This window comes from Strongylocentrotus purpuratus, unplaced genomic scaffold, assembly GCF_000002235.5.
Source record: "Strongylocentrotus purpuratus isolate Spur 01 unplaced genomic scaffold, Spur_5.0 spur5_scaffold_4, whole genome shotgun sequence".
Classification (NCBI taxonomy): domain Eukaryota; kingdom Metazoa; phylum Echinodermata; class Echinoidea; order Camarodonta; family Strongylocentrotidae; genus Strongylocentrotus; species Strongylocentrotus purpuratus.
This window is the reverse complement of record NW_022145610.1, coordinates 21,296,963-21,369,051: the sequence shown is the minus strand read 5'-3', so window position 1 is coordinate 21,369,051 and position 72,089 is coordinate 21,296,963. Positions and strand designations below refer to the sequence as shown.

General features: G+C 35.8%; 2 protein-coding genes across 2 annotated transcripts in view; one reads left to right on the top strand and one right to left on the bottom strand.

Moving 5' to 3' along the window:
• Positions 1-13,109, top strand: part of LOC115929324 — a 16,196-nt gene extending 3,087 nt beyond the window's left edge. The window contains exons 2-10 of the mRNA XM_030998073.1: positions 3,683-3,905; positions 5,084-5,330; positions 5,885-6,134; positions 6,886-7,005; positions 7,850-8,078; positions 9,232-9,365; positions 10,217-10,388; positions 11,403-11,555; positions 12,847-13,109. Of these exons, the coding sequence (XP_030853933.1) occupies positions 3,683-3,905; positions 5,084-5,330; positions 5,885-6,134; positions 6,886-7,005; positions 7,850-8,078; positions 9,232-9,365; positions 10,217-10,388; positions 11,403-11,555; positions 12,847-12,965 (1,647 nt within the window). The 3' untranslated portion in view covers positions 12,966-13,109. The remainder of the gene's footprint in view (positions 1-3,682; positions 3,906-5,083; positions 5,331-5,884; positions 6,135-6,885; positions 7,006-7,849; positions 8,079-9,231; positions 9,366-10,216; positions 10,389-11,402; positions 11,556-12,846) is intronic.
• Positions 13,110-36,514: 23,405 nt separating this feature from the next.
• Positions 36,515-45,930, bottom strand: LOC115919054 (carbohydrate sulfotransferase 9-like). The gene is made up of 4 exons (XM_030998200.1): positions 45,648-45,930; positions 40,782-40,900; positions 38,831-38,907; positions 36,515-37,669 (listed from the first exon to the last, which is right to left on the bottom strand). The coding sequence occupies exons 2-4, from the start codon at positions 40,882-40,884 to the stop codon at positions 36,815-36,817; spliced, it is 1,035 nt and encodes a 344-aa protein (XP_030854060.1). The 5' UTR covers positions 40,885-40,900; positions 45,648-45,930; the 3' UTR covers positions 36,515-36,814.
• Positions 45,931-72,089: the final 26,159 nt, after the last annotated feature.

Sequence of the window (72,089 nt, the reverse complement as noted above, 5' to 3'; positions counted from 1 at the left end):
TTGTTACGAAATTCCGTAAACAATTTGCTGTTCAGGGATACCTCATGCACATAAAGCAACATTGAAAAATTTTCATTAAGCTATGGGAGGTCAAACTAGGTCCATGCTACAAGAAAAAGTTGTAACTGATTTCTAATTCGTTATCTTTGTAAAGTTTCAGGCTCTCAAAGGGCCATTTAGCTATTTGGTCATAGTTTAAAAGAACAGTGCCATATTCATAATTTCTGTTGTCGCTTTCAGAGGTATATAATTTTTTCAAATTAAAACACTGGTAACGTAATTTCACGGTAACAGAATTACAAGGGGCAGCAGCACTAGTAATGAGTGGTATGTTTTGCAAGAGATGGACCTGCTGCTTCATGTAAATATACTGTATCATGTGTTACAACATTTTTGTCTCGCCTGCGTAGCAAAAAGCGAGACATAGGCGCCGCTTTACCGGTTACGATTTTGAAAATATAAGTTCTTTTTCAATGAAACTTGGACTAAATGATTATCAAGTATCATGTGTACATGTATAAATAATGTCCCAACCCCAATTTTTCATCATATCAAATTGCGTAATGCAGGCGAGACCGCAGAGAGTGTTTCCCTTGTTTGAAGTATTGGCTTATTATATTAATTGTCCAATTAAAGACTAGTAATCTGGCTTTGATAAAAAGAAAAATTCAATTTATGTTTCTTTAACTTTTTTCAAATTTGCATTAAGACTACAAACAAGGCTGGGAATTCTAAATGAGTTTATTTTCCATTCACTCTGAACTTAAAATTAAAATTGTACCAACATCTCTTATGATAATTTTGATTTAAGCATATACTTTATATTATTTCACCTGAGGCAATTTTAAACTGCCCTTTTTTATATTTTTATTCTTCACTGATCTCATCTTATCTATGCACAAAAAAAAAATGTCCATTAGAAGTTAGATACATGTACATGTAGGTAAGACCATCGCAGTCTAAAGCCCTCTTGCAGACGGCGAATTTACATACTCTACATACACTGTATTATACATGGGACTTTTAAAGGGAAGGGTGAGGCAGGGTGACTTTGACGATGTCCGCTAGCACTCAGAGAAAATACCCTCAAAAACGACTAGGTGGAGGTTGAAGAGCAAGGTCTAATCTACCAACCAAATGATATTTTATTCAAAGAACTGTACACCCTGTAAGATGGCTAAGACCGTAGCACGGACTAGTCTTCTTGCAGACAGACACTATCCATACCCTGCGCGTAATACAAATGGTGCCATGGGGGGGGGGGGGGTTGACTTTGAATCGGTTTGCTAGCGCTCAGAGAAAATACACTAAAAACGACAAGGTGGAGGTTGAAGTTGGAAGTTAGATGACTAGGACCATATATAGCAGACTAATTTATATTAACCCTCTTGCAGAAGGTCTATTTCCATACTCTTCGTATTATACTGTACATATGGGACTAAGGGAAGGGGAGGGGGGGGGGGGTGTGACAGCTAGGGCACCTTTGACTAGATCTGCTAGCACTTAGAGAAAATATGTCAGGATGAAATTTTGTTAAAGCTTCAAATGTTTGGAATGAAAAATGATGACAAAGGTCAAGTTTGTAATGTGTTCTAATAAATTCAAGGATACTGATGAGGGGTGTAATCAATTTTAATAAAAAGAATGATAACTAATGTTCTCTAAGAATGATGACAACTTAGTGATTTGGCGTACCGTAATGATTTACAAATTTTGACATTTTATTGCAGCTCTGTTGATGACATGATCTTAATTAGTTTCAAATCCGGTGCTAGGTTTTGTGGATTGATATTGTAGTATGGAATTATCTTAAAGTAGATATTCATTGAGTTTAAAAACTAATTTCATTTCATTATTGCAAAGTTTAAACTTTGATTTGACAAGGTTATCAAAATTCAATGCTTGGAAACATTCGAAGTAATGATTATTACATGTATATATTATAAAACGCTAAAATACAGCCCCGGCATAGCACCTGAAGAGCTCTCCGAACGCTGCTGAGATGTGTGAGATCACAGTATGGACACGATTTGCACAAGCAGACGATGTCCCATGACATCTCACACATTTTCAGTGCCTGTGTTTTCATCTTCTCTTGAGATTTTTCTCTTACTTCACTACCCTCAGGCTAAATGTATAATCTATTGCCTCACTCTAAACCTCGCGCATGGGTTTATTTTGATGACAAATGCAGCGATACAAAAATAAAGGAATCTGTCGCTTGTAAACAAAATAAGACGCCATTGAATATTCAGCTGCACACACCGCGGTATGTTTGGCGTTTCAAGAGGGAACAAATGCCGTCCTTAATATCATTCCAGGGGGTTTTCAATTCGAAAGTCTGGTTTCTTCGATTGTTAATTAACCCCTATCCTGTGTATTTACAAGCAAAAGATTTTAGTTATCGGAATCGGATCATATCCCCTTTGAATGGTTTGACATGCCATCACATTTATATACACTAAACTCATTATAATTTGACAAATAAAAGCTTTGCAATTATGTTCATTCTTTATGGGATGTCGTCTGCTTGGGCAGTATTGGTCCATTAAAACATCATTATTTTTCTGGCGAATCTCTCGTATATCCCAGCTGCTATGCAGGTGGTTGTATTTGTATTTTTTATAAATCACCGGATATGTAGTTGACCTAAAACTTGTACGATGGACAAATAAAAGCTTTGCAATTATGTTCATTCTTTATGGGATGTCGTCTGCTTGGGCTGTATATTGGTCCATATAGTGACGTCATTAAAACATCATTATTTTTCTGGCAAATCTCTTGTATATCCCAGCTGCTATGCAGGTGGTTGTATTTGTATTTTTTATAAATCACTCGATATGTAATTGACCTAAAACTTGTACGATGCCATCTGTTAGCTTACCAGTTTCTAGTCATTCATTAGTTGACATATTTTTGATTTTCTTTGAATTTCACCTTTAAGTCAATTTGACAACTTCCTACTAATTTTCCAACTAAAAGCCATTTTCAAACCCTTTCGTTTTGAGGGAAGTTCTAAATTAGTATTGTCTTTTAAATGCTGTTGAAATTTAACCTTTTCATTTTTTTTTGGCCTGCAAATGGGACATACTGTACATGTAGTACCTTTAAATGACAAAATATTTAAACTTGCGAAAATGGTTGGAATATCCTAAAATATTGAATATTTGTCAGGATGTAATTTTCCTATAACAAACGCTGCCACACAAATTATAGGAAGAGCGGAGTAATGAATTTGTAAAATTGTTCACTGCACTATTCCAAACACATTACCGGTATTTCATAATATGAAGTTCTGCCGGTAATGTAATAAATGCGAAACTGGTGCCTAGTCTCCAAATTTCCCCGCCGTAGAAGAGCAGCTCGGCACGTGGAACTGCAAAGCCATGTTGAATGTTAACCGTCCCATTGTTACGCTTTAGAACTTATATACATTTGCATAAATTAAAAGATTTTTTACTCCTTCAATTTAACAGCTCCCTGGTTCAAGGTCTTTATGGTTATGGTAATGATATAGGGCCTTACAGACTACTGGAAGCTGAACAGATATCAATATGATTCATAGCAGACATATATGTTTTTGAATTTGTGTTTCAGTGAAAAAAAATCAGTTTGACTGAGCTCCTTCTCAATCCGAATGTTTATCACGATGAATGAATTTTGTTATCCATATACATTGTAGATCACATTGGAGGATGGAAAAAAAATAAGTCTTCGTGCAGAAGATGCTGATTTGGATTCCTTAAGCCAATTATTCCCGGATAGTGAGAATTTTACTGTTGACGACTTAGCCTTCCAGCCCCAATTCCAATCTACACCAGTACCCCGAATGCAACCAAGGAGGAAGAAACAGAAGCTGACAATAGGAACTACACAAGACAGTGATTCTCAAGGAAATTTCAAAGGTGAGATTATCTTTTTGATCAATAATAAATCAACTTGCTCTAGATTAAAAACAAAGGACAAGATGATGGAGAAAAAATTAGTATATATGTCTAGTATATATGTCTAACAAAGGGGAAATTGTCCTTTGGGCAAAATTTTAAATTCCCCTTAGCATCTTTATGCATGTTCTTGCGCTCCTACCCTCCCAATAATGTGCGCAATTCACTGTAGATCCTAAGGTCTATAAGTGAAACATATTTTTACCCACATCAACTTGTATAAATTCCACTTAGCACTTAAATAATAGTTAACTTTTATTACTTAATATTAGATAATAGTTAATAATAATAATTTTAAAAAGCACTTGCCATGAATGAGCGATGACTTTATACATGTACATATACAATGTACATGTATATTGCCCTCATTAGATTCATATCACCCTCTGCTGAAGCCTTGGACGATATGATCTAATTTGGGCAATGTCAGATCTCTATCAAGGCCAGTCAATATTTAATTACATTTAATAATTTTCAGGCAAATAATAAACCTAATTAAATCTAAAAGGCAGTTCATCCCTTTTAATAACATAATTTGTAGGGAAAAGAGTAGTTTTCTCTCTTGCCTATTAGGTTGGATTTCCCTTCAAGGGACATATGTGAAACTAGTCACATCCAATGGTGAAGATTTTCCCACTTCACAGGATGATGAATTAAAAAAAAAAAGTTTGGTTCTTGATAATGGGTATTTCAGTGTCCAAAGTGTGTTGCCAATTTTACACTTAGTTGTTGCTCTCTCTATGTGTATGTTTCATTTGCAAAAGAAAATACTTGGATGCTCTAGGGGAAAGAGTACATGTACATGTAAACTGGTGAAGATGTTTTGAAAGGAAAAAGAGATTTATGAATAAAATTATATAAAATATTCTCATCGAAGTGTAACCAATGTTTCTGTTTTTGAATTTTTTTATTTTTTTATTCTCACAAATTTATGTTTATAAACAAGAATTAAGAGTAAACTCTTCCAATTGCACTTTCAGTCAGTCAATTTACCATTTAGTATTGCCATTCAAAATGTAATATTTATTGTTAATTACATGTAGGGTTCATTACATTTCTCCAGGGTCTTAAATAATGGCAACTACATTTCTGTATTTATTTTCATGTTTTTGTTCTTATACAATTTTTAAAATTACTAGGAGTTGTTGAGGTTCCCCTAAGGACTTTAAAGAGAGCATCTAGAGAGTTCACGCTTGTCCAATCGTCTCACTGTAGGGTGGAAGCCTTCAAGGCGGCCTTAAAAGCCAACGAGGGGATTCAACTACCGCTACTACCAGTACTTGTAGAAGGGTCATGGGATCAGGAAAATGCTGAGGAATCCTCATACATTCTTCTTGGTGGATATAGTTTGTTTGAAGCTTTGCTGGACTTGTCTAACGATGACAGGTATGTGTGTTTAAATTTGATTCATTTCTTCTTCTGCCTTGGGGAGGGTAAAGTAGAAGCTTTGATTACAAATTATTTTTTCAGGTGATTGGTACACTTGAAATATCAATTCTGTATTGGAACTTTATATTTTGTAATTAACTTGTCATGCAAAATTCTTCTTTAAAAAAAAAGCATCTATTGCTGTGGACTTAGTTTTAATGTGTTTGTTTGATCTGGCATGATAAGCTCAGGGTTTTGAGGTAGGAGCTTCAAAACATCAACAGATGTTTGCAATCATGATTTACATCCCGTTGTAAAAGTCAGAATCATGCACGCACAAAAAAAGTTTCCTTTAAAAAGATACAAATAATACTGACATTTTGCTTAATGAAATTTAGGTGAAATACTATAATAAACTTCTTGCCTACAACAAGAAAAAAAAATGTTTTGTAATGCAAAATAACTGTTTGTACATGTACAACCTGTACATACAGACATAAATGTACATTTTATCATTGACTCTGCTAAAAATCGGCAATGTATAATGTTCTCTCTTTATATTCCTGCTACAGACGTGTCCTTGTTCATGTACATGAAGGGCTCACACCAACAGAGGCACTGCAAGTTGGAGCACTATTCCAACAAGAACAGAGCCTCTTAGTAGACGACATCCCAACACTTGAAGCGAAAGTGAATGTATGCAGAAGACTGCTTTATGCCATGCATGACATCGATGAGACCGAGGAGCCCCCCAATAATGTAAAATTGGAATGGCGGACTCAATCTGCGGCGTCACTAGGGATTGTAACTTCTTCAAGAAAGGTAAAAATATTTAATTTAGTTTCCAGTCTATTTTGCAAAACCACTGCAATGCATGTGATTCTCCCTAAAGGTTTTATTAAGTTTTTTTCTTCTGAATTACAATTTGCGGTATATTGGTCATTTCAGGGTATAACTATTGGCAACGTCTGAGCAGCACCAGCCAGTTTTCTTACATCAGTATTAAAATAGGATACTGAAGAAAAAAATTATATTTTAGTTACTTTATGATTTTTTTTTACAGTAAATTAAATGCTTGGAGTAAAAAATAAAGAATTGTGTGATACAATTAATCGTCATTTTTTAAACATTTTTTCAAGGGGGGTGTAACTGACCCCCCCCCCCCCCCCCAATACAGTAGAGAGCCAGCATTAACCACCTTTGTTATGATTTAGCATAAATTAACAGAAGCCATTAGGGCTCTCAGTAGCTTAAAACCACTCCCACCAATCTCCCCCCCCCCCCAAAAAAAAAAAATGAAGAAAAATGAAAGATGGCACTGGGGCTAATTTGCGCAAACATGTTATTTGTTATATCTTAGCCTCTGAAAAGAAAAAAAAGATAAAAATAAAATAAATGTAAAACTTAAAAAAATAAAAAATATAAACAAAAATTAAACACTGCAACAATTTGTGTCATTGACCTGTGTAGGGTTTAGTAAAATGCAGTAGTTCACTCACATGTGATGTTATTATAGGCAAATAATTATGTCCATTTGGCTGATTCTTATGTTTATTACACTCTTTTAATGCAGGAGCTGAAACCCTTGGAAACGACATTCCAGTTGGCATTGTACTCAAAACGGTGTCATGAAAAGTTGATACGGCTCTTCAGATGGTATGAAGAACAACATGGCAAGGCTATGAAAACTTCTGTAAGTATGTCCCCAGTCGTAATAGAAAGTTGCATCATGTTTGTAGGTTTCAGTAGAAATTCGAAACGTAAATGCATATGGAAAGTTTAGAAGTTTCTTTGAAAAATAATTAGAGCATTTGTAAATGTCATAATAATATTAATAATAATAATGGTGGCTTATTATATAGCGCACATGTTCTTCACAACGTGATGCTCCTTACGCTGCCCTGATTATTACCCTGGCTTTAGCAAGGCCATGAAGGCGCTCTAGCATTTCAAGGAATTATTTCCTGCCAGGTACCCATTTACATCACCTGGGTTGAGTGTGACAAATGTAGATCACTGTCGTGCCAAAGGACATTAGGGCCACGGCGGGACTCGAACCGCGGACCTTGTGGTCGACAGTCCGGCGACATAACCGCTCTACCACGACACCTCTACGCAATAATCATAAAAAAGGAACCCAGTGCACCATTTGCACTCCTTCTGTACTACATGAATGTTCTATGCCTGTGCTATGCACTATATGAAATCGAATAGTAAATTTTGTACTATTATTATTAATGTTGATATTATTGTCTCACCTGCATAGCAGTAGCAAGACATAGGCGCCGCTTTTCCGACAGCAGTTACAGAATAGTGCAATCATAAAATCTTAGGTTCATCGTTTACGATGAACCTAAGATTTTATGATTGTATTCCGTAACTTAAAAAAAACATTCATGGGTAAGACAGTAGTTGTTGATGATGATGATGATGATGATTCACAGCATTTGTATGGAGCCATATATTGTTTCAAAAACATTCAAAGGCGCAGACTCCTCCAACAAAGTTAGCATTTGAATTGTTTCCTTGTCTTTCAGATGTTTTTATACTTGCAAGGTCTCACTGAAGTTGACAAATTTGATGTGCTATGCAAGTTGGTCAATGGCACGTTAAAAGTGGAAGAGGTGAAGGTAGAAGCTACGCGTCTGAAGCAACTGAGTACCATCAAGCATATCTTCAAAGAGCTGACAAAGAAGGCAACATGGGAGGAATGCTGTGAAGAGTTTCCAGCACATACACAGACTGCAGCTCTTGATTATTTCATGAGTGAGTACAACACAAACAAGTGACTGAAAGAAATGTGATTATTTTCCTTTTCTAAGGGATTAATACATATAAAGCCCACCGCACGCTATACGATCCGACTGCAACCAGATTTTTGAAATAATCGTATTTTACATTAACATTGAAAGTTAAAACGAGGAAAATTATCTTATTTAAGGTTCGAAATGAATATAGGAATACTGAAATCAAAATAGCCATGAATTTCAACATTGGTCTTGATACGACTATTTAGAACTTAGGTCAGTATGATTTTCCATGTTTGAATGTTGACATAAAGTATTTTAACATTTTGTCTAAAGTCGGATAGCAGACAGGTTGTGTAGTGTGCGGTTGGCAGTGTTGTCACTATGGTGGTCGGCGGTGGTCGGAGCCTTCCACCACTCAAAAATTCCAATAGCAGTAGCATAGCATGTCACGCCATTAAATTTCCACCAGTAGAAAATGGCTGGTGACAACACTGGCGGTGGGCTAAAGATATTTTACTTTTTGTTAAAGAACTGGTTTGATAATTCTCCTTGATTTAAGATTAAAGCTCTTGATTTTTTTTTCTTCAACTGTACATACAGCTCAATGTAAATACTATTTGGATCATTTTTCACATAGACTGTGATCATTTTTTGCTTCTGCTCAAAATTGAAAGTTTATCATAAATTGAACTACAGTAATCTTTCAGATCAAGTTCTCTTTCACCAAGAATCAGCAGTGTTTCTTTCAATTATGTGGTATTACCATGAAAGATAACAAGAATTGGTTTATTAAGATGAAATGGCATCCAATATGATAGCTAGATTTGTTAATTTCAAAAGTAAAATGTACGTATAATAAAAGAACTTCGGTAATCATATAGAAAATTTGAAAACATGATATAGAATCAAGTTTTTCATAGTTAACAAAATCTTGTAATTCTATATTATTTGTAATACTTTCGTACATACGGTATATAAAGCTGACGTATTATCTTCTCAATCATGAGGATTTACCTGGAAACGCCCCTCCAAAAAAAAAAAACTTGAAAGAATAATTATATCAAACTACTTATGTTGTTTTGGGGCAAGTGTAGTTCTATTTTAAACAGTTGGTCATGAAATATTTTTTATATCATTAAGTAACCAATTTTAATTCAATATTTGAACAGGTATGAACTTCAAAAAGGCAGTCCCCATGGAGTTTATCGACTATGTAAGGGAAGCAGAAAAGAGTGCAGAAAATGGATCTTCCTCATATGAGCATCTTAGAATGGCTCCGGTTTCTCTAATAGTTCTAGAAGTGGTAAGTGATACATGCTATTGGATGTAATCTATTTGCATACATGTATATAGATAGGATGAAGACTGTTCGCTGTTTGAAAATAAGATGTATGATATTTAGATATGACTAGCATTTTGAACATATTCATGCAAGTACTTGGATATGAAATAATTTCAGTCCATAGCTTTTACACCCATTCAGCATTTCGTTATCATTACAGAGTAAATTGATGAGGGAATGCTTGAATGAAGCTCTCAGATTCTGAAAGAAATATGCATACATACACATTTCAGATCAGAGTTTACCTTTTATAATGCAGCTAATGCAGAAGTAGAGCCTGTTATACTATATATTTCTCATCACTCCAAAGAGCCTATGATACTCTCCTCATTTTGAACATTACTATATGGATATATTGAAGAGACCATAGTCGTATAGGAAAGGAAAATAGGGGTGGTGTCAATCTAGCTCACAAACATGGATGATTTAGAGTTAGAGGGGCAAAGAATATTTACATGTTTGTCCATTACTATAACTAAGAATCAAAGTGGAGATGGGCTGGGTATGTAGCAAGACTTCAGAACAATAGATGGACAAATCGTTTAACAGAATGGCAACCAAGGACGGGAAAGAGAAGAAGAGGAAGGCAGAAGAGAAGATGGAGAGATGACCTAACATCATACATGTACATGGGAACGGTCGCTTGGACAAGGATAGCTAGAGACAGAAGAGAATGGAAATGTTATGAGGAGGGCTTTGTCCAACGTCCTGGATGAACTTTAGCCTGATTGATTGATTGATTAATAACTAAGATAATTCTTAAACTATTAGATATGAAATAATGAAGGTTTTTTCCCCCCTCTACAAAACAGAAATCTAAAGAATCAGAGAAACTGAAGAGAGTGCTGGACAACTTGAAGAAGGGGAGTACACATGTAGCAGTGTTGGCCAAAGGAGTACAGGTAGCTGCTAAATGGCAGACCGAGATGCGGAGACAGGGTTTCAGCCTCCTGCATGAAGCTGCCATCATCAAAGAAACTCAGGGTTCGTAGAATAGTTTCATTGAGTAATTTAAACATTCACATTAAGTTAGTTTATTGACATGCCATTAGTCTTTTTTTTTAAATTCAGAGCGATGACACAAATGACTTGGTACATATCTCTTTGAATATTTTCTATATAAGCTGGGTTGCAAGGAAAAATTTGATGTCCAAACTTGAAATATCAGTATATAAAAAAAAAGGGGGGTAGTCTTTACAATCTTAAAGAACCGTATTAATGATATGACTTGAGAGCAATATTTTAAATAGTAAAACAAAGTATTATGTAGCACATGAATTTCAAAAATACAAAAGAAAATATGGTGGAAGTGGATGATTCATCAAGCTTTACAATCTGTTAACAGTAAACACAATTGTAGCTGTCAATACCATACAGTCTGCTTTAGAAATCACATCTCTGTCATTATACCAAATTTGACATTACATGTACCTTCCGATACCTGATACCATTATGCACAGTTTAGTTAAGAGAAGCACAAAGACCGATTCAAGATTTTATGTGTCGCTCCATACATGAGACATTTTTCACTCAACACTAGTTTGCTCCATCAATAATTCTTTTCATTCATGATTTTGAATTTGCTTTTAAGTGGGGTAATGTGGACATTTTACTATGGTCGACTCACAACTTTATAAATAAAAATAAATATTAATAAAATGGCTGGATTTTTAATGATTCCAAGCACCTTCTTAGTCAGTTTCTACTCAGCAAGAACTAGTGTTCAATATGTACAAAATTTGCCCATCAATTCGTTATTGAAAAGGTATTCTGTTGAAAACAGTCAATAAATCTTCCTTATGGCATATTTTCTTATTTGTTTTCAAACATCATACGGTAACTGGTTTTGAACAAAGGCACGACCCATCCCAATGGCACCAATTGTAACCTGTGTGATTAAGCTTCTGACTCTGGCTTATACTGGAGATGGACAAAACAATTTGTTAGGCAATTGTTATTACCTGTTGGTTCACATTTTTTTATCTCCTCTCCTTGCAGTTTGTCACCTCATAATTGGAGCAGGAGAAGAAGGAAGCCGACAATCAACGTTTGAAATGCCAATGATCCTCCAAGAAAAACAGGCATTTCAGAGCTTGATAGAACAGTTGACAGACTATGGAGATGAAATATCCATGGCAGATGAAATGCAAGGTAGATAGCAAACTTTTTTTCACCTACAAATTATGAAGATAATTGACTTCAAAGTAATCTTCAGATTTAAGAAGAATACGGTTTTGGGTCAGTGGTTCCACTTTGAAAGAAACTGACTGTCTTAAACATACTGAGAAATAATAGTCATGTAGTAGAGGTAGTTGTATATACTGTTATAATTTCTAATCATGGAAGCAATAGGAATCTTTCCTGAAATACATGTACTCATGCTAGTATAATGACGAGTACTGGCTACAGATTTGGGTAAATTGGACCACACATGCATGTTGATTGCAAGTTAAGCCGATGGTAGATTGAAAATTTAAGTATTTGAAAGCTCTTGAAAATCAGTTTGATTTTGGTATTATGAAGTTAGATTAATTATATATTGAAAAATACCCTTTGTGAAGAAAGGAGACATGACATTGAAAATCTAATTTTGGTAGGTAACTTACATTTTCACTAGATGTCCAAACAGCTGTCTATCTGTTGTCCTAGTTGCTTTTTGTGTTTAAACTAATACCTTTTCATAAAGAGATCCTGATGTTTTAAATGCCACTTGGGAAAATCAGGGAATTTTATATTCCTAACACAATATTGAGTTTATACACCTATGTACAAGACACATACAGAAATGACAGATCTTTACATCCATTAGTAAATACTAGAAGTTATATTAACAGAAAGAAAATATTCAAGAATATTTGATTATTATTCAGAGGTAAAATTACATGCCATACTAGTAAGATTTTAAATTTAGCTAAAAATCAGTCCTTGAAGCAAAATTTCTGAGATGAATTTTGTGCAGTTGCTTCATTCTGAAATCTGACCAGATATAATCTGTGGAACACCAAGGGTTCGCTCAATGTCACTGGACATATTCGGCGCTGGGGTGACAAGACCTTGTTTCTCAAATTTTGGGGAAAGTCACTTTGGGTTTTTTAGTGACTAAATAATCTGTCAAGTGATGACCTGTCCTAATCCCAGCTGTCTAAAAAAAAATGAAGCCACTACACCATGTCAAAGGGAAGACGATCCCATTGGATACAGTGTTATGGAAGCCATGTTTTTCACTCCCCTGAACATTAAACTTTTTTTGAAATACAAGGTTTTGTCACCCCAGCACCGCTGTGTGAGAGTGAATATGTAGTGATGTTGAGAAAATTGATGGACAATCGATCTTTGGTACTTACACCTTTATATTGCAATATGATAACAATTGGCATTGTAAACTGTTGGTTCAAGAATTTATTGCATGCATTGTTCTCCTTATTCTTAAACCTCATTGCAGAGCTCAGCAGCATAGCAAGCTCCCTTGGTCGACGTGCAAGAGTCATGGGCAAGAAAGGAGAGCTTTCCAAGGTAGTGGATTCTACACCAGAGGATTCAGATGAAACAGATATAGAGTAGTGAAGTTCATGTTCAAATGTGTGACCTGTAGTTACCTGTAGTTTCCTGTCTTCACAGGCTCTAATTTAAGACGAAGTCCTATAATGCCCACCTTCCTTCATAATTTGCAGATATCAATCCTAACATGGAATGCAGATAGCTCTGCTATCTGCTTAATACTTAGGTCTTACATGTAATTAATAGTGTCATACATGTTCTTAATAGTCATACTTGTTGTACTTCGCTGAGAAAAATGCATCAAACTGACCTTTGAAGGCGTTGATCGATGCTGCTTCTACTGCCGTCTTGGGGAGCATGTTCCAGTGGTTAACCACTCTGTGTGTAAAGCCGTTCTTTCTGATGTTCAAGCGGGCATGTTGCTTCTGAATGTTCATACTATGGCCTCTAAGGTTTATGTTAAAGATAGTATGTCCCTTTTGCAGGCTACATCAAATTCTGTAGAACTTTGCAGGAATTATGAATATGTCATGTATGCCCTAACTGTGAAATTTAAACATTAGAAGGGTCCTTGTATTCAAGTTATGCAAGGAAAACCGTTTACTTTCTAGAATTCCCTGTCATCTTTTTTTTTTTCTTTGGTAAAATGAGCTGTACCAGGCACGTGAGCATTTGTCTACATCAATAACCCACTACTTGTAATGGCCAAAATTATACTATTTAAATATTTGTGCAGCAAAAAACGTATGACCATTCAGTACAAGGGTCTAAAAATCAGACTATTACTTAGGTGATTGCATACACTAATGTCGATTCGACAACTAATGGTAGTTTTTTTCCCACAAAAAAAGCCATTTTCAAAACCTTTCGTTTTGAGATAAGTTCTAAATAAGTATTGTCTTTCAAATGCCGTTAGAATTTATCCTTTTCATTTTTTTGACCTGTGGATTGGTGTGGGCGAAGGTATAATATATCCTTCTTCAGTTGTGATAATAAAGATAATGAAGATAACTATTGAAGATTCGGTTTTGCTTATTAAGATTTATCCTCAGTAGGTAAAGTAAACAAACATAATTATATCCTTGAATGGTGTAGGCAAAGATGAATTTATCCTCCTTATAAAGCTGTTAAAAATAAGAAATTTATCCTCATTTAGCTGTTAAACGAAGATAAATTTATCCTCGTTTGGCTGTTAAACGAAGATAAATTTATCCTCGTTTGGCTGTTAAACGAAGATAAATTTATCCTCGTTTGGCTGTTAAACGAAGATAAATTTATCCTCGTTTGGCTGTTAAACGAAGATAAATTTATCCTCGTTTGGCTGTTAAACGAAGATAAATTTATCCTCGTTTGGCTGTTAAACGAAGATAAATTTATCCTCGTTTGGCTGTTAAACGAAGATAAATTTATCCTCGTTTGGCTGTTAAACGAAGATAAATTTATCCTCGTTTGGCTGTTAAACGAAGATAAATTTATCCTCGTTTGACTGTTAAACGAAGATAAATTTATCCTCGTTTGGCTGTTAAACGAAGATAAATTTATCCTCGTTTGGCTGTTAAACGAAGATAAATTTATCCTCGTTTGGCTGTTAAACGAAGATAAATTTATCCTCGTTTGGCTGTTAAACGAAGATAAATTTATCCTCGTTTGGCTGTTAAACGAAGATAAATTTATCCTCGTTTGGCTGTTAAACGAAGATAAATTTATCCTCGTTTGGCTGTTAAACGAAGATAAATTTATCCTCGTTTGGCTGTTAAACGAGGATAAATTTATCCTCGTTTGGCTGTTAAACGAGGATAAATTTATCCTCGTTTGGCTGTTAAACGAGGATAAATTTATCCTCGTTTGGCTGTTAAACGAAGATAAATTTATCCTCGTTTGGCTGTTAAACGAAGATAAATTTATCCTCGTTTGGCTGTTAAACGAAGATAAATTTATCCTCATTTGGCTGTTAAACGAAGATAAATTTATCCTCGTTTGGCTGTTAAACGAAGATAAATTTATCCTCGTTTGGCTGTTAAACGAAGATAAATTTATCCTCGTTTGGCTGTTAAACGAAGATAAATTTATCCTCGTTTGGCTGTTAAACGAAGATAAATTTATCCTCGTTTGGCTGTTAAACGAAGATAAATTTATCCTCGTTTGGCTGTTAAACGAAGATAAATTTATCCTCGTTTAGCTGTTAAACGAAGATAAATTTATCCTCGTTTAGCTGTTAAACGAAGATAAATTTATCCTTATTAAGCTGTGATAAAGAAGATAAATTTATCTTCGTAATAATAATAGATTTGTACACAGTCGTATTTATTTATTTGTATTCAGTGGTACATATTAAATTGTATAGTACATTTGCATATCTTGTTTTCATTTGTTTTAATTATTTGTCTAGAGTGACCGCCATACCTTTATAATCAAATGATAATTGAGTGAAGAGACTGGAGAGCGTGTGTAGAACAGAGATCGATAAGTCAGATATGTGGGTGGTCGTGTGTGGAGATGTGAAAGTAAAATCAAGGACTCAGCTTGATGAAATTTTGAGGAAAAATGAACAAAAATTCGTTCATTTTGAAAAGATATACTGTTTATACTCAGTTTTTCTAGGAAATATATTTCTGTGCCTGCCCAACACCAACACCCCCACATTGCCACATTCACAATCACCACCAGAGTATTTTACTATACTTTTACAATGGCATTGAGGTAACCATTGAAGGTTTTATTATGAAAGGAAAATATGTAAAATACAATTTCTTGCCTAATTATATACATAAAGTGGTCACATTCAAAGACTGGTGGAAACGGGATTCTCTCTATGATATTATGACAAACTATGTTTTTTCAACTTGCAAATTGCATTGTTCCGAATGCTTTTCATTTCAGAAAATAAATTTCTTAATATTTCTTAATATTTTTTGAATATCTCCAGAGTCAATATTCGTTTAGCAGGAAAAATCTTGTAAGATCACGTTGAAATAATACCTATCATGTTAAAATCGTCTGCAAAGTTTAGACATAGTGAGTGATCTCACTTGCAGTGATAGAAAATGTAGATTGTGAAACCATTAATAAGAAATACAATTACAGGAAATGTTTGTATGTTTGCAGTAATTGGGGAAACCATCAATCATAGCTCAATAGTGAAAGGAGTACAACAAGTCAATTTATAAACAATGTCCGGTGTTCCTCTGTATCACCACTATCACCAGCATCATCATCATTATATTGAATAATACTATGGTCAAAGAGGATTGGTTAGATAAATAATATATAATCTTTCAATTTACTATCTATGGTATATAAGTACATACATTTTTAAATATTTGCAATAGTTATAGATGTTTCTTTAAGTTATTAATGTTATATCCAAAAAAAACATTGTTGTAACGTTGTAAGCACGTAAATTTCATGAAAACCGATTATTAGAAATCGCAATGGTATGTTATTTCTAGAGGAAATAAAAACAGGATGCATTCCCCCATATGTGAGAAACGAAGTGCCCGAAAATCCTTCTATTCTGAAATCCCTATTTGACAATCACTTTTTAATTATTATCTATGGGAGGTAAAGACGTTTTTAAAGGTTTGCTATAATTAAATATTTGCTATAAATCAAATATTTGCTATAATAAAATATTTTCTATGATGAAATGTTTGCTATAATTACATCTGTCGTGTTTAGTAGTTGGTGTCTTATCTGCCAACTTTTCAATGATTTATATCGATTCAGTTCTCTCTATATTTACCTTCAAATACAAATAATTACAGCAGTGCCCAACAGCCAAAACCAACAGTTAGATCTAATGACTTAGTTTGTATACGGCTATAATGGTCCATGCTCCAGATGTCATGTGTAAAAAAAAGCAGTAATAATGAAAGTGAGTAGCCTATTTTTCTTTCCTATTCGTGAGAGGCCTTTGTTAGTTTCATTACAAAATATTAAATGTGTTTGCACAATTTTTAGGTTTTTCCTTTACAGGCATGTTTCAATACATTCATACTGATTTATAAGGAACTAACCATTACAATAGTCTAGTATACAGTATATTGACCCCTAAAAAGCTATTAACGTTGATAACAAACACCGTGAAGTAATATAATGATTATCAAAATTAATGAGTCTCCCCCTAGGTTGCCCAGCTACATTAAATGAAAAGAAAAGTTGCCATAACATCTCTGCAGTTTTTAATCAATTCTTTGTTTCACCTTTCGTATCAACTAATTGTCCTTTGTGTGGTTATGATGCACACTGGTGCACAATTCATTACCTCAAATGCGCACAGTAAATAGGGTCAATAACTGGGTCTCTGTATAGGGAAGTCAACCAATAAAGTTGTTCGATCTACCATGCACTTTAATAATGATTGTTAGATCATTGCAAAATCTTTTGAGCCGTGAAAGATATATTTTTATAAAATTGGGTGTAAATATTATGCACCAAAGGTAACCATGGTCGTCTAGTAAAGGAGGAGAAAAAGAAAAAAAAAAATCGGTTTTAACTTTTAATGTCAGGTGCCATACAGCCTAAGAAATAAAGAATTCCAATTTTGCATCCCAAAACAGTATTCCTACAATAATAACATTCATTATTATGCAATTCCATTTGGCACAGCCGAGCATCATATGATTTGCATCAAATGAAAGAGGAGGATCTAAGCTTTACAAATACAGACGCGATTTTTCTTCGAGTTGCATTTAATAATAATAATAATAATGTATGTGTCATTTATTAATTATAAGTTATGATAAAACATAGATAATTCTCGGTTTCGTTTTTTCTGGGTCGCACTGTATAGTTCTAGGCCTATTCGTTTGACAAAGTGGTTTGTTTTAGGCCTTGAAATTTACGAGGAATACGTTTTTGTGAACGACATCCTCAAAATAGATGGTTCCTTTCTTCCATATTTTGAATTTCAATGTAGGTTTGACATACAAACAAACTTCCTCCAGTAATATATGGTCTGAGTACACAATGTAGTTCCTAAGGTCATAAAACTTGCCATTCCCGAAGCTTTGCACCTTGTGGTGAAAACATATTTATCAATCTTTTCTAAAATACAATGTAAAAGAATGTCAAGCTCTCACAGAGTGGAAAAGTTTTTTAGATTTTCAAGATGAACTTTGGGATTTCGTACTGTCTAATTCCAATTCAGTCAACAATAGATATCAACATGAGGTGGTTTCGAATCAAGATTTTAAATAGAAAAATATATATCGTGAAGAGGTTCATGTAATTGAAAAGCTGAAAAGAAGTGTACTTTTTGTAATAGCAATGATGAAACTATCATACATGTGCTTTGTTTTTGTTACTATTTTATTCAATTGAAGTATGGTCGAAATTTGACGACTGGATATTTCGTAATACGGGGTAAAGGATCATACTTACAAATCAAAAATATATTATTTTTGGGATTTTTCGGTAGCAATATTAATGCACTTAATAACTGTATTCTAATGGTTATAAGACGAGAAATATTTTTCAGCTAAATTACGGAATCAACTACTTTCATTCGATATTTCAGCTTAAGAAAGATATAGAGAGATGGAGAGGGCGAGAAGAAGAAAGATGGAGAGAAAGATAAAAAAGAAAAGAAAAGATAGACAAAGGAAAGACATTTAGAGAGAAGGGATACAGGCACAAAGACAGAGACAGCAAGGCGAAGAGGGTCATAATTCTAAGATTTGAAATTACCGTTATTCAAGAGTTATGAAAGTTGATATTGTGAAAATTAAAGTTATGAATGTACTCTGAATTTGAGTATTGGATCAAATCAAACGGCTAGTGCCACATAACAAATCTGCAACTCTCCATATATAATCATGGTAATGGTACATTAAGCACTAAGTATTGCATTTTCTATTTTACTGACAATCTCTCTGACTCACCGTACATCCGACGAGCCGATAGGCTTTTGCTTTATTACCGGCGTCCATTTCATTACCATCCCAGAAAATATGACGTCATATCAATACTGCCGTCTAATTGGCTGGAAGTCCTCACGACTGATCTTGAGTTCTGATGATAAAAAAAAAACTGAATTCTCACAGAATCAAACAAAACTTACACTGAATGTTCAAGATTACAAATAAATGTCATTTGCCAAACAACTTTTTATAGAAAATGTATACTGGCTGAGTAATGAGCAAAGAAAGATAAGGAAATTAAGGTAAGTAGGCCCGACAGCATAATGTGTATTCCCATATACATGTACATCTTTCTGTGTACAGTGCTTGTTATTTTACCAAAACTGAGCCAAATTTATTATGATTTCGATGACTCCAGAACCTTGCAGTACACACCAATACTTACATGCTACATGAGCAACTTTTTCTGATCTATTCCACACCTTTTCTTTCACAATGCAATCGCATGACCAGAACTCAACTTTATCTTTAAGCCCACCGCACACTATACGTTCCGACTACGATTCGATTTCGAGAGAATAACGACTTGCCATGAAGATTAAAAAAGGTAAAATCTTAATGACCGAGGGTATGAGTATTCATATTGTTACTCAAATAAAAAATGTCAAGGGGTTTCGTGCTTCCCTGGAGGAGGAAATGCTAAATCGGTTCAGAATCGTAGTGATGTTAGACCAGTGTTGCGATTGTTTATTATTAAAAGCCGATTAATTTTAGTAAAATAATTAAACGCATTCGAATTCCTATTGTAGGTATTCTTATCGTTATAGAACCTGAATCAGGATAATGATGTTGGTTGCGATTTCTATATTGTATGTGACTGGTCTACGATTGGTCTGCGATTGGTTTGCGACTCACAAACTGAAGAGTTGTGACGTCACATCCCCTTTCACGCAATTGCAGGGGACATGGATAGACATCGAATGTGTTTGGAATCAGGTTCTCAGAGTGAGAGATGCCAACAAGGTTTTCATCCCGTACACTTTCCAAATTTATAAAAGAGAACGATTTGATTGTATTTTCCCCAACTTTGATAACAAACTACCTAGAGGACAGCAGAAAATCAGAGAAGTATAGACTTGTGAAAAATTGAATGAAATCAAAAAAACTGGAAAGTTAAGAAGTTTGTCAAAGTTGTAATCACTACAAGGTACGGGCTGAATCGGTGATGCCTCTGTGATGTAGAGGCGAACAACTTTCTCATTTGTTCCAACTCACGGAACGGAGGTAATTGACCTGAAGGTTATTGTTCCTGGAGGTAATGTTTCTGGAGGGAATTGTCCTGGAGGTAATTGGCCTGAAGGAAATTGTCCTGGAGGTAGTTGTCATGGAGGTAATTTTCCTTTAATTAAATATACTCGAGGTAATTTTCCTTTGGGTTAGTTATATTTAGGGGTCATTGCCTGGGGGTAGTTGTATTGTCCAGTGGATAGTTGTCCGGGTACGGATTCACTATTATCTATGTCCAAATAACAGGCCTACATGAATTTAAAATCTTTAAGAAAATGGTAATCGTATTAAAATTTAGTATTTCACTGACACTACCCATTATTATTATCCACTGGCTTTACTCATATGATAATTTGTGCTAGCAGTGGAAGTAGCAAGAAATTATAGAGATGGAGAGAGAGATGGGAGGGAGGAGGGAGAGAGAGAGAGGGGGGGGTGGGGGAAGGAATATATGTAGAGTAGAGAAAAGAGGGGGAGAATGAGACAGAAAGATAGACACACAGTGAGATGCAGGGAAATAACGAGAAAGGAGAAAGAGACACGGAAAGATAGACTTTTTACACTTACGGGGGTCAGGCTGGAAAAAGATGTTGATTATGATGATGGTGATGATGAAGATGATAAAGATGAGGGTGGTGAACTTGGTGAAGGAACAGATAATACAGAAAATTACAGTTAGAAATACTAGGTAAAGAAAACAAAGGATCGATGAATGGACATGAATTTTCCTCGTCCTTCCCTATTTAGTTTTCTGCACCATTCCCCGTAAAGTTAGATTAAGTTTGTCCGTCGCCTTTTCATGAAATGGTTGCGACAATATGGTTTGTTCCTGATAGATAAAGTTTATATCTCCCCCAAACTTTATAGATCAATCTAAAGAGTCAAAGGGTTGATCTATAAAGTTATCAAAAATAAATTATATTGTCACAGTTATTTCAGGATGAGAGGTAAAACAAAGTATTCCAACTTCATAGGCTATGTAACTGTATATTTTCAATACTACAAAATATAAACGTACCAAGAAATGATTTTTTTCCCTCTTCTTTTTTCCCCTTCCACAGGGATCCTGTATTAAATAATATCGTTCACATTATTATGTATAGAAGAATTGATTTTTACATGCAGAATTTCAAAATAATATTCTTGGCTATTAAAAATATTATAAGAAAAAACATTTATAGATATCAGTTACAAATTAATGTTCACTTTGTTTTAATTATAAATATCGCAGATTTAGTTGGCAAAATGATTTTTTAGAAGAAATAAACAATCAGAAACACTTTACAAAAAGTAACCACATGACGAAAACTCTCCGTTAGAGAAAATTCAGTGAATTGTCTCATAGACTTTAGTTTGGGCTTAAGCACTTTGATATAGTCATTATCATTAAGTAAACAAGACCCTTCCTTATCTGCTGGTGAACTTATCCCTCTGTCAATACAAGGCTATTAAGGACTTAATCCCTGTATCAACAGAGCTTGCGTACATTTAGGTGAGCATGGAGAGTTGGGTTAGTCTAGAATTCAGACAATAATTATTGGTTTCAGCATGGACCTGCGAAAAGTAAATTAGATGTGGTACCAGCAACTGGCAACTTTGGAACTCAAGTCAAACAATAAGTGTTATTAGCATATTTACGAGACGTTGCATTCCGAAAGAAAGAAATGAATGAAGGAAATAAACGTCAATATCACCGGCGCTTGAGACAGATTCCAGGAGAGATAGAAGCAAAAACATTTCAATATCGCTGTTACCGGCTTTCATTACACAAATTATGCCAACGGAAAAAAAGAAATGAATGAAGGAAATGAATGCCTACAACACCAGCGCTTGTGAAATATAAAGAGAGACATGTCTCAGGAGATCGAGAAGCGAAAACAATTCAATTAAGCTAATGTTACCGGATTTTATATGACAAATAGTAAGCCAACAGAAAGAAAGAAATGAATGAAGAAAAGGAACGCAGATCGCTGGAGAGAGAAGCGAATGATGTTTACCTTCTATTATGATTTATGACAAAAAGTCAGCCAACGAAAAGAAAGAAATGGAAGAAGAAAATGAATGCCAATATCACAATAATAAGCACTTGGAAAATATAAAGATAGACAGATCGCGGGAAAGAGAGAAGCGAAAAGAATTCAATGTCGCTGATGTTACCGGCTTCATGACAAAAGGTAAGCCACCGGAAAGAAAGAAATGAATGAAGAAAATGAATTCCAATATCACCATCGCTTGAGAATCATGAAGAGAGACAGATTGCAGGAGATCGAGAGAAGCGAAAACAATTCAATTTGGCTGATGTAACTATCGTCTATCATGACAAAAAGTAAGCAACGGAAAGAAAGAAATGAATGAAGAAAATGAATGTCAATATAACAATAATAGCGCTTGAGCAATATAAAGAGAGACGGATCGCGGGAGAGAGCGAAGCGAAAACAATTAAAATATCGCTGATGTTACCGGCTTTATTACAAAAAGTAAGCCAACGGAAAGTAAAGAAAATGATTGAAGAAAATGAATGCCAATATCATCAGCGCTTGAATTTTTTTAAAGAGAGACAGATCGCGGGAGATCGAGAGAAGCGAAAAAAAATCAATAGCTGATGTTACCGTCTATTATGAAATAAGTAAGCCAACGGAAAGAAAGAAATGAATGAAAGAAAAAATAATCAATATCACCAGCGCTTGAGAATCATAAAGAGAGACAGATCGCTGGAGATCGAGAGAAGCGAAAACAATTTAATTTCCATGATGTTACCGTCTATTATGAAAAAAAGTAAGCGAAATGACGGGAAAAAAAAATGAAGCGAAAAAATGAATTCCTATATCACCATCGCTTGAGAATTATGAAGAGAGACAGATTGCAGGAGATCGAGAGAAGCGAAAACAATTCAATTTGGCTGATGTAACTATCGTCTATCATGACAAAAAGTAAGCAACGAAAAGAAAGAAATGAATGAAGAAAATGAATGTCAATATAACAATAAAGCGCTTGAGCAATATCAAGAGAGACGGATCGCGGGAAAGAGCGAAGCGAAAACAATTAAAATATCGCTGTTACCGGCTTTATTACAAAAAGTAAGCCAACGGAAAGTAAAGAAAATGAAGGAAGAAAATGAATGCCAATATCATCAGCGCTTGAGAATTATAAAAAGAGAAAAGCGAAAACAATTCAATTTCCACGCTTTGTGCGAGAGTGGGAGGGGGTGTAATTAAGACAAGAATTGAGAGTCGAGAACGGTACAACGAATCGTCTTCTTTCTCAAATAATTAAATGAAGCGTTAAAAGCGCGGGAGGGGGGGGGGGGGAAATCTTATTCAAGACAAGGATTTATAGTCGAGAACGGTACAACGAATCGTCTTCTTTGTCTAATGATTTAATGAAACTTCAAAGCTTTCGCGCTGTGCGCGTGAGTGGAGGGGGGAGGGCTGAATTCAGACAAGAATTAAGATTCGAAAACGGTACAACGAATCGTCTTCTTTCTCGAATAATTAAATGAAGCGTTAAAAGCGCGGGCAGGAGGAGGGGGGGGGGGGGTTATTTAAGACAAGGATTTAGAGTCGGGAACGGTACGGCGAATCATCTTCTTTCTCGAATAATTATATTAATCGTTGACGCTTCCGCGCAATGCGCGGGAGGGGGGGGGGGAGGGCTGAATTCAGACAAGAATTAAGATTCGAGAACGGTACAACGAATCGTCTTCTTTCTCTAATAATTTAATGAAACGTCAAAGCTTCAGCGCTTTGCGCGTGAGTGGGGGGGGGGGGGGGGGAGGGCAGGTGCGGATCCACGGGCCGATTTTACCGACCCGGCCACCCCCTAGCCCCCCAAAACGGTTTTAAAAAATAGGATAGTAACGTAAATTTTACCTTTTTTTAAACAACTGAAGAAAAAAGCGCCCCCCCGAAAAATATATATAGAATCTGCCCCCCCCCCCCTCCCCCGCTGATTCACCGGCCGGCTTAGTCGGCGCAACAAATTTCCCTCAAAAAATGGACCCCCCCCCCAAAAAAAAAAAAAAAAAAATTATCAAGATTTGGGCCCCCCCCCCCCCTGCCGCCGGCAGGATTCGCCCCTGGGGAGGGGGGGGGGGCGCAATTCAGACAAGAATTACGATTCGAGAACAGTACAACGAATCGTCTTTCTCAATTATTGATAAAACGTCAAAGTTTTTGCGCTGTGCCCTGGTAGAGTCGAGAACGGTACAAAGAATCGTCTTCTTTTTCAAAATGATACGTTTAAAGCGCGGGAGGGGGGGGGGGTCTTATTTAAGACAAGGATTAAGAGTCGAAACGGTACGACGATTCGTTTTCTTCCACTATAAATAATGTAATGAAACTTCAGAGCTTCCGCGCTTCGGACCAAAAAATAACATAAGAGAAGGTGATTGAAGGAAGAAACAATTAATAATTACTTAAGGAAAGACAGAAAAAGAAAAAGAGAAAATGATGAAGACAAAGAATAACATAAGAGAAGGTGATAGAAGGAAGAAACACAGGATAGCGTAAGGAAAGAGAGGAAGAGGAAATAATAGAATGATAACAACAAACAATAGCATAACAGATGATGGAACAAAGAATAACATTAAGTAATTAAGACAAAAAGAGAAAATGATTAAGAATACATAATGGAAAGATAGAACAAAGGATGAAAGATGGAAAAAACAAAGATTAACATAAGAAAAGACAGAAAAAGAAGGTGGTAGAAGAAAGAAACAATTAAAGGATAGCGTAAGGAAAGATAGGAAAAGGAAATTACGGAATAATAAAAACAAACAATAACATAAGAGAAGGTGAAAAAAGGTAGAAACATAACATAACATAATGAATTTAAGACAGAGAGAATACTGCTTAGCCGGGTCGGTTAAGCAATGAGGAGAACACAGCGAAGGTCTAGTAACTAGACTACTCTCATTCAACAACAATAACATACACATCGCTCAGACCGTAACTTCTTGCTCAGACACGCAGCTCAGAAATTGTCACACAACCTTCTCCGAGTTTGATTCTTATGCCGGCGCACGCAGTGCACTTACGCATACAGTTTTCTAACGAGACCGTACGTGCTACAGCGAGGGAAGAACGTACACGTAGTGCCTCGCTAGAAAATTGGACGAAACTCGGAAAAGACCCGTATGTCTATGCGACAATGTGCGCTCAAGCGTAGGCTGAGCAGCGTCGGCAGAGCGCACGATCTCATATTTATCTCCGCTTTTGCTGGTTCATTTTTCCCCGTTCAAAATTGCATTTGAGGTAGCAGTTCATTTTCAAATTTCTGGTAATAAAATCAAATTCAAAATAAAACATGAATCAAAAGGACATGTGCACTGATATGCGCAGTCATACAAGCTGGTCAGTCGTACTAAGAGGGCTTAATCCGATACAGCTGCTAAACAGCCGGTCGAAACGTGATTGACAGCTCTCTCCGCGAGAAGAAGGGGGAAAAGTTTCCTGAAGTGAGTCAAATCTGAAATTTGTTCGTGAGAATCAATATCATATCTCCGGTATTACTTGCCCGATTTTTGTGCTTTGAAATTTTTTGGGGTAAATGAATCCCTAAGAACAAATTTCGGGAGAAAAAAACACAGATTTGTGTAACTTTGGGATTTATTTTCTTCACATTTTCTCTTCAGCCAGACTCTGTTGACGGGTCTTATCAGCGCGTCGTTGGCAATGGATTAGGAAAGTGATAAGATCGGGAGGTCCTTCTCCGGGCTCGTTTTCAAACTCTATGAGACAATTTCCGAGTTAGGGACACTAAAGTCGGAATTTCTCTAGCGAGGAATTTTCGTAATGCACTTTTTCATAAATTTCTTTTCTTTGAGATTTGTGTTACATATATACTTTTCCACTTTATCACTGATATTATGTTTTCAAAAACTGGCAAACACTGTTTGCATTTGGTTGCAAAAATTTCTTTCCTGACTATAATCATAATACAGTTGAGGGCACTGTTATTATTACCGTGAAACCCAAACAACTTATTTTGATTTCTAAACATAATAAGTACATTATTATGGGACAACCAATACTCAAGTTTAGACCATATTTCGTTTGTATGTATACAGTGACAAAATATATGTTTAATCGTTTCTACACTAGCTGTTATTACAGAATGTACGTAAGTTATCTGTAACTAATTTAAATCTTAACAAAGCATCTTTCATACAAAGAATTATATTCTGTAACTTGAACTGAAACCACCTCTTGTTAACATCGACAATTGAATTAAAAGGAAGAAGATAATACGAACTCCATACATTATTGTCAAGGTCAAACTCCTGTTTCCACTTTATAAGACTTTTACATTCCTTTATCTTATGCTTCAATAAAGAACGGTATATATGTGCACAACCTGTTTTCACTTTTATTATTAATAACAATGCTTCAGGGATGATACATACAAGAAATGATTCTTGCTGTCTGTATGTCGTTCAAACAATATTGAGTGATTGATTTCAAGAATGAAACAGATTTCATATTTTCTTTGTTTGTCATGAGAAAGACGAAATGTATAGTACTATACGTGGCGTGTATTGATTCTTTTTACGTCCTGTTGCATGTATCACATCTACAAAAGGTATTTGAAATGATATCCTATATGTCTTAAAATAATAAATTCGATATTCACATCCTGTTTACAGATTTGCGTTTGATTTTGTCTATAGTTTTGACATAGGCCTAAATCAAAACAGGGTCATGAATGATGAAGCTTGTAAAACAATCTTCCAACTTGAATCTTCATAGATATATATGTCCCGGCCCCCCCCCCCCCCCACTCAGTGATATTTAGGGTACGCATATGCTCGTTCCCTCTTTTTGAAAGCACCCCCTATCTGAGGACTGCCAACATTTCCGAACCCCCCTTTCGCGGGCTTTTTGCGGGCTTTTCCTGCCTTGGAGACCCCCCTAAATCAGGAAAAATGCTCAATGTACCCCCCTAAATTCGGAATAACTCCTCAGAAGTCCAAAGAGATGAGAGAAAAAAAAGGAAAAACACCCCCTTTTTAAAGAAATCTCCGGGTGAAAAGTCAAATACACCCCTTTTTTTTACAATTCTCGGGCCGGACTTTGTCGCACGAAAAGTACCCCTTTACCGGACATTTTGGCAACACGCATGCGGTCATTCCGACCCCTGAGTGGGGGGGGGGGGGGCCGGGATATATGTCTTTAAACATATTCAATAACTGTCATTAGAAATTGCCCTCCTTACTAGCGACTGTGGCTGCGACCTTGTGTAAAATAAACTAATATAGATGGAGACAAGGCACAAGGATCTTGCTACTATCTACATGTTGTACATCAGGCCAGTGCTGAATTTGCAGCACCTGTTTGGACATCAGGGATCACAAACAACCACTCTGTAAGCATCGAGCGAGTTCAGAGGTGAGCTCTCAGGATTATTACCTACCCTGACTCTAGAACTTATGAGCTGCAATTTCCCAACAGAGTCAAGCCCCTATCAGGTTTCTTAAAACCATTTTGCGGTTGTTAAATGCACCACCTTTTGTCATTATTTTCTCATCTTTTCACGTAGTATTCGTTAGTGTTGCTACTGTGACCTTTAATGACGAAAAGAAGTGGATAATTTTCTGCAAATTTGGCTCAGAAGAGAAAAACTTTTTCCTGAACTCTGTAAAAGAAATTGAAAAGTGGAATAAAATCATGATGGCGGTTCCAACAAACGGCATATATGGTAATCATCATCATGATAATACTAAAAAAACAAACTGAAGAAATCCTTCAATGTACAGTACAAGTTTCTACTGAAAATGGCGAACAAGAAAATCTCTCATATGCAGAAGAAATATCGGTTGAACATGCAAATGGTGATGATACATCAATTCGAGAGGCGGACAGTTTCCAATATACAGTAGAAGTCTCTAATGGAGATGATGATCTTCCAAGGACAGTTGAGGTAACTGCTGAAGAAGACGATCTACTAACTCAAGACCTAGGAAGTCTTCCCTATACAGCTAAAGTAACTGCTGAAGATGGCGATCTTCTAAATGAAGACCTAGAAAGCCTCCCCTTGTCAGTGGAAGTATCACAGGAATGATGGTCAAACAGAAGGAGCTATTCCAGAAAGTCTGGTGTATAAGTTGGAAATGTTTTGTTTGCTTATCATATGTTTTAATTATAGCAGTACAGCATAGCTTCTCAAAAACGTACATAAACTAGATTGTTCATTTATGTATATATCAAATTGGATGCTGTAGAGATTTATATACTACGAATATCAATCAGTACACAAATAAAACTACACTATTGTTATAACAAATATATTGCTTTAGAGATTGGTGTTTGTGAACTTCTTGTTCTCTTTTAGAGCTATCCTAATAACGCTCGAGATGTCACCAAGATTTTGCTCTCCTTGTTCCAATATTTGCTCACAAAAAACATGATACAAATGAAAATACATGAGATTTATATAGCGCCATTATCCATTCTAATTAAATGTTCAAAGCGCTTCATGTTGAAAAATTTGGCGCCAGGCTGGTGAAAATCCTTTCTTTGCACGGTGCACTATGACTGTAAATATTACAAACCAACATAGTTCATGATGGTGTCTATGACTTTTGTATAAAGCATAGAGATACACAGAGAGATATTTGCTTTTTAAAATATATCTCGATGGTATGTAGGCCTATAATTATGATAAAAGAGATTCGATCATAATGCTTGCGAAGGCTTAGGCTGGGCTGGTGAGCATAATGAGTTCGTTGATAACGCCATCTTCGGCGGCTTGAGTAAAGTGTAGGGAATATAAATAAAGGTCAAACCGGCCGAGCATATTTTTTTTTACACAACTGTTTAGCCACTTCAGTCAAATATACTGTGCAAACGACTAGAGACAGAGTATAACATTACCCTCAGCAGTTTTGTTGGATTGCTGGAGTTGTAGATGTGTACATACTCGTTATTTGTTTCGGGTTATATCTATCCTGGCTCTCTTCTCTTTCATTATGTATTTTTGTGTTCTTCTTCAATCTATCCTCTTCTCTTTTGTCATGTATTTCTTTTTTTTAAATCTTCAATCTATCCCTTTTCTCCTTCGTTCATTTTCTTTGTTTTTCCTTCAATATATCCCCCAGTTCTCATTCGTTATGTATTTATTTTGTTCTCTTTTATTCTAATCTCTTTTCTTTTGTTTTATGTATTTCTTTGTTTCTCCTTCGTCATGCATCTATTTCTTTGTTTTAATCTGATAGATTCCCTTTCTCCTTCTTTATGTATTTGCCTGTTTTTCCTTAGTCTAGATCTATGATCCTCTTAGCTCTTCAATTTTGTATTTCTATGTTCTTCCTTTGACTTATCCTCTTCTCTTTCCTTATGTACTTCCTTGTTTTTCCTTCTCCAAATCCTCTCCACTATCCTTGTTTTCCCCTTTCTATCATCTTCCCTTCCCTGGATGTACGTGCTTGCACACAGTGCGCTGACGACCTAGACTCTTTCACCAGAGAACTTCTTGGAATTCTTTCGCGAAAATGGCTAAACAGTTGTGTAAAAAAATATGCGCAGACGGGCCTATATTGCCGTAGGCTTGATACATGTACATCACATCACACATTATTTTTTGTTAACTCAGTTTATAGTTTACTCTCTCTCTCTCTCTCTCTAAGTGCCATATCGATTGACTTTGGCGATCGTGCTGTTCCTAGCCTTCTGTATTAGTACCACTCCCAGTTCTTTCACTCCTCTCTCTTCCAACAATTTCTGCAGACTGTCCATCCAAAGTATCCTCCTTTTTCCCCTGCTCCTTCTTTCCACAATTTTCCCTGTCAAAGCAAGATTCTCTAGGCCTTCTTTACGTGTAATGTGACCCATGAACTTCAACTGCCTAATCAACATCTCACGTATCAGTTTATTTTGCACTCCAGCTCGTGCAAGAACTTCCTCATTACTAACTTTGTCAGTCCAGGGGATTTTCATCATTCTTCTTAAAAAACATATTTTGCAACTTTCTAAACGCTTTTATTAGTATCAGAGGCTGAAGTCTATGTTTCACTACCATACATAAGTATTGGGTAGATGTAACAATTCAATAATCTTTTTCTGGTCCTCATACTCATTGTTCGATTTGTCAGAATTTTGCCTAGCTTTGAAAATGCAAATTTACCGAGAGCTATCCTTCTCTTGATCTCTGTCTCACATCTGGCATCCTCGGTGATCATGCTGCCGAGGTAGTTAAATGAGGAGACTTGTTTAATAATCTGTTCTTTCAGTTTCGAGTTTACTAGACCTTACATAGAAATTTAAATTATCTAATTTGTTATGTCCTGAATTGTTCTGTCTTAGTTTGTCAACAGGAATGGACCCTGCATACATTTATTATTAACACCCGTAACTAAAACCAACACACAATTAATATCACGGTATTAGTCTCTTTTTGTTCCACCAAGCTAAATTTTTGCACCTTGCACAAATGCACTTCTCAGCACGAAATATTTCACTAAATATGTTTTGTTATTTTCAATCAAAATTAACATATGGCTCCGGTTAGTCTCATTTCACAACGCCCCCTATCGTCAGAGCATGATCAGAGTCAGCAGCCTAACATGTTAGCATATGGACGTTTTTTTTTTAAATCTTAAAAAATTCATTTTTTGTTTAAACGAAAAGCACATCCACCCCGACGTACGTTATTACTAGCTCTTTCATTTGAGCCCTCATGTCTCATTGACTTTTGAAAGTTCACCCACCGTAATTTTTCAAAATAGGTTGCAAGCTCGTCATTGCCTATAATACACATGTGAAACAAGTCTAACTTTGGACTCAGTTTACCAAGCGATTGTAAGATTATAGGTCGAGCACACGAAACATAAAAAGCATGAATTATCATATATCACTTCTGCCTATTTCATTATGTCCATTTCATCCAACCCCCCACCGTAATTTTTCCATTTAGTAAAAGCAAACATTTTGCCGAGTTTAGCAAAAACATGAATATTCATGAACGGTCAGACAATACAGCCTTTATAGTACGTAACGTATAGTGAATGGAATGGGCGATGATCCGTTCAGGAGGTAGAGGTCAGTGGTTTGTGCTGGCAATGTTCACGCGAGCGAAAATGAGACAATCGGAGCAATATGTTCAGCCATGCTCACTTTTAATCACTTCACTAATCTCTTATTTAACATTGAATACAATGCAGTTGCATGGGTTGTTTTTTTATTTTGTTAACTCGGCAGAGGCCACGGTCATCTTCAAGCACTTCAAGGCGATGCATCAATATTAGATCACTGATTATAATATACATGTACATCATCATCTGTTATCTTATTATAGAAACACATATGAACATATGACTCTTGTATCACTATTTGTTAACATCAATCCAATTAAATGAATCCAACTGTTTTAATCCTTTAAAAGTCTGTTATCTTATTATAGAAACACATGAACATATGACTCTTCTATCACTATTCGTTAACATCAATCCAATTAAATGAATCCAACTGTTTATTCCTTAAAACAAACAATCAACATAACTTGGCCATTCTGACTGACTCACCCAACTTAGGTTTAAACTGAACAACAACCACTGTTAGACATAGTCTCACACCTTGCCATTCTATACAGTCACTCTTCTGGAACTATGTGAACTCTTTGAAACAAAATACAATTATCCTTATTGTTTGCAGGTACTTATTTCGGCAATATAACTGTAACTACAATGAACAACAACTAAAATGTATTGTGTGTTTCCACAGAAACACAAGTCTTTAAAGTCGTTTCAGATAAAATACTCAATTATTACAATGTATCCTGAACTTGAATAACTGATAATGTGATTATTATGAAGAACCATCATACAGTGTATAGTTAGTAAGTGACATAATCGATATTCCGGATATACTTCTCTTATAACTACGACTACTATAGAATACATCTTCCCTATAATTTAATCACAGAACGACAATTTGCATCTTCAACAAGGGTAAATAATGAATCCACAATGGAAAGAATAATAATGTGACTACAAGCGATGACTCATAGTCCTAGTATCGTGAGTAACCATACAAAATAATTAAATACTACATGGGTCTATTGACATTCATATACAGATGATAATTAGCTACTTAAGCTTTTGCTTACATAAAACAAAACTACCAATATAACCTTTGTCTTTTAACAACATATTCACATAAAAGACTAACTCATACCTGGAGTATCCTCGGCTGTGATCCAGCTCAACTACTCAATAATTAAGGTGCTGCTAACTGCTAGTGAACACAGGTCTCTAATACTGCAGACCCCCTAGAGATTTAAGACATACATATCAATCATTTAGTATGGTCATTTGGCCAATGCTACCTAATGCATCCTCTACTATATAACCCAACCCAAAACATATCTCTATTGATGATATTATTGTATTACATAGTTGTAAATATCAAAACCATATAATTTGATGTATACTCATGAACTGGTTCTGACCAAGTAAGGTCTGACACCTAGATTAGTCACCATCCACTAAATAAACAACGAAAAAAAAACCATGCCGAGCAACATTCAACAATGTGCTTCACTGTGCACCCTGTAGGCTATTACTAAATCACTTTATAACATCTCACACTCAATTACATGTACTATAATTCCTTTAATTATTCTACTGCTATATACATCTCATTAAACATAACTCAATTGTCTATTTAAAGAATAAAACTTTTTATACATGCGTGAGCAAACTCACACTCACGGAGCAAAACCCATTGTCTGTGTGCAGCAAGTGTGCGCTAGTCGAACTATACATTATCACCGTTAGCCACTCAGGCCCGAATTCACAAAGGAGGTTTGTCGAAAAACCGAGGTTTATGTACGTCATATGACGCGTTTTGACGCGTTTTTTACAAACCTGGTTTGTAAAAAACATAAGGAGGTTTGTCGACAAACATACTTTGTGAATTCGGGCCACAAAGTGTAGAAAACTTTCAATCTTCATACATTTATATAATACACTCATGGCTATAGGAACTTCCCAATTTCAAAGTTAATACCTAAAGATAAACTCCAGTTCTGGTAAAAAAAAAAAAAAAAAAAAAATTCTCTCAGAATCAAACGAAACTTACACTGAATGTTCAAGATTACAAATAAATGACATGCGCCAAACAATTTTGAAAGAAAATGTTTACGGGCTGAGTAATGAGCATAGAAAGACAAGGAAATCAAGGTAGTACTAGCCCCGACACCATGTGTGTTGTCCCACATACAGCTTTCTGTGTACAGTGCTTGTTACTTTACCAAGACTCGGTCAAATTTATTTTGATTTTGATGACTCCAGAACCTTGCAGTGCACACCAATACTTACATGCTACATGATCAACTGTTTCTGATCCTTTCCACACCTTTTCTTCACAATGCAATCGCATTAATACCAGTACTAAAGTTTATCTTTAATCACATGTGATTTTAATTGTACATACCTCGAAATTACAGTAGATTCACTACAATTCTCTCTTAAACTCGGAACCTCCTGATCTTCCTCTTACTGACACCTTCAGCATTATCATCTCTCATTATCCACCCTCTCTCTTGACCAAGGTCTTACATATTCATCCACTTCTCGTCTTACAAACTATAATGTACATAGAATTTACCTGAAAATAAAAAGTATTTTCCAACATACAATTAAAACATATTCGGCGTCTGATTCATGATATAAAAAGTAAACAAGTATTAAAATTGGAGAAAACTACATGAACTCAGTGAATGTATCCTAGTCCCAACAAGACCTTTTTAGTGATGCGGTCCCTGACTACATGTTTAAAACTTTCACACGTATGGTATCTCTAAATACTTTGGTTAACGATCAAATAAGGAAATTTCTACATTACCACATAAATAAAAAGGACAAAGCAGTAGATAAATGTGTGTAGTAAATATGTTATATTGCTGAATTGTTAATTTAATTTTGCAGAAGAATAATAAATTCAATTAAATTCAATTAAACTCAAATGAATATTAAAGATCACAATGCAAGTTATATTTATTTCTCTTCTCAGTTCATTTAAATCTCGGGGATGTGGAGTAGTACCACTATCGTATCAGAATATTTGACACATCTTCTGAGCGACAGTGGGTTACTCTTGAATCACAAACTGCGAACCTTTTCATCTTGGTCATTTAATTAGATGATAATTCGTGACAAATTGACGACATATTTTTATCATTGATATGTTTAAACATAGCAGTAAATTTGATTGACGATATTTCCGATTTGATGGCTGATAGCGCACACGTTTGAAAGCTGACCATACTGCTGTCTTCGTTTATTCTCGTCACAATATTTCGTTCACCGCGAGACGCGATAAATGATCAAAGGATTTCGTTAAAAAAGGCGAGCGATCGGTACTTCGTCAATTTCTGGGTGTATCGGCATGTTTTCACAAATGTACATTTAGAAAGACATCTAAAGAATCATCTTTGGAATCGTTTTGATTATTTGCTCTCAATTTACCAGACCTTTCGTGAATATATAGGGGCATGTTTTAACGAAAGTGAACCTAACGACCAAATCCGACGCGGAGATCTGATGGATCGAAGTGAGCTCGAATTTCTAGCTTCAACCGTAGACCCATTACTATACCTGATCCCAAACCTTAACCTTCCTTAAAACGAGACCGGCTGTGGCGGTCTTGTGGGCTGTCATTCTCCTTTGAGATAAGACTCCGGAGCTTTAATAGCATAATGTTGTATATACTTTTTGAAAGGAAAAACATGTGTGACAGCGATAGTCATAATAATGAAGAAAAGGGGAAATACAAATTGCTTTTTTTATGTACTCGTTATATTGACATGTATTTTTCGACAATACAATTTCGATTTTTTTTTTTTGGCAAACATATATATTTCCGTTTGATCTAGACTTTCTTATATAATCATTGGTCATGAACATAATTAGGTCCAATAACATAGCATCTATAATGTCCCTTATACCATTATTATATATCTATGATTTGTTTAAAATATTTTTTTTGAAGGATATGGAGTATTATATACCTCACTTAAGAAATCCAGCCATCTGATTGGTCGAATTGCATTCATAAACTTCAACTGTTCCTGTAAAATTCTCGGTAACCATGCATAAAACATTTCAATATTTTTAATAACCATGGTTATTAAAAACAGTTGGTCAGCCTCCATGGTTACCCCATAGGTTTACATGTTAAAAAATGGTTTGAGCGATGGAGGATGCCGTATGTGTGCGAAGGATTGGTCGGTAATTTCAACACAATTGAATCTCGATCGATCTTACCGACAATTTTATCTTGCATTGTTGACATGAAGACGAAAATAAACTTCCAAAAACAAAAAAACAACATCTGCCGATAGATCTTGATCTAAGTTCGTGCCAATATGCATTGCAACAGTAAAAGAAGAGTCCATATATGGAGCTTTTGCGAAGCATTCATCACATGCGAAGCCGGTTTCAATCCATTTTAATGTATATATTGGAGAAAACTGCCAAGCATGTTAACGGCGGGCCATAGCCGAGTGGTCTAAGCGTTGGTTTTCGGTACACCTCTTGTTGTACGCAAGGGTTCGAATCCCGTCTTCGACAAAATGATAAATATTTTTAATTTTTCATTTTTTAGTCTATTTTTTTTCAGCATATAAAAGTATTAATGACTGCTTTAATATTCGAGAAATAGTTGTTTTCATACGCTCTCGGGAAGGTTACAATTGGGCTATTCCCCTCGGCAAGCCTCGGGGAATAGCACAATTCTAACCTTCCCTTGAGCGTAATAAAACAACTATTTCTCTCAAAGCAGTCATTAATACCATATTATTAACCGTATCAGACATCTGAGCAGGGCAATTTTTAAATGTTATTGCCCTCAAAGTTTGATGGATAAGTCAGCAAAATTACAATAAGTTAGTCCGCTCAGAAAAGTCAATGGGATTTTGTGTGTAATTTGGCGGGCAATATAGGTTATACAGTAAACCAATGCGCAAATATTTTAGCCCGCTCAGAACAGTCAATGGGATTTGTGTGTAATTTGGCGGGCAATATAGGTTATACAGTTAGTCAATGGACAAATATTTTAGCCCGCTCTGAAAAGTCAATGGCAAAATGCGTGTTAAACTAGTGAGCAATAATATAGTGCCAGTTGTAATTTACATCGCGCATCAGCTATTGTAATTTACATCGCGCATCGTGTATCAGAAAATGCGCACTTTGCGCGAACTCTATTGTGACGTAATAATCACACCCTAGGCAAACTGTTTGCAGTGTATCAAACACTGGATGAACAGTGCTGGTTTGACAATGTTTTTGCAACTTCTAATGCTAGGAAACCCTGTGTAGCCTACATAATTTAAGAGTATATAGTAAGAGTTTCTTGTTTGCTCTAGCTGTCTGATGTGGTTAATAATAGTAATATTGACTGCCTAATTCAGGGCAATACGACTTGTCATATATCACCCTCACCTTCGGTTCGGGCGATATAATGCCCAGAAGGCAGTCAATATTACTTAAATACATCATACTTAACATGTGTAATGATACTTTAATTGGAAGGTATCAACACTGACATTGAAGGCTTGTTCAGATATGCCGCGGTGAACCACTGGAAACGAAATACGATTAAATTTAAATTTAAATTAATTAAACTGTGTGCCACGAAGATCCTGCGCGTATTGACCGAGCTCTAGCTGTGTCATAAGATACAGCAACGTGAAGTGCATTACTCTACGTCATCATTAACGTGGTTAAAATTCTGCCGCGGTTTTGCCGCGTTTTGTGCATGTGAACGAGGCTTAAAATGAATTTCTTTGAATTGCTCGAGGAATCGAATAACCGAACAATTTCATATCCGAACTCAACAGCTTTTCAAGCTTCTTCATTTGAAGATCCGACAGTGTTCCATAATACCTCCGCAAGACGCCATCCTCAGAACTATTGGTCGCATGTGGCGCTTTCACAAGTGGCACTTTCGAAGTGGCATCAAATATCTGAACGGTTTGCTTAAAATCGTCTGCGTACGTTTCGACGTTGCCGATATAATCGTAATCGAAACATGGTGGGCAGACTTTGTATTGTTCTCGCCAGTGCACGTCCTGAGTTTTTTCTACACTCAGGTAATAGTCCACGAATTCTTTGAAAGTGACGTTGTATTTCTCGCTTGGCATCGACCGATCCGGCATCTCTGCGGGAGAATGGTTCCCGAACTTCAAATAGATATTTTTGTTAAACCATTTACGATGTAACATATTCCGATTGGGGTAGGTCTCCAGTCTGTCACGGAAAGCGGACAGAAGACGGGAATACGGATTGCGCACGAAGATCGCCGACGAGTAATTCCGTAATATACCAAGCCTCTTGTCAGGTTTATACTGGCCTAGCACGCGGAGATGCTTCTTGGCTGCATTTACTATTTCTTGCGGCGCCAAGCCATTCGTCGAGTTGATCGCGCCCTCTAGTATCATTAGAGTTCTCACCCAGTTCATGCTGGTTGCTTTCGGAATGAGACAGATGATGGTTCGGTATCTTTCGGAGACGTAGATATTCCGAAGGTAGCTCGGATTTGTAATTATTTTGTTCAGCTTGTAGGTTTCTTTGTCACAGAAGCCGAGGGAGGAACAACCATGACGTTGGGTGTGTCGACGCAAAGCCTGTAGCGGTCCACAAGTCCGTGTTGTATACGACATGGAAAAGATACAAGAAAAAAAGAACACATTAGAATTGAGAAAGCATTATGGACGGGGAAATGAGAGTAGGGTAGACAGAGATAGAGAGAGAGAGAGAGAGCAAGAGAGAGGGAGAGATTATGTGTGTACGAGTGTGTGTATGTGTGTGTGTGTGTGTGCGTTAGTGTGATAGAGAGAAAGAGAGAGATAGAGAGAGAGAGAGCGAGAGACAAACAAGAGAGAGAGGGGAATGGGGGAGGGAGGGGGTGGAGGAATTAAGATATTTATATAGAGAGAGAAAAAGAGGGGCAAAAGAGTAAGACAGAGAGCGGTGATGGGAGAGAAAGAGAGAATGCGTGCGTGTGTGCAGTATACATGTTTGTGGGAGAAAGAGAAAGAGAGGGAAATAAAGAATGAGAAGGAAAGAATTCCCAACTTTGAGAGAATACACACGACTAGGTACATTGCTTCTTTATAATCCTTCATTCTTACTTTCAGATTGTTGGCGCGATCAGTCTTAATAATGTAGATCTAGCTTCAATTCGATCTAGATTCACGTGAAAGAACATATAAGAGCCGTGATGTTTATTACGGGAAGAAATTAAAGACTGGAAAGTGATGACCTTATAATAAATACTTCACGCATCTTAAATTCTATCACTAATGAAAATAGAAAGGAAAAAACGTCATCTTGGTGCCCACAGTGTGATGATTAAATGTTGTTATAATTCTCGTGGACTGCAGCACCCTATCCCCCTCACCCATTTGCCCCGGCTTGACCTATCTTTGGGTGGCCTTGTCATAATTCTAAGCAGTAACTTACGCCGGATTTTTTTGAGGAGGGGCTTTTAAAATTTGAAAATCGCGCCGAAAATTTCGAAGGACTCAGCCAGCCGCTGAATAAGGGAGGGGGAATTGGAAAATTATGCCTACCGATATTTTGTTTTGTAGGGGGGGGGGGGGGGGGGGTTAAGCTCAGTTTTTTTGTCACCCTTTAGCACCCACAAAAAATGTATTCATTTTTTTTTTGAAGGGGGGGGGGGGTTCTAAAAAACACATACATAACAAAAATTGAGGGGGGGGGGGTTCAACTCCCAAAACACCCCCCACCCCTGCGTACGCGCCTGCTCCTGAGCATTCTTATACCTGGGTTGCCGGACAGTTCTGCAGAAAGTGATCGTTGGACCGTTGTGACATTGTGATTCTTGGTTGTAAAACTCGATCTGTACATGGTTAAAGAAAATAAATACGTGTTTTTTTAAATCACTTTTTACATCTAGCCAATATGAGAAAACTCGCACAATCCCTAAATGATTTAGACACTCTAATTATCATTTTGGTCTATGAGCTACACCAAAACTCTAGTGTTAATTTCACGTGTAGAATGGCGGAGGAATGCAAGGCAACATATCATTTTGTTATTACTAATGTTCTAAATAATCCCATTACTTTGGCAGAAATTTTTAATCCTTCATTCAGCTGTTCAAAGTATTTTGATCACTAATGAAAAATCCCCCTCGTTTTAATTATTATTTGTAAATTGAGGGTGACGAAGGATTATCCAAATTGAATTTGTTATTATTATATATATATATGATGAAATAGGAAACAAAATAAAACTAATCTAAACGATGTAGCCAAGCTATGTAAAAGTTCAAACAGGGGAATAATAAAGCAGCTACAGAAAGAGGAAAATGTACTCTATCTCGCAGTTCCGGGTTATTTTATCTGTGCATCACTTAAAGGGATAGTTGAGTTCTGTTTTCAGACCGCAAATGCCTTCAAAGTGCATGGTTAACGCTCTTATTCTTATCTATGACATTTCTAGTGCCCTTTTAGAACCTAACATTGCTATGAAGGTAACTTTAGACCCCAAAATAATCATACCAATTCAGCTCCACTTTAAACAAAATACGGTGACCGTTAATTAATTATTTAATTAAAAATGACAATACATGGGCCGGCTGGTTGTGCGTATAATAAAACCAACACGAAAATGCCAATAAAACAGCCAACATCGCCTATGAAAAAACCTCAACAGCGTGGTCCACAGACGGAAGGATTATCGCTCTGATTGAAGGACAGAAGAAAGTCATAACAACCCTGCTAGGGTTGGTGGTGGCCCTTCATTCTTATAATACATTGCCGTAGTCTAATAGTGGTAACGTTATCTTCCTAACAGGCGCGTAGCCAGGGGGGCGGTGGGGGCGGTCGCCCCCCAAAAAACGCCGGCCAAAAAAAAGAGAGAGAGAGAGGAACTGGGGTACAGCGAATCGTCTTTGTCTAATAATACGTCAAAGCTTCCGCGCTTCGCCCAGGAGGAGGCAGGGGGAGGGGGGGGGGGGGGGACTGAATTCAGACAAGGATTAAGAAGTCGAGAATGGTAATGTGAGTCGTCTTCTATCGATGTTCTATCATAACTTAAAGGTAATACAAAGTTTTGGTATGGGGTAATGAATTTGGTTCAAATAAACATATTGGAAGCATTATGCAATCCTACAATATTCATTGATCGTTGTCGCGGTTGAAATCGAGTCTAAAGTGATGAAATTGTAAATAATAAACTATTTATGTTGTATAGCGCCCTCTCAAGGTCAACATATTAATTTAGCTATAAAACAATGTGATTTGAATAAAATCGACCGATTTGCTATTACTGTTTGGAATATATATATCAGGGCCCCGTCTTACAAAGAGTTACGATCGATCCAAATCAATCGTAAGTCCTCCAATCAATCGCAAGTTTGCAGTCTCCTATCTCTTATGTACATAGTTACGATTGATATCAATAGCAACTATGCACATACGAGATGAGAGACTGCCAACTTGCGATTGATTGGCGGACTTGCGATTAATTAGAATAAATCGCATTTTTAAAAATTTAAGAGGGGGCCTGATCTACCCTAGTCATACCACTGAGACCGACATCAGACCGGTAACAGCCCGAAAAAAAAAAAAGCATTACATTATCCCTAAAGGCCAACATAGATCAGTGTTGAGTCGGTCTGGAGATATGACTGAGGTATTACCCAAGCCCCCTCTCCTTTAAATAAAATCAAAATTATGATTAAAAGAGAAAAATAGACATAATATCTACCTTTTTCATGTTTTTCCATTCCCGAATATATGGTAAGAATCACAAAGGTAGCGGAAGCAATCGTCGCTACACTGAAGATCAGATACTCCCTACTTACTCCCATTGTACCGAAATGTCAACTAGAAATGGAGAGACAGAAAGAAAGAGAGATAGAGGGGGGCACATGAAACTTATTATTGTTCTTAAGTGGCCTAAAGTACATCTATGTACTCTAGATCTGTAGTAAGACATTGTATTTCATTTGGCTCTCTTCCCCCCAGGTGTTAAATAAAAATGGGAACTGGTAGGAAGGGTAGGCATGCTGTAACCGTGGTGTGGGTGCTATTAATGTTTCCATTCTTCTTCTTCTTCGTCCTCTTCTTCTTACTTGGGAATGTTGTTGTTGTTGTTTTTATTTCCGTATAATAAAAAAAAATCAGATACAAATACAAATATACGGCTGGTTGCCCATATTCAGCTGCAACTATAATTGTTGCTGCTGGCCTTCCATGGGGCCAGTTTACAATATACAAAATATACATAGTATCAGTCGAAAACTTAATACAAATACTTAAAGGAAAAAAAAAACAAAAAAACAAAAACAAAAACAAAAACAAAAACAAACAAAAACAAAAACAAACAAACAAACAAAACAAACATCATATAAACATACATAAAGAGGTACAACAACAAGGTGATTATAGTCTGCGGCACACCTTTCGTAGTTAATCTTTCATCAGAAAGGACATTATTTACCGAAGTTCTTATTCTTCTGTTTGATAAATAGTGTTTGAACCACTGTAATTCTACACCAATTACACCCATAGATTCAAGTTTAGATACAAGGATTAGGTGATCTTATCAAATGCTTTTTGCAAGTCTACAAAAATTGTTCCAATGTAATTACCTTTATCGATAGAGTAAAACCAATCATCTGTGACTGCGGCTAGTGCTGTCACGGTGGAGTGTTGACACTTTAAATAATCCAGCAATTGTCGCTGAACGACTCTTTCCATAACTTTAAAGGCGCAAGGCAACAGTGAGATCGGCCTATAATTATTGAAATCAAGTTTATCTCCTTTTTTGTGTATTGGTATTACTTTTGCGACTTTCCATTTGTCAGGCACAACCCCTTCCCATAAAGATTTGTTGATTAAAAACGTAAAAGATTCAATCATTTCAGATATTGACTCTTTAAGAATATACATAGAAATTTCGTCTAACCCGACGGACTTTTTTGTTTTCATTGACATTACTTGTTTCAAGACATAAGATTGAGATACATTTACAAATTTAAATTTTCTGTCAGAAACCTTTTCACCATGGGCATAAAGCCGGTTATTAGCCCTTGTGTTATTTGTGCATACATTTGTCGCTATATCTGCAAAGTGGTTATTAAACTCATTCGCTATTACACTTGAATTTTCTTTGGAAAAGTGCTGTTAGAAGAATTACAATTACCCATTAAACTTTTGAGTGTTGTCCAAGATTCATTTCTATTGGTGACTTCAGACAGTTTATCACATATGTGTTTACGTTTGGATTTTCTTATCTCGGTGGTAACTTTATTTTGCATGCGTTTATACAGTTTCCATAAGTCATCACTGTTTCTCTTCTTGGCTTTCAGTTTTTCTTTATCTCTCTGTTTCATTAAAGTAAGTATTTCACTATTCATTCATGTGGAGGGTTTTTTGTCACTCGTCTTGTCTTTAATGGCATATGCTTGTTAACTACTTCCAACAGCAACTTTTCCCATTCACTAACTGCATCATTTATATCACTAAACTCTTTTACTTTCTTCCAGTTTTGATCACGCAAATCAGACCTGAAAGCTTCTAAATCTACATTTCTCGACTTTCTGAACGATACAAATGTTTCACTTTGGGAAGTATGTTTACATTTCCACACCAAGTAACTGATATAATGGTCACTCATACCATTTTTAATAACACCAAACGATTCCACCTTATCGGGATAATCCGTTAACATATGGTAAACAAGTATGCAGGATCTATCGGTTACTCTTGTATACAATGTATCATTTACCTGTTTCAAACAATATATATAATTTATTTGATTATAGACTTACGTATATCCTTCAAAAGGTTTTTTCGTGATATCACAGTTAATGTCACCCATAATAATGAGTTGTCCATTGAGACCATTTGCAAAAACCAAAAAGTCCTCATAGTGATTAAAGACCTCGACTTTTGAATTTGGTGGTCTATACCAGTTTACAAAAATAATTGGCTTCGTGTTCTTCAAACAAACTTTTATGCACAATGCTTCTAAACGTTCAAGAGAATCATGACTAAGTTGATATGAATAGACTCATGGACATAAATGGCCACTCCACCCCCATTTCTATCCCTATCTTTTCGAAGTAATGAGTAATGGGGTATGTACATTTCACTGTCTGCAATAGAGCTGTCTAATCTAGTCTCATTCAGAGCAAGAACTTGTATTTCATTTTCAAACATGATTTGCTTGATTTCTTCATGATATTTCAAAAGACTTACAATATTCAGGCGGACAAATTTAATCCCTTTACTAGAAAGTTGATCATATTTTAAAGATATGTTCTCACCAGATTTACATGAGGGATCTATGTTATTAGAATCGTCGACGTCGGACTCTGAATTATTCACAATATAATTTGGAAGATGGTTTAAAAGACTTCTTGAACACTCCCAATTTACAAAATGCTCGTTAGGGTCATCGTAACTCTTTACAGAGATTTCTGAACATGATATGTGTACCCAGTTTCGGCAAGAAGTACAGAGAAGTGCTTTCTGATTTGCTTTAACACATTTACTACAGCGAACGCATGGAAATTGTTGTACCATTTCAAAAAAAAAAAAAAACGAAAACAAAAAACAAAAGTTTTTAAAAAAGTATACAAAATACACTAAAATACTACTAAACAAAACTTAATTATGTAAGATACGTATATAAGAAGCTTGTACTGTGCACACCACAACATGACGCATGAAGTTTAACCAACATTAAACATAACGCACAATTGATTAAGCACCCGAAGAGAATTAAGGTTTAAAGCTGGGCGTAGAAAAGATAATTATAGTCCAAGAATTGCTCTGCAAGCCTTCATCGAATACAATCACATGCTCCCAATATAACCGTGAGGCAGTGCGAGACAATTATTTAACATATGTGTTCGTACTTGCAGATATGAATGTAGAACATAGAGAGTATATAACATTTAGATCCACAGCGTTTGTATATAATGATATAAAATTGGTTGAGGATATGATTTCAGTTAGACAGTTGACAGTTAAAAGAATATATCATGAGTTGATTAAAACTAAAATCGAAGAATCTAGAGCAGAGGAATTTTGCCGTAATACTTTGGAAATTGAATATGTACCTGAATTGGTTATTTAAGTTAAAAGGTATAAAAGACAGCTTACTAATTAATTTAAATTTCAAATTCATAATTATAATAATAATAATAATCTTTTAAAGTCCAATCCAAATTTTATTAAGTTAAACTGAAAATGCAGTACCATATAATTTGTTTAAATGGAAGGTAAATGCCACTGAGCAATTAATTATATTGTAATCAAACAGGTGATTTTATGCACATGTTCCTTTATTTGTAACGAAGTCATTAAGTTTTGGAGTGAAGTTTAAAGGGATATAAAGAAATATTTCATGTCTAATTTTAATTTGAAACCATGTCATGTATTGTTTGGTATTGATTTTAATTCAAAGAAGGAAAAAAAGTGTTGATATTATTTTGAATTATGCACTTTTTACTATATACAAAAGCTTTGTTGGAAAAGAACTTAAAAAGAAAAGACCAAAAGAGAGACTTCTTCATATTTTGATTTACCTATTAAATTATCGTTTACAGATAGAAGAAAATATTATAAAACCATGTATATCCCTCCAGAAATGGAGGCAAATGCTGAAAATGTGAATATGTTTATATCATTATGAAAAAATAAAAACCTGAAATGGTTATTTTACTCCCCAAAAATAAACAAACCCTACATAATAAATTACAGTTGATCATCAACATAACCTATATTAAACTGCACAAATTGACATTTCAATGGACCATGAGCACTTTTTGTTTCAGCTTTGTCAATAGATTAAAGGGACTTTGTAACATTGTTCAGATGAAAGATAGCGGTACTAAGGTAGTGACGTCAATGCTAGATGTACAATTAAAGATAATCTGAAAATTTGAGTGAAAACGGATCATTATTCATGGTACAAATTGGGAAAAACTGATCTGATCGATTCCTTAATTCTCCCAACTATATTATTCTACTTCTATTCTGCTACTTGTCAAAGCCTCTTCAGCATCAAGACAAGGACAATTTAATTACATTTTAGGTGAATGTAAATCGTCACAAAGCAATAAAATGGCTCTACATTTCATTCCAGGACAGTTAAGTGTTGACAGATTTTTATAGCCTGTTTTATGTATTTTTCTCACGGAAAAACGGTTGGGAAAATTCAAAAATGGTTGGGAGAATTTACTGTTATTCACTGTTAGAGGGTGCCTCACATCGACGCCTTCAAAGAAAACTATAGATATCTTTGTGGTTTGAGAATTTGTTCAGGAATTTTTTTTGCATGTCAGAGGGTTAGTATAGTAGAAGGAATATAATAAGTAACATTTTATACAAAAATTAAGCAATTTTTTTCATCAACCTTCAACAATGTTACCGAGTCACTTTAACAGCATGTATACGTCAAACGCTCAAAGAGAAGGCATGCTATATCAACCTCCAAAGTAGAACACCACGTAATCAAGTATATTTAACATTATTTTGATCAACCTATATGAAACTTGTCTACACGTTTAAGTGTTTGGAACAGAAGTGTGCACAAATAGTGGCACGATAGTGTACTTACCCAATTCACTGATAAATGATCACATTCACCTTCCAAAACGTATAAATATAACTCTCTTTTCGTTTATCCTTGCTACTTTTAACGCCTTTTGCCCAATATTCAATTGCTAATTGAGGTTTGTACACGTCGCTGCCTTGCTGTTGACTTACAGTTTATAGCGCTTCTATATGCCTGAACGAATACAGTGCAAGTTTTTGTGAAATGAGTCTACAGATTCTTGTACGTGGCAATAATCTCTGTCATTTATATCAAATCAGTCAAGTGTGAAATTGTATTTTTAGGGTAAAAATATATATGAATACTCTGTCGAGAACAAAATCGGGTGAGTTGAACCTTTGGTTGAACTAAACCGTCGCTGTTTTCACGAAGTGACGGTAGTGAAAAAAAATTGCATTCACTTTGCGTTACGATTTTCCTCACTACCGTCACTTCGTGAAAACAAGGACGAAACATTGACAAGGGTTATATAATTATGGCCACCTAAAGAGACAGGTCGGGGCGAAAAGTCTCTCCATTGGCCATGGGAATAAATGTATAATTTGTATTGTCCTGACAGAAACAGATTAAAAAAAAAAATCGTTATCATCATTGTTATCATTATCGTTATCATCACTTTTCTCTCTATTATCAAATTTACTTTACACAAATCGAATTGGGAAGGGGGGGCGGTCGTCAAGAGTACATTGGCTTTAAATGGTAACCCGACACATGCTCCGCCGACGATTGCTCCGCCGACATTTACTCCGCAAAACGCGACAATTGCTCCGCGACATTTGCTCCGCCGACAATTGCTCCGCCGACATTTGCTCCACCGACATATGCTCCGCCGACATTTGCTCCGCCGACATTTGCTCCGCCGACAATTGCTCCGCCGACAATTGCTCCGCCGACATTTGCTCCGCCGACAATTGCTCCGCAAAACGCGACAATTGCTCCGGTGACAAATGCTCCTCGAACGACAGTTGCTCCGCCGACAATTGCTCCGCCGACAATTGCTCCGCCGACATTTGCTCTGCCTGAAGCGACACTTGCTCCGGTGACATTGTTGATGATAATAATAATAACTAGATTTGTAATACTTGTTTTGAACAAGAATAGGTGGGCTGGTCTAACTAAAATTTGAGACAAAATAAAGGGCAAATTTAAGATAGCTTATTGTCTCAGCTACAACATACTCGAAGTTCAGCGCAAACGAAGCTAAAACGACGGAGATATTGCTCGCGAAAGACGGGAATGTAGAGTCCAGTTTTGAAAAAAAGTCATGTCCCATAGAGAATACACGCAAAAAGTGAAAAATTGATATTCCTCCTTTAATCGAAAAAAATACGCCATGATGCTTTTGTCAAAATGAAAAATTGTGAACGCTGCATTCGTAGAAGATTGTCCCAGCTAGAACATATCATGGATTTTGTATGGGCATGATTTTTTCCCTTATATGCTATGTATTACAAGAGCTCGCACGCACTGACATGTATCTTAAACGGACCCTCACTCCGTTATTAATGGTCAGGAAAAGGTGAACAAGGTATCAAAATGCTTGAAAAAAATGTGCTAAATATGATGACGAAGAAAATTTGGCGATTCTGTTTTGCAAAATGTCAGGACGCGCGAAAACGCGCGCGCATGCGCGTTTGCGAGATTTTTTATAAAATGCTGTAAATGGCCTAATACGTATGCTATATGATTTTGAGTTTTTTTGAGCATTTTTAAAATTTTGCGCGCGCGCTGACGCGCGGACGTACGCGTACGCGCGCATTTTTTTACCTTAAATTGACCGGATGGATATTGACCTTAAAGGTAATACAAAGTTTTGGGAAATTTTGAAAATTGGGTGGATAGTGAATATTTACAATTTTGATATATTTGGATGCCCCTGTGGATATATTATAAGCACTAAAAAAATTAGCCCCTAAAACACTTCTGTTTTCGAGAAAAATTGAATATAAAAGTTTACCGGTGCTCCCGGTAAATTTTGACAAAGTTAAAATAGCGCCTATGGCCGTGCAATGGGAGCTGCGACCATGAAAATATCAGAATATGTAATTGTGATATATAATTTCCAAATGGGATTAGCTAATCGGTCGATTTTAGTCAAGAAACATTGTTTCATAGCTAAATTAAAATCTTGACCTTGAGAGGGAGCTATATACATAAAGAGTTTATTATTTATAATTTCATAACTTTAGACTCGATTTCAATGGCGACAACGATCAATGAATATTGTAGGAACGCATATGCTTCCAATATGTTAATTTGAACCAAATTCATGATCCCATACCAAAACTTTGTAATACCTTTAATCATGATAAATATGAATGAGAAAAAACTTTTGGTTATGAAGATATGATCATGAGTTGATTTTCCAAAAAATTTACAAAATGGTGCCTAGATGACGTCATCAGTCAAGGTCAATGTTGAAAACGTTATTGTGCTTTGTACATATGCCTATACATATGTGTGCCAAATTTGAAGGCATTTGATTGAGCCATTTTCAAGCCATCGTGCTTACAAAAAAGTGGTTAGAAATAAGAAAGAATAACTAAATTTGTAATACTTGTTTGGAACAAGTACAGGTGGACTGGTCGAACTAAAATTTGAGACAAAATAAAGGGCACATTTGAGATAGCTCATTGTCTCAGCTACAACATACTCGAAGTTCAGCGTAAACGAAGCTAAAACGACAGAGATATTGCTCGCGAAAGACGGGAATGTAGAATCCAGTTTTGAGAAAAACTCATGTCCTATAGAGAATACACGTAAAATTTGAAAAATTGATATGCCTCTTTTAATCGCAAAAATCCGCCATAATGCCTTTGTCAAAATGAAAAATAATAGGAACCGCATTTGTAGAAAATTGTCTCAGCTAGAACATATGAAAATTTGGAAGAAAATCGATCAATACTTACAGAGATACAATCAATTTTCCATAAATATGCTGACGTCATAATATGCAAATTGGAATTTTGAGTTCGGAGGCCATTATGAAGACGTCATGCGTTAATTGAGGGTCACATGAGACATGAAATCATATCTCCAATTCATAATCTATCAAAATATGAAAACAAAATTGGGGTCACCTTGCATCCTAAAGAGTTACAATAGATTTTGTATAGGCATGTTTTTTCCCATATATGCTATGTATTACAAGAGCTCGCACGGACGTGTATCTTAAACGGACGCTCACTCCGTTATTAATGGTCAGAAATATGTGAACAAGGTATCAAAATGCTTGGGAAAATGTGCCAAATATGATGACAAAGAAAAATTGGCGATTCTTTGTTGCAAAATGCCAGAACGCGCGAAAACACGCGCGCATGCGCGTGTGCGAGATATTTTTATAAAATGCTTAAAATGGCCTAAAACGTATGTACAATTATTTTGAGACTATTTTGAGCATTTTAATATTTTGCGCGCGCACTGACGCGTGGACGTACGCGCACGCGCGCGTGTTTTGACCTGAAATTGACCGGACGAATATTGACCTCAATCATGAAAAATCATATGGAAAACTTTGGGGCGAATTCGTTCATAAAATGGATTGCTCACCGGCTCGGTCAACTCTGCACAGAGCTTCGCACCAAGTCCCGCAGTGTGCACTGGCGCGTAACACAGATCACTGGGTGCGTCCATTATGACAAAATAGGGAGAATGGGTCTTGTTCATAACATGAACATAAAACAAGGACGATTTCATTTGCATGTTTATGTCTTTTAATGAAACTCTAAGACGACACAAAAACAATAACAAGACTTTAAAACTGTTGAAGATTGAATTCATATCGATAATTCAATATCAAGGAGTTCACTAATTATATATCTAACCCCAAAATCAAATGGAACATTCCTCTCTCAGGGTCTGAGGTTTACGACGAACAATTTTACAAAATCCTTTGTGTTTCTTCATGGTCACTGGCAAATTACACAACAAATCCATAATGTATCACCATTTAATTATCATTACTACAGTCTACATGTCTTCTTCTTTCTATATTTAAGGTTAAAACTCACATATTGAAAGAAATAACTACACAAAATGGACAAGTTCGAAGAACATTCCGAGAGGAGACGTGCTGTTTCAAATCACATGCAACGCAAAAGTTCGCACGCTAATGTGTACGTCTATGGAACTCGTGTAGTGTGGCATATGTCATGCTCTTGCGCGAAAAGGAGCATACATGAGAGACAGCAAATCATTGGATGCAAAAGTGCAACCTTTTCCTCTTATCCAATCAAAATGAATGATACATTACTGGAATCTTTGAAACCTCTGCTTCAATTTGATATGCGAAATGGTGCAATTCGCCGATCGAATCAGTTATACAGCCAAGATAAGTATGGAGAGTTGACGGATTTTGGGCGAAAATCCGTTGACCTCCATAGAGAAAGTGTCGTGAAAGGTTTTTTTTAAACATTTTAAAGCAAAAAGTGCAACCTTTCCCCACGAATGAAATTATTTCAAATTTATATCATCTTAAAGAGAAAACATTGAACTTTAAAATTCAGGCCGAGATGGTATTAAAAGTGGGTTTAGTTAGGCTGTTGCTGTGATTTAGCGTAGGTAATGCATGAAATGGTAAGGAATTTCACGTGTTGTAGCTCACGGTGCGATGCGTGCGGAGCAGATGAACGAAAGTTTTTCATATGATGAATCAAAAATGGCTTTGGTTATGAAGATATGTTCATGAGTTGATTTTCGGAAAAATTTACAAAATGGCGCCTAGATGACGTCATCAGTGAAGGTCATAGTTGAAAACGTTATTGTGTTTTGTACATAAATGCCTATACATATATGTGTGCCAAATTTGAAGGCATTTGATTGAGCCATTTTCAAGTAATCGTGCTTACAAAAAAGTGGTTTGAAATAAGTAAAATAAATAATAAAGGCAATTCTAACGAAATTATAAGTGGTCTGTACGATATACAGCCCACCTGATAATAAAGGCAATTTTAACAAAATTATAAGGAGGTCTGTATTAGATACAGCCCACCTGATAAATAAATAAAGGCAATTCTAACAAAATTATAAGGTGGTCTGTACGATATACAGCCCACCTGATAAATAAATAAAGGTAATTCTAACGAAATTATATGATGGTCTGTACGATATACATCCCACCTGATGAATAAATAAATAATAAAGGCAATTCTAACGAAATTATAAGGTGGTCTGTGCGATATACAGCCCACCTAACAATAAAGAATAATAAAGGCGATTTTAACAAAATTATAAGGTGGTCTGTATAAGATACAGCCCACCTGATAATAAAGGCAAATCTAACTAAATTATAAGGTGGTCTGTACGATCTACAGCCCACCTGATAATAAATAAATAAATAAACAAAGGCAATAACGAAATTATAAGGTGGTCTTTACGATATACAGCCCACCTGATAATTACAAAAATAACATTAGTAACACCACCAACCATAATAATAATTGTTGTCATTATTATTGTGATACTGCTTCTAATACTACTCCTACTACATGTACTAGGAAGAGGGAGAATCTTATTGTTTATTTTCTGTATTATCGAGGCATACAAATGCACAGGGAGTTAAAAGAGGGAAAAGTAAGGCGACGAAGAGGGAGAGAGAGAGGGAGAGAGAACGAGAGGGGATATCCTAAGGCTCGGGTTCAAATTCAGTTCTCTTTAATTTATTTGACCCAGTACTGATGATCATAATTGTATCTACCATGTGATTGCCATGTGTACGTCAAACCGAATAGCACTAGCTCACGTTTTGTTATTGTTGTCAAGAACTTATTGGCATGCAGCCAGTAGATTTTCATCATGTGTTTGATCTTGTATTGAAAAAAAGATCAAACACATCATCATAATCTACAGAGTGCAAGCAAAAAATTCTTAACAACAATTGAAATTTCTTTCAGGAAGCCTAACACTAAAAGCTGTTTTTGATTCAAAGAGCATCGTAGAGACGATGAACAAATAAGAATAACAATACATTCACTTCTATTTTCCCCGCAAAAAAATCCGAACAAAAGAATCAACAGAGGGTAATCAATTGTTAAACGAATTTATCATGAGTCATTGAAAAATTAATTAATACTGCTTGTCAAATATTATTGAAGAACAGCAAAGGCGAACGCAATTGTCGCTACAATTCAGAAATCATTGCTTGCATTGCTTTTCTCTCAAAATTACCGTGAGATATCAAGCTACATAGAACTACCGTATGATGTCTTGAAAACAGTCAGAAACATTAGAACTTGAATGAATAAAACATAACGCAAATGAATAAGACTAGAATGAATAGGTCACAAGTTAATTTCTACCTTTTAAATCATCCAGTACCAAATACCTGAGCAAAACTCGAACCAGATGCATTTAATGGTAAACTTAAAGACAATGATTCATGACAATTGTCAATTGTCATGAGTTTATCGTCTAGACGTTTTGCAAAAGATAATCAGAATAATAATGATCAGAATGATACCTCTACTATAAGGCCTAACTCTACATGTACTATACTACACTACTGCCATTGTAGATTATGCTGACAATACAGATGATAATAATGATATGATAATAATTATAACTAGACTTTAATTCGTCACTTTGACGAATTAAGTGATACGTACGCTCATGATTTACATAATGAAGAATGCATTTTCACGATGTCATATTGTTATATAAAATGCTTCTCCCATTATGATCTATCCATATGTCAAGTTTCTACTGTTTAGCCTTGATCATTATGGATGTATGGAAGATATATTGAGACAATTTGACCATTGACCCTAATTAACATAATGAGGCCTACACATACATATTACATATTCCGTGGTAAGAATGAAGTAAGCGAGGGAAAATGAAGGCAATGACAAACGAGTGAGAGAGAGAGAATATGGCCGGGTTCAAATTAAGTGTTCTTTAAATTATTAGACCCAGTACTGAGGATCTTTTTATCTGCCATGTTTTTGTTATTTGATGGCTTTTGAAGCTACATGGAAATTCCGTCTTTTGTCACCAAATATTGTTCAAATAGCATTGTAGAGACGATGAACAACTACTAACGCAAAGTCGTAAGCCATGAGAATGTCAATTTCTATCTCGTTCTGCTAAATAACCCGAACAATAGAATCAACCAAGTGGAATCAACTGTTAAATTTGTTACTGCACGTCATAATAGTATTAAAGAGCAGCAAAGGCGAACGATTGTCGCAAAAATTCAAAAATTGTTGCTTAGATTGCTTAAATTACCATGAGACATCAAGCTTCATAGAACTATGATCGACACACATGATATTGTTTTGAAAACAGTCTGAAAAATTGGAGGTAGAATGAATAAGAGATAATGTGGTCATGTTTCTTCTTATTTGTCTGATATATTTAAATATTTCATTTTATGTTTTCTCTTTCTTTCGACGTTCTTTATTTTTGTTGAAACATCTCTCCCACTCCCATTCATATCTTCATATTTTTCATTATAAATGCCTCAGGGGTTATTTTTTAAATGGTTTGTTTTGATCAATCGTGATTGAGAAGGTGATCTTTCTTTCTTTTCATTTAACATCTTTTTTTTAATTCATCATTTTATTTTGTTTCCATCATGTCTATTAAACCTGAACTATACCTCTGTCCAAGATCTGTTTATATATAGCATGTGCTTAGAAGAGAAGTCACAAATTGTGCACCTTCTCTGGGGACAGTTACCTGTGTAATGTAACGAATACGCATGCCATTCCTCCAAGTAAATTTTGAATAAAATTATTCAAACAGAAGTATATTAAGTGACAAATTAACATCAAATGAAAAGCAATGCACAAATGTTACATATGTATGCCTAATCACGGAATTGAATGCACGAAGACATACCACTGTCTGTCCGGCGCATGGTACTAAATCAAATTGAATGACGCAATTAGCTTTTTGAATGTTGATCTACATAATCATTCAATTTCGCACGAAGTTGAATGAACGTAACGTTAATTCGGATGCTAAGTTTACGAAGTTGGGCGGGAAAACCTATATTAACTGTCATGATGATTGGCACAGCAGGTTCTGCCATTCATTCGTATTTTTATATTGCATGTACTTTTATCCTTCCTCTCACTCCCGGCCCCCCCCCCCCCCCCCCCCCCCCCCACTCAGGGTTCGAAATGACCGCATGCGTGTTGCCAAAATGTCCGGTAAAGGGGTACTTTTCGTGCGACAAAGTCCGGCCCGAGAATTGTAAAAAAAAAAGGGGTGTATTTGACTTTTCACCCGGAGATTTCTTTAAAAAGGGGGTGTTTTTTTTCTTTTTCTCTCTCATCTCTTTGCACTCCTAAGAAATTATTCCGAATTAAGGGGGGTACATTGACCATTTTTCATGATTTAGGGGGGTCTCCAAGGCAGGAAAAGCCCGCGAAAAGCCCGCGAAAGGGGGGTTCGGAAATGTTGGCAGTCCTCAGATAGGGGGTGCTTTCAAAAAGAGGGAACGAGCATATGCGTACCCTAAATAACACTGAGTGGGGGGGGGGGGGGGGCCGGGCTCTCACTCTCTCATCCCTTTTCTCTATTTGAACTGGCTACTTTTCAAATTTCCTTTTCTCTTCTTCAGTCTTTCCTCTCTATTTCTATTTCACTCCCTCCCCTCTCTCTCAGAATGTCTCTCTCTGCCTCTTCCTCCTCAGTCTCCCTTCGTCTCTCTCTCCTCCTCTCCGTTTCTCTCTCTCACTTTCCGTCTCTCCCTCCTCCTCTCCACCTCTTTCTCTTCTGATGACGTTTTACAATACAACATTCTTTAAAGGTAAAGACCAGTATTGGAAACGCCCCAATTTCAAAAAATGAAATGGAAGCTCTTAATTACCAATTATGTGAAAGAATATGTTTTGACTAATACACACTGGCGTACTGGTGGGGGGGGGGGGCTTGGGGGGCGCCAGCCCCCCCCCCCCCCCAAATAAAATTGAACCATGACCAAGTAAAGAAAGAGAAGAAAAGAAAGAAGGAGAAAAAAAAGAGGAAGGAGAGGAAAGAAAGGAAAAGAAAGAAAAGGAGAAAGAAAAAAAAGGAGAAAAAGGAAACATAAGAAAACAAACAAAACAAAAGAAAAACAAACGAAAGAGAGGAGAGAGAGAGAGAGAGGATGGTATTAAGAGCCTAAGAGAAGAGAGGTGGGAGTAAGAGAGCAAAGGGAATGTTAGGTGGAGTCGCCACGTCGAAGGAGCAAGAAAGATACGCATAGATAAATTATGTTGCTGTACTGTGTCGGGTCCGCTGTGTCGGTATTCTTGCTCTATCTAGCTCGTGTACTATATCAATTTCGAAGTTTGAAGTCGGTGAGAATGGACGAAAATGGCCGCGTTTCGCATGTGGACGTGATTTGCGTCGAGAGCAGTTTTGAGCAGAATTTTATCACCGGTGACGAATATGTGTGACTTATAAACGGTAAATTCTATCAATTTCAACTCTTCTGTGATACTGTGTTAAACTTATAGTCAATATTACGAGCAGATTTATGCGTAATCATGGAGAATAACTCGCCACTCAGTAAGAAACTAAAGTTGAACAATGAGCACGCGGACTCAGCAGTTCCTCACCAGGCTTCCCCGGCAACCGCCGGGAACGTTACAGTGTGCGACCCCCCAGCGAAACGGAACATTCTCTCATCAGTTTCCCACTCTACCCCAGCGGCAGTAGCCGACCTATCAATGAACAAGCCACCACAATGGTTCGTACAATTCTTTGCTGATTTTGAGAATAGACAAGAGGCTCGTATTGAGTCACTTCTCGACAAAAAACTGGGTGACCTTACTTTTAAAGTCGCAGATCATGAAGAGAAGATCAAATGTCTGTCTTTTGAAGTTGATAATATGAAAGATGCTGTACAGGCCTTGCAAATAGAGAATGGAAAGCTGGAAAGCAAGTTAGACGATCTTGAAAATCGTTCTAGAAGAAATAATCTCGTAGTCTTTGGGATCCAGGAATCAGATAACAAGGAAGACTGCAGGAAGGTGATTCAAGATTTCATGCGTTTTGCAGAGGTGCCTGAGGATGTTATCAAGGATATTCAACGATGTCACCGTACACCATCATTTCGGCCCCAGGTAAAGGAGAATTCTCAACAATATCCCAGGAGGATCCACTTAGGTTTTGGCGCCTACACTGCGAAAGAGAGGGCCCGAAAAGCCTGCATTAAGAAGCTTAAGGCTACTACATCATTATACCAAGACCACAAGGTTTTCGTTGCGGAGGATCTCTCGCAACGTGTTCTCCAACTCAGAAAAGCTAAGGCTGGTTCATTCAAGCGTCTCAAGGAAGAGGGCAAAAGGCCTTTTTTCGTTTTTCCGGACAAGTTATGTCATAGGAATCCAGATGGAAAGATGATCATCGCTTAACTTTCTGCTGTCCTCCTTTTATGGGATAATATCATTCATGTGACATTCCAGTTTCATCCCTGATTATTATGTTTGTTTTATGACGTTCTGCTGAAGAATTCCTATATAGGTCTATGGAGATACACGTAGGTGTGAATTAATTGCTTCTGGCTATTTCACCGTGGAGTCTACAGCACTCAACATTTTTTATTCATCACATTATTTGAAAGTTTCTTACTTTGTTTGGAGAATATACATCCGTACGTTCATGTCATCTGTACAAAAGAACTTGCATTAACAAGCTAGTTGACAGTAACTTGGATGTTATTGACAGATGTCTAACTCTCCTTTATTTGGTGAGGGTGAACTTTTAAACATATAAGAGTGTAATTTAAGTTTATTTTACAAGATGTGGAGTTTAAGTGGCCCTGGTCAGTTACAATTTACAACAGTATAAAAGTTCTGTGCCATTTTCATTTTGTCTGTAATTCTTACTGTTTCTCCCTCTGACTCCAACAACACAAGACATTTTTTGTTATATGTTTGCAGAATGCTCTTTTCCTAGTTAGATTGGGAGTTCGAAAAGTCACTTTACCCTTTTTTCTGCTCAGAACTGTTCTGCATGCCTTTGCACTTTTGGTTTGGGCTGTTTTATGATTTGAAGCCTTTGCCGTTCGTTCTCGTGCAACCTTTTTCTCTTTTTTATTGTCTTAATCTTGTCGTTTTGATGATGCTTACATCTACATGTATGTCAATTACTTTTTTAATTTCAAATGATCATGCAGCAATCAGTATTTTGCAGCTTTGTTACATAGGACTGGTTTTTATGACCACAATTCTTATTTCAGTGTTATCTTCATCTACAAGTGTAGTGATTTGGTGTGTATTTATGTGTATATACCATGAATGTTAGGTTAGCTACTTTTAATTGTCGGGGTATACAAGATCATGTCAAAAGAAGAAAAATTTTTCATTACTTAAGATCAATTAATAGTGACATAATATTTTTACAAGAAACTCACTCTTCTAAATCAGATGAACAATTTTGGAAACAACAATGGGGTGAAAAAGCATGGTTTTCTAGCCACGCTTCAAATAGTAGAGGTGTAGCCATTTTGATTCGAAATCGGGTGTCATTGGTCCTTAACTCTTCTTTTATTGACCCCGATGGGAGATACCTGATTTTATCTGTTACCATTAATGAGGTACCTGTGATTTTAGTTAATCTCTATGGTCCAAATAATGATGACCCCAATTTTTTTCTTGAAGTTTTCAGTAAAGTGGATAAACTCGATTACACCTCCATTCTATGCGCTGGGGATTTTAATGCTGTTTTGGGGCCCATGGATTATCAAGGGGGTAGGGACACCCACTCAAATTTCAAATCAAAGGAAATGTTAATAACACTTATGGATGAATTTAATCTTTGTGACATTTGGCGCAGTTTTCATCCAAACCTGAAGCAATATACGAGACATCAAAAAAAACCTAGAGTGTTATCCAGGATTGATTTCATTCTTGTTTCTGATAATTTTGTTACCAATTGTTTGCAATCTAAAATAATCCCAGGAATCCAATCCGACCATTCCCTTGTTACATTAAATTTTAAAGGTGCTCAACCACTAAGGGGCCGAGGATTTTGGAAACTGAATTGCAAATATTTACATAATGATGCAGACTTTAGTAGAATTATCATTGACAAAATAGAAGATTTTAAATTAATTCATTCCAAAAGCGATTGCAATCCAAATATTTTATGGGACTCTTTAAAGTGCACCATTACTGGCATTTGTATAGAATATTGTACACGTAAAAAGAAGGAAAAGGATTTTGCAAAAAAATACCTTTTGGCGGAAATAGAAGATATAGAGAAAAAATTAAGTGCTGATTTAAATAACAATGAGCTTATTAATGAAAAGGATTTTTTAACCCAGGCTTTAAATGATATTTTAGATGTGGAAACCAAAGGTTTAATTATTCGCTCACGACTTCGATGGGCTGAAGAAGGAGAAAAAAGCTCCAAATATTTTTGTAATTTAGAAAAAAGAACTGGAGAGAAGAAAAGTATTTTCAAATTAAAGAATGAAGATGATGATATTATTGTTAATCAACACGCTATACTGGAGGAAATTAATTCATTTTATCAAACCCTCTACACAAAACACTGTGGTGACAATAATTCAGATAATGAAATGGAGGACTTTTTAGACTCTATTGAATTCCCTCAATTAAATGAAGTTGATAAGGTTCTTCTTGATAAACCCATCTCTAAAAAGGAATTATTTGATACAATTGCTTCAATGAAACATAACAAGTCACCAGGTTTGGATGGATTACCTGTAGAATTTTATATTGTGTTTTGGAAAGATATTTCTGATATGCTTATAGACTCATTTAATTTCTCCTTACAGAATGGACTAATGTCTAGCTCACAAAGAAACGGAGTTATTACCTTGATTCCAAAAAAAGACAGGGATGCCTCCTACTTAAAAAATTTCAGACCTATATCCCTGTTAACAGTAGATTACAAAATTTTAGCCAAAACTTTAGCAAACCGTGTAAAAAAAATCCTTTCAGATTTGATTCATCCAGACCAATCTGGTCTTTTAAAAGGAAGGAATATTGGAAACAATGTGAGATTAATTATTGATATAATTGAATATACAGAATCAGAACAAATTCCTGGTGCAATCCTTCTCCTTGATATTCAAAAAGCTTTTGATAGTGTTTCCCATGATTTCCTATGTTGTGTACTAAGAAAATTCAATTTCAGTAATGAATTCATTGATTGGATAAAAGTATTTTACTCCGGTAGGAAAAGTTATGTATCTAACTATGGTAATTTGACCAGACCACTTAATATGGAAAGAGGTATTTTCCAAGGGTGTCCCATATCCCCATATTTATTTTTGCTAGTTATTGAATCTATGGCTCTTGCTATTCGACAAAATCCTAATATTCAAGGTATCCCAGTTGCAGAAAATGAACTGAAAATTTCTTTGTTAGCAGATGATTCTACGTGCTTTATTGATGGCTCAGATAACTCTTTTAAATCATTATTCGACACTATTGGGTTTTTTTCTGAGAGCTCTGGCTGTAAACTTAATATTTCAAAATCAGAGGCAATATGGATTGGTTCTTTGAAGGGTTGTCAAAGGTATCCATTTTGTGAGAAAGGTCTGAAGTGGAATAAATTTACTTTTAAGACTTTAGGCATTCACTTTTCTTTGACCACAGATCATTTATATGACCTTAACCATAAGATAAAACTCAAATCCATTGAAAACACCCTAAATTGTTGGCGCGCAAGAAATTTATCTCTGGTCGGGAAGATCTGTGTCGTAAAGACCCTATTGCTGCCACAAGTTCTTTATTTTTTTTCTGTGTTGTGTATTAAAATACCTAAGAAATTTTTTAGACAGTTAAATACAATACTGTATAAATTTATATGGAATGGTGGCAGTGATAGGGTCAAAAGAAGGCTCATGTGTAATGATTACTCTTTGGGTGGTTTAAAAATGATAGATCCATACACATTCTCTATTGCTCAAAAAATGTCATGGGTCAAAATGCTTCTTGATGATAAATATCAAAGCGTGTGGAAGTCCATTGAAATGTCTATTTTAAATAATTTCAGTAGCAGAGAGGATATACTATGGAAAGCATATGCTCCTCAAAGCATATTAAACAAATTAGGTTCATGTCAATTAGCTGAATCCCTTCAAACATGGTATATATTTAGAGAAAATTTTGCTAAAACTGAGTTCGGTACAGTCTTTTCCGCAATTGGCTCTTGTCAGTGTATTTGGTTTAACAGAAATATCTGTTCAAAATCAAAACATTATTTTTTATATGAAGATTGGTTGGACAAAGGAATTGTCTATATCAGTGATTTACTCAACCCTCCCCACCCAGGTAATAAACTTTTTGAAGAGCTTATTCTGGATTATGATATTGGTAAAAAAGACAGGCGGAAATACAATTTTTTATTGAGAAATATACCAAATGACTTGCTAGTCACTTCTGACTTAACCCCTGACAAAATATTTGATGACGTTAAAACTAAGCTCTTGAAAACTCTAAAAATTCCAAAATATGCATACAGTACAATGCTAGAGTCATGTTCTCCAGAACGTCAAATCTTATTTTGGAATGACCTCCAAGAACCTGACGAAGTTGATTGGGAAAAGACTCATGTGAATAACTTTAAATGCACTATAAGTACTCGTATTCGCTCTTTCTACTTTAAGTTATTTCATAGAGCTATAGGTTTGAATGAGTTTTTGTATAAAATTAAAAGGAAGGTCTCCCCCAATTGTTCATTTTGTAATACTGACCCTGAGACATATAGTCACATTTTTGTTGAATGTCCTAATGTTAAGCCTATTTGGGATGAAACTGTTAAAGCTATTATTCAGAAAACTAATAAACCTCTAAATGTCTCAACATTTGAAAAAATGTTCGGTTGCGAATCTGATAGGTTCCTTACATATTTGTTTCTTTTACTTAAATATTATATTTATATATGCAAATTCCAAAGCAAACCACCAAACTTCGAAGGTTATAAATGCTATATTACGGCCAATAAAGAACTCGAGTATTGTATTGCCAAAAAAAATAACAAACTCCCTATTCATTTTCGGAAATGGAGATTTAACATTTGAATATGTTACCTTTGAGCTCCTTTGCAAATTGTATTTTTGCTTTTAACATGCTTTAAAAAAAAAAATACCCTGTACAATGTACTATGTACCATGTTTGTTATATAAGTAACGCGGAAAACACCTAACATGTCTTTTTTTATGAATGAAAATCATTTTGTCTTATTCTTCTGGCGACAATTCTATGTTAACATTTTTGTATTGCTGCTTTTTTTTTTTTTTTTTTTTTTTTTTCAAATTGATTTCTTTGATTCATGTGTTGATTTGTATCTTGAAAACCAATAAAACACATAAAAAAAAAAAATAAAAAAAAAAGTTTTAATTCTTCGTTTAGTTTACCTGGCGAAGTGCCAGTAGTCAGGTAGACTACCTTGTCAACGTGGTCTCAATATTCAGACCGTTAAAGTAAAAAAGATCTGAATTTAATTAAAGTTAAAACTTTAAAAAAAAAAAAAAAAAAAAAAAAAGTTTGAAGTCGGTGAGATGTTTATTGTCGGTCGGCCGGCAATTTTTTTTCTCCCTACGAACTGTGACTTTTTTATCGGACAAAGAAAAGAAAAAAATAATTCAGAAAATTTCTCTGATTATTTAATGAAACGTCAAAACTTCCGCGCATCGCGCGGGACGGAGGGAAACTGAATTCAGACAAAGCGAGTAGAAATCAGTACAACGAATCGTCTTCTTTCTCTAATAATTTAATTAAACGTCAAAGCTCTCGCGCTTGGCGCGGGAGGGCGAAAACTGAATTCAGACAAGGATTAAGTGTCGAAAACAGTACAACGAATCGTCTTCTTTCCCTAATAATTTAATGACACTTCAAAGCTTCCGCGCTATGCGCGGGAGGGGGGGGGGAACTCTATTCAGACAAGGATTAAGAGTAAACATTTAAGGAAACGCATCGTCTTCTTTTCCAAATAATTTAATGAAATGTGAAAGCAAGGATTAAGAGTAGAAATCAGTACAACAAATAGTCTTCATTCTCTAATAATTTAATTAAACGTCAAAGCTCTCGCGCTTTGCGCGGGAGGGAGGAAACTGAATTCGGACAAGGATTGTAAGTCGAAAACAGTACAACGAATCGACCTCTTTCTCTAATAATTTAATGAAACGTAAAAGCTTCCGCGCTAAGCGCGGGATGGGCGAAAATGAATTCAGGCAAGGATTAAGAGTCGAGAACGGTACAATGAATCGTCTTCTTTCTCTAATAAATATATGAAACGTCATAGCTTTCGCGCTTCGCGCGGGAGGGGCGAAACAAGAATAAAAAGTCTAGAACGGTGCAACGGATCGTAATCTTTCTCTAATAATTTAATGAAGTATCAAAGCTTCCGCGCGCGGGAGGAGGAAAACTGAAAAATAACTTAGTTCCTGGCCCCGGGTTTACAGGGTTAAATTTGTAGACATTGGGACATTGGCATTAATATATTTGTCGGTAATTGGTGGCTCGTTTTGAAGGTGATCGTTGGCCTCTCCCCCCTCCCCCACTGAAAAAGATCTAGCAACGCCCCTCATAACAACACAGTTTATACACTCGATATAATTTTTAGTACAACTGGTGAAGTACCGGACCACCGTCTTTGTGCATTGACATTGGCATTAATATATTTGTCGGTAATTGGTGGCTCGTTTTGAAGGTGATCGTTGGCCTCTCCCCCCTCCCCCACTGAAAAAGATCTAGCAACGCCCCTCATAACAACACAGTTTATACACTCGATATAATTTTTAGTACAACTGGTGAAGTACCGGACCACCGTCTTTGTGCATTGTGCGGCAACGAAGCAAGTACAACGTCTAACTTCCAGGAAGCGCCGATGGACATTATTGCGCAAAATGTGGTTCTCAAATTGCAAAAGATTCCTACTCTTGGAGGGGGTAGGAAAAGGCAATTTTATGTCATATTACTCCAGGAAGTGCCTGAAAAGGCGTCTAATGTGGTTCTAAAATCAAAAACCGTGTCGATGTGCTATATTAGTGCCCTTTCATGATTGATCCCCATTACTGTCAGTTATGACTTAAGGACGTAGGTCCCCTAGTTGATTAGCATAGTAGCACACATATGCTTTGGCAGTCACGCAAAACAAACACTCCCCAATTATCATTCAATAAAATCTGAGAATGTATACTATTTTCTACATCTATTAGGAATAATCATTGTCAAAATTATTCAATAAATTGGGGTAAAATAATTATTCCACCATTATGACCAACAGTGTACGTCAGAACAAGTTACCTCCATTGGACTAAACTATTATATTACTAGTTAAGGAAGTCAACCACGTTTTCACATATAATTAGGTGTTTTTGCATATTTAATGAGCTATGACCTTTCACCTTTGACCTACGTACTCGGAAATTGAACTTAGGCTGTGTTTTGATACCATGTACCTTCATATCAACTTTCATTTAAATCCGTCAAACAACGAACCACGGATGTGACGTTATAATACGCCTCGTATTCTATTTGACCTTTTCTCTGTCATTAAGGCTCATCGAAAATATAATTTTTTATAATTCTATGACGACAGTCTATTTTTTTTTAAACATTTGGGAATCCCAATGAAGAAATATTGATTTGTCCAAAATCTTCAAACATAACCCTATTCTAATTTCTTCCAAAGGTCAGTATATGACACCAGGTCTGATGTGTTTTGAGGAGCTCTAGCTAGCCTCGGCACAATGCTGAAGCTGGCATAACATCGAGGGGTAGTCTCCTAATTAACATGATTAAAGCACTGTGTATTTGATATGTACCCCCAATCGTAACCCCCGTCGATTACAATATATTGTTTGTGATTTTTTATGAAATAATAAATTGAATTGAATTACTACTATTACTACTACTTCTACCTCTAATAATGATAATAATAATAATGATAATAGAACTGTGACTATGTATAATTCATGGAGCATAATATCTTTCAAAAATATCAGTGACCGGTTCGTCAGGGAAATCAAAACAAAGAGAGGACTGACTTACTATGTAAAAGCACTTTATTTTTGAAAACTAGAAGACCACATTTACAATGACTGTTCAGCGAGCTCTATTGCCGACATCCCTATATCTATAGTCACAAGAATAAACGACTGCTTTTTATTGTGTAGTAGGAATGAATTTGGTAAGACCCTCTGATGATTCTGCTTAGTTTATTCATCATTTCAAACCTTTCGTACTCAACTTTTCTTCCTCCAAATCCATGTCATGGTAACTTTATTTGGAATCACTCATAAAAGAACGAAATTATAAACTATTCTAATACAATACAATTTTTGTTTAGCGATCAGCATTCGATCAAATATTATTAAAACTATCTTTCACTTAAAAATCCTACACATAGTACATGTGCAATAAAAATGAAGTACCCCATTATCTAAGACCTTTAGTTCAACACAGAATTCATATTTTCTTACTTTGTTACATGAGATGCTCTTCAACTGCATACTGGCAGCAGAGATGTGGTCATGGAGGAAACTGCTGAAGATCAGCAGAAAGGACAAGCAAACTTACATAAGTATTTTAAAAGAACTTAACACCAAGAGAGAGCTCCTTGGAAAGGTAGTCAGCCTGAAACTGGGAAACCTGCTTGGTAACATCCTAAGGGGTAGTGGAAGGCCCCTATAGCAGCACATGAAATTATTGAAAGTGGAAGGAAAGAGGAGACTAGAGGCAGGCAGAGAAAGCTGTGGTTGTACAACATCAAGGAATGGACTGTCATGGCCTCAAATAGAGATCAACACAGAATAGACAGCAGTGGAGGGAAGTGATCAGAAGGAGTGCAGATATGGTCGCCAATCGCCAGCTTATGATGAAGGCAGTCATGGTAGCCAGGCAGGCACGATCATGAAGACTTTCGAGGAGTCAATATAAGGGCAATTTCAATATTGAATTGATTAAAAGTCAATAGTATTCTTCTTCCTTTCTGCTAAATCAGGGCTCTGTTTTTCAATTTAAGTTGTTATTAATAATAAATCATGATAGCTTTAATATAAGTTGTACTGAAATGCTTGCATTTGATTGGTTGTATAGTGTTGACAAATTTGTTATAGAAACGTGATAGATATTAAACGCCGGGTCCATAATTATGTTCATGCCTTGTATTTTTATCTTCCAATTTCCTCCTGATAAAAGTTGGTAATTTCTTGTGAAAATATTTAATATATTTGTTTTACAATCCTATATTTAAACATCATTTATCCTTTCCTCACACTCTACATCATAATTACAAAACACTATTTTTATTACAATGTTGTTGGGTTTTAGACTGTCAGACGCTCGCACAGCATACCCGCCTCGTGATTAGAAAAGGGAGTAGGACATGTTCCGTCGAGCTTAATCGTAAGTCTGCAAACTGTATTATATTCTTATATTTAGTTTATGACCGACCAATATGATCTATAGCATCCAGTCTATCATATAAATGGCTAAAGGTTCAGGAATGTGTAGCACATTTTCAGAATTCGTTTTCCTATATATGAGTGAATGGTCCATGACGATATTGTAAACGGCATCCAAATAAAGCATGAGGAATTATGCTTGTAATGATAATTTTATGAAAATAGGAGTATTACTATTATACATTTCTAGATGTATCTATGATGAATTATGAAGAATAATTACTTAAAAACACCATTAAAAAGCGAATGGAATGTCAGAATTCGTTGGTTTATTATACACGAATCCGATATCACCCCAAGCTCCATCTCCAACACTATAACGATCCGTCCGCTATTACTATATAGGGGCTTCCCCCTGTATACGAAACCCACGCATCGCCTCCAACAGACCAGCATACGTTCGCCACATGTTTGTAGGCAAATACCCGTGTGTATATAGGACTCATGATTTCCGTTTTGAATACGTCTGCAAAATTTACTCTTTTCCTATCTTATGTTAATGACCAACCAATATGAACATCCAGTCTATCATATAAATGGCTAAAAGTTCAGGAATATGTAACAAATTTTCAGAATTCGTTTTCACGCTATGAGTGAGTGGTCAATCACCATATTACGGTAAGGCAGCATCCAAATAAAGCACGCATTATGCTTTTAGTGATATGAATAAGAGTATTACTAAACATCATCAATTTTTAAATAAATCTGTAAATTATAAAGGAAAATTACCTTAAAACATAATTGAAAAGTGAACGCAATTTCAGAGTTTGTTGATTGTCGATTTTCAAACATTTTCAAAATGGCGACCTGTACCACATAACTCTATACTACGTAACGTGATCAAATTACATATGTATAGCACTGAATATGATACATATACTTGATATTAATCTAAAAGCATGAAAATAGCATGCTTTTTTCCCCCTTCCTTTTCTTCCACATTATACCCAAAATTATATTATATTTAACATTTAATAGCAATGACAACTGATTTTCAAGAAGAGCCTTTCATTTAGGAAGAAAAGAAGCTAATTCGGATAGGAGTCAGTAATGTACATACAAATTGCATTGCATGTTTCAAATATTTGTTTTTGTTTTGTTATTAGAAATCAATGATACATATCAATATTTGATGATTTCATGAATTACATAAATCTTAATGAAAAACGATATTATTAGAGAATAAAAACACGTATTTACAATGTCGTTTATTATTGTCAACTTCTTCTTTATTTAGCTTTTAGATTTTCAAATTTATATAAATATAAATATTAAAGAGAATTCCAAATTTCTTAAGTTCTTTTTATTACTGAATCATTCTAAAGAAATTACATCGTTTCAAACTTCGAACACATTGCATTTCTTAAATGTTTTCTTGCTAATGATTAATTTTGACTTGAACAAAATATTATTTTTTTATATAGAGTCAAGCCCCTATCAGGTTTCTTAAAACCATTTTGCGGTTGTTAAATGCACCACCTTTTGTCATTATTTTCTCATCTTTTCACGTAGTATTCGTCAGTGTTGCTACTGTACCTTTAATGACGAAAAGAAGTGGATAATTTTTCTGCAAATTTGGCTCAGAAGAGAGAAAAACTGTTTCCTGAACTCTGTAAAAGAAATTGAAAAGTGGAATAAAATCATGATGGCGGTTCCAACAAACGGCATATATGGTGATCATCATCATGATAATACTAAAAAACACAAACTGAAGAAATCCTTCAATGTACGGTACAAGTTTCTACTGAAAATGGCTAACAAGAAAATCTCCCATATGCAGAAGAAATATCGGTTGAACATGCAAATGGTGATGATACATCAATTCGAGAGGCGGACAGTTTCCAATATACAGTAGAAGTCTCTAATGGAGATGATGATCTTCCAAGGACAGTTGAGGTAACTGCTGAAGAAGACGATCTACTAACTCAAGACCTAGGAAGTCTTCCCTACACAGCTAAAGTAACTGCTGGAGATGATCTACAAACTCAAGACCTAGGAAGTCTTTCCTATACAGTGGAAGTAACTGCTGAAGATGACGATCTTCTAAATGAAGACCTAGAAAGCCTCCCCTTGTCAGTGGAAGTATCACAGGAATGATGGTCAAACAGAAGCAGCTATTCCAGAAAGTCTGGTGTATAAGTTGGAAATGTTTTGTTTGCTTATCATATGTTTTAATTATAGCAGTACAGCATAGCTTCTCAAAAACGTACATAAACTAGATTGTTCATTTATGTATATATCAAATTGGATGCTGTAGAGATTTATATACTACGAATATCAATCAGTACACAATTAAAACTACACTATTGTTATAACAAATATATTGCTTTAGAGATTGGTGTTTGTGAACTTCTTGTTCTCTTTTAGAGATATCCTAATAACGCTCTAGATGCCCGGTGGGGTCACTCTTTCGCAGAAGGTGACGCATATGACCGTTACCACAAATGCAAATACCCCCCTATTGCGGTCAATTTCAAGGACATTTTGTGATATTTAACCCCCTTTTTTACGTCAAAACAAGGACAAAATCGTACTTTGGAATACCCCTTTTTATAAGATTGTAAGGACTCTTTCGCAAATTAACCCCTATTTTACCATATTTCAAGGACAAAACTCTGCTCCAAGAATTTTTCTTCCCGGTTTTCTCTTTTCCCTTTTCCTGACCCCTATTTATCAATTTCGAGGACACCTTTGCACCCCTATTTTCTATATTTCGAGGAATATTTTGTCCGCGGACATTGCTTGAAATTTACCCCTTTTTCCGCGATTTTGGTAACGGTCATTGCGGTCCGGAAGTCACATTGAGTGACCCCACCGGGTCTAGATGTCATCCAAGATTTTGCTCTTCTTGTTCCAATATTTGCTCACAAAAAACATGATAAAAATGAAAATACATGAGATTTATATAGCGCCATTATCCATTCTAATTAAATGTTCAAAGCGCTTCATGTTGACAAATTTGGCGCCAGGCTGGTGAAAATCCTTTTTATGCACGGTGCACTATGACTGTTAATATTACAAACCAACATAGTTCATGATGGTGTCTATGACTTTTGTATAAGGCATAGAGATACACAGAGAGATATTTGCTTTTTAAAATATATCTCGATGGTATGTAGGCCTATAATTATGATAAAAGAGATTCGATTATAATGCTTGCGAAGGCTTAGGCTGGGCTGGTGAGCATAATGAGTTCGTTGATAACGCCATCTTCGGCGGCTTGAGTCAAGTGTAGGGAATATAAATAAAGGTCAAACCGGCCGAGCATATTTTTTTTTACACAACTGTTTAGCCACTTCAGTCAAATATACTGTGCAAACGACTAGAGACAGAGTCTAGCATTACCCTCAGCAGTTTTGTTGGATTGCTGGAGTTGTACATAATACATACTCGTTATTTGTTTCGGGTTATATCTATCCTTGCTCTCTTCTCTTTCATTATGTATTTTTGTGTTCTTCTTCAATCTATCCTCTTCTCTTTTGTCATGTATTTCTTTTTTAAATCTTCAATCTATCCCTTTTCTCCTTCGTTAATTTTCTTTGTTTTTCCTTCAATCTATCCCCCAGTTCTCATTCGTTCTGTAATTATTTTGTTCTCTTTTATTCTAATCTCTTCTCTTTTGTTTTATGTATTTCTTTGTTTCTCCTTCAATCTATCCTTTTCTCCTTCGTCATGCATCTATTTCTTTGTTTTAATCTGATAGATTCCCTTTCTCCTTCTTTATGTATTTGCCTGTTTTTCCTTAGTCTAGATCTATGATCCTCTTAGCTCTTCAATTTTGTATTTCTATGTTCTTCCTTTGACTTATCCTCTTCTCTTTCCTTATGTATTTCCTTGTTTTTCCTTCTCCAAATCCTCTCCTCTATCCTTGTTTTCCCCTTTCTATCATCTTCCCTTCCCTGGATGTACGTGCTTGCACACAGTGCGCTGACGACCTAGACTCTTTCACCAGAGAACTTCTTGGAATTTTTTCGCAAAAATGGCTAAACAGTTGTGTAAAAAAAATATGATACATCACATCACACATTAATTTTTGTTAACTCAGTTTATAGTTTAGTCTCTCTCTCTCTAAGTGCCATAACGATTGACTTTGGCGATCATGCTGTTCCACAACCCTCGGTTCCTAGCCTTCTGTATTAGTACCACTCCCAGTTCTTTCAATCCTCTCTCTTCCAACAATTTCTGCAGACTGTCCATCCAAAGTATCCTCCTTTTTCCCCTGCTCCTTCTTTCCACAATTTTCCCTGTCAAAGCAAGATTCTCTAGGCCTTTTTTACGTGTAATGTGACCCATGAACTTCAACTGCCTAATCAACATCTCACGTATCAGTTTCTTTTGCACTCCAGCTCGTGCAAGAACTTCCTCATTACTAACTTTGTCAGTCCAGGGGATTTTCATCATTCTTCTTAAAAACCAAATTTTGCAACTTTCCAAACGCTTTTATTAGTATCAGAGGCTGAAGTCCATGTATCACTACCATACATAAGTACTGGGTAGATGTAACAATTCAATAATCTTATTCTGGTCCTCATACTCATTGTTCGATTTGTCAGAATTTTGCCTAGCTTTGAAAATGCAAATTTAGCGAGAGCTATCCTTCTCTTGATCTCTGTCTCACATCTGGCATCCTCGGTGATCATGCTGCCGAGGTAGTTAAATGAGGAGACTTGTTTAATAATCTGTTCTTTCAGTTTCAAGTTTACTAGACCTTACATAGAAATTTAAATGTGTTATGTCTTGAATTGTTCTGTCTTAGTTTGTCAACAGGAATGGACCCTGCATATATTTATTATTAACACCCGTAACTAAAACCAACACACAATTAATATCACGGTATTAAGTCTCTTTTTGTTCCACCAAGCTAAATTTTTGCACCTTGCACAAATGCACTTCTCAGCACGAAATATTTCACTAAATATGTTTTGTTATTTTCAATCAAAATTAATTCAGCCATGCTCACTTTTAATCACTTCACTTATATCTTATTTAACATTGAATACAATGCAGTTGCATGGTTGTTCTTTTATTTTGTAAACTCGGCAGAGGCCACGGTCATCTTCAAGCACTTCAAGATGATGCATCAATATTAGATCACTGATTATAATATACATGTACATCATCATCTGTTATCTTATTATAGAAACACATGGCAGCGGTTCGACGCCGGTGCCAAGAGTTGCATTATTATCTATAGTAGTTTATTATTAGTAAGTGCAATTTTACCTTGTAATAATTAATTCTGTAATCCATTGCGCAATTTAGTTTTTAGCTACGAAGCATGGAATTAATGAACATTTATTGTTTACATGTTTGATTTGATTTGAATAAACCATTTATCTATCATCTATCTATCCATATGAACATATGACTCTTTTATCACTATTCGTTAACATCAATCCAATTAAATGAATCCAACTGTTTATTCCTTAAAACAAACAATCAACATAACTTGGCCATTCTGACTGACTCACCCAACTAAGGTTTAAACTGAACAACAACCACTGTTAGACACAGTCTCACCCCTTGCCATTCTATACAGTCACTCTTCTGGAACTATGTGAACTCTTTGAAACAAAATACAATTATCCTTATTGTTTGCAGGTACTAATTTCGGCAATATAACTGTAACTACAATGAACAACAACTAAAATGTATTGTGTGTTTCCACAGAAACACAAGTCTTTAAAGTCGTTTCAGATAAAATACTCAATTATTACAATGTATCCTGAACTTGAATAACTGATAATGTGATTATTATGAAGAACCATCATACAGTGTATAGTTAGTAAGTGACATAATCGATATTCCGGATATACTTCTCTTATAACTACGACTACTATAGAATACATCTTCCCCTATAATTTAATCACAGAACGACAATTTGCATCTTCAACAAGGGTAAATAATGAATCAACAATGGAAAGAATAATAATGTGACTACTAGCGATGACTCATACTCCTAGTATCGTGAGTAACCATACAAAATAATTAAAGACTACATGGGTCTATTGACATTCATATACATAATGATAATTAGCTACTTAAGCTTTTGTTTACATAAAACAAAACTACCAATATAACCTTTGTCTTTTAACAACATATTCACATAAAAGACTAACTCATACCTGGAGTATCCTCGGCTGTGATCCAGCTCAACTACTCAATAATTAAGGTGCTGCTAACTGCTAGTGAACACAGGTCTCTAATACTGCAGACCCCCTAGAGATTTAAGACATACATATCAATCATTTAGTATGGTCATTTGGCCAATGCTACCTGCACTAATGCATCCTCTACTATATAACCCAACCCAAAACATATCTCTATTGATGATATTATTGTATTACATAGTTGTAAATATCAAAACCATATAATTTGATGTATACTCATGAACTGGTTCTGACCAAGTAAGGTCTGACACCTAGACTAGTCACCATCCACTAAATAAACAACGAAAAAAAACCATGCCGAGCAACATTCAACAATGTGCTTCACTGTGCACCCTGTAGGCTATTACTAAATCACTTTATAACATCTCACACTCAATTACATGTACTATAATTCCTTTAATTATTCTACTGCTATATACATCTCATTAAACATAACTCAATTGTCTATTTAAAGAGTAAAACTTTTTATACATGCGTGAGCAAACTCACACTCACGGAGCAAAACCCATTGTCTGTGTGCAGCAAGTGTGCGCTAGTCGAACTATACATTATCACCGTTAGCCACTCAGGCCCGAATTCACAAAGGAGGTTTGTCGACAAACCGAGGTTTATGTACGTCATATGACGCGTTTTGACGCGTTTTTTACAAACCTGGTTTGTAAAAAAAAATCGCATTAATACCAGTACTAAAGTTTATCTTTAATCACATGTGATTTTAATTGTACATTCCTCGAAACTACAGTAGATTCACTACAATTCTCTCCTAAACTCGGAACCTCCTGACCTTCCTCTTACTGACACCTTCAGCATTATCATCTCTCATTATCCACCCTCTCTCTTGACCAAGGTCTTACATATTCATCCACTTCTCGTCTTACAAACTATAATGTACATAGA

Coding starts and splice junctions, on each gene's coding strand:
- LOC115919054 (XM_030998200.1), bottom strand. CDS start 40,884: ATGGGAGTAAGTAGGGAGTATCTGATCTTCAGTGTAGCGACGATTGCT. Junction 38,908..40,781: donor AATGGAAAAACATGAAAAAG/GTAGATATTATG, acceptor AACCATGTACAG/ATCGAGTTTTACAACCAAGA. Junction 37,670..38,830: donor AGAACTGTCCGGCAACCCAG/GTATAAGAATGC, acceptor GGACCGCTACAG/GCTTTGCGTCGACACACCCA.